Source organism: Xyrauchen texanus, chromosome 6 (genome assembly GCF_025860055.1).
Source record: "Xyrauchen texanus isolate HMW12.3.18 chromosome 6, RBS_HiC_50CHRs, whole genome shotgun sequence".
Lineage (NCBI taxonomy): Eukaryota > Metazoa > Chordata > Actinopteri > Cypriniformes > Catostomidae > Xyrauchen > Xyrauchen texanus.
Window position 1 is genome coordinate 4,600,807 of NC_068281.1, and position 64,817 is coordinate 4,665,623.

Sequence of the window (64,817 nt, forward strand, 5' to 3'; positions counted from 1 at the left end):
TGCGGCAGTCCTGTGGGCGAAAATGCCTTCTTGATGCTAGAGGTCAGAGGAGAATGGGCCGACTGATTCAAGCTGATAGAAGAGCAACTTTGCCTGAAATAACCACTCGTTACAACCGAGGTATGCAGCAAAGCATTTGTGAAGCCACAACACGCAACACCTTGAGGCGGATGGGCTACAACAGCAGAAGACCCCACCGGGTACCACTCATCTCCACTACAAATAGGAAAAAGAGGCTACAATTTGCAAGAGCTCACCAAAATTGGACAGTTGAAGACTGGAAAAATGTTGCCTGGTCTGATGAGTCTCGATTTCTGTTGAGACATTCAGATGGTAGAGTCAGAATTTGGCGTAAACAGAATGAGAACATGGATCCATCATGCCTTGTTACCACTGTGCAGGCTGGTGGTGGTGGTGTAATGGTGTGGGGGATGTTTTCTTGGCACACTTTAGGCCCCTTAGTGCCAATTGGGCATCGTTTAAATGCCACGGCCTACCTGAGCATTGTTTCTGACCATGTCCATCCCTTTATGGCCACCATGTACCCATCCTCTGATGGCTACTTCCAGCAGGATAATGCACCATGTCACAAAGCTCGAATCATTTCAAATTGGTTTCTTGAACATGACAATGAGTTCACTGTACTAAAATGGCCCCCACAGTCACCAGATCTCAACCCAATAGAGCATCTTTGGGATGTGGTGGAACGGGAGCTTCGTGCCCTGGATGTGCATCCCACAAATCTCCATCAACTGCAAGATGCTATCCTATCAATATGGGCCAACATTTCTAAAGAATGCTTTCAGCACCTTGTTGAATCAATGCCACGTAGAATTAAGGCAGTTCTGAAGGCGAAAGGGGGTCAAACACAGTATTAGTATGGTGTTCCTAATAATCCTTTAGGTGAGTGTATATGGTTACCTTTCAGGTAGAGATTTTACTTAATCTCAAACGATGTGTGTTGCACATATCGCAGCGATGACAAAACAGTTATATATTGCACAGCTGTTATTTTGATTGTTTCCTATAAAGCTTACCAGGCAACATATATTTTTCCCAGGATTACAAAATCTAAGCAGGATTGCTCAGGATTAGGCGACAAATGTTATCTCCTTTTTTACACTTGATGAGAGTGACTGTGGTTTAGAGTAATTGGTAAGAGGAAAAGACTTTGAATGACGTAGAGTGGAATATTCTTAAAAAGTGAGTGATTTAGCATTTTATCAGTAAGTAGTGCATAGGGACTGCTGTTTTTATGTCATTTCAAAATGTCACATTTGAAATTACGGGTGAAGTTTTTATGCTGTATTCAAGGGCTTTTCGCATCAACATTCTCTTTGACACAAGGAAACTGCAAACACTTTGAATAGACGTAAGTGAACAGTTAATCATATCTGGGTCATTGAAGATTTTTGCAGGCACTGTCCCAAATACCAGTAGCCACCAAGTGTACTGTGAAGTCAGGAATATAAATGAATGTGCATTAAATGAAGTTATTAGGAATGTTGTAAACTGTATTTATATTTACCAATAAAATGTATGAATTTCAGAGAAACCGGCAGGAAGAAAAGTTAAACGCATCAACATGTATACATTTCTATGTTCAACAAGACTGCTCCTTTTTATATGAAACAAATCTATCCTTTCCACAGCATGTTGCATTTCATTTCATTGGGCGTTTATGAAACATGTAATGATGAGTTTATTCAAATGGCACATCAAGACATTTCAAGGAGTCATTAGGTTTAGTTAGCTGACGTTTCGAATTTGTAACAGGATGCATAGTGTTCTCGGCTCATGGGTTAGGAAGCCAATTTGGCTGCATTCCCAGGGAGCTTGCCCTTTCTCTGGTCCAGGATGAGGGTGTTCAAATCCCCCACAGTACAGCTGGACTATAATCCCAGAGTAAAATAATCACTTCTTTTAATTACACACAAATGCACCAGTCCTTTAGCTTTTTCACACATGGACACAGTTAAGCCTTAAAGGAATACTTCGTTCAAAACTGGAAATTCTATCATTATTTATTCACCCTCATGTTGTTCCAAAGCCGTGTGACTTTCTTACTTCCGTGGAACACAAAAGGAGATTTAAGGCAGAATGCATCAGCTTCAGAATCCAAAGTGGAACTGTTTTGAAGACAGGGGTCCCGTTATATCAAACACAGAATTCTACAAATAGAACATCAAACCTACAGTCAAGCATGGTGGTGTTAGTGTGATGTGTGCTTTGCTGCTTCAGGGCCAGGGCGACTTGCAGTAATTGAGCGAAACATGAATTCTGCTCTCTCTCAGAAAATCCTAATGGAGAATATCCAGACATCAGTCTGTGAGTTGAAGCTCAAGCGCAACTGGATTTAAAGCATAGGAGTAAATCCACTTTTGAATGGCTCAAAAGAAGCAAAAGTAAAGTCTTGATGTGGCCTAGTCAAAGTCCAGACTTCCGATTGAGATGCTGTGGCAGGACCTTAAACAGGCAGATCATGCTCGAATACTCTCCAGTGTGGCTGAACTAAAGCTGTTCTGCAAAGAAGAGTGGGCTAAAATTCCACCACAGCGTTGTGAAAGTCTGATCTCCAGTTATCGGATGTGTTTTGTTGCAGTTGTTGCTGCTGAAAGTGGCACAATCAGCTATTAGGTTTAAGGGGGCAGTTAGTTTTTTACATGGATGATATAGGTGTCGGATAACTGTTTTTGCTTCAATAAAAAAAATATATATATATATATATATATATATATATATATATATATATATATTTGAAAACTGTATTTTGTGTTTACTCAGGTTGCTGAGTGGGGGTGGGGTGTCAGGAAGGGGGCAAATACTTTTTCACAACACCGTAGAATTATAATTCTTTTACAAATGACACAAGCATGCACATTCATTTATTTAATTAGTTATAGTGCATTTTAATCTTTCATAATGAGCATCCTGTAGTTACGCTTAATCCCAGCCACATGTTCAGAAGTTTAAACATCAGATAATTTTCGCAGGCACATTCATTAAAGTGGATTTTTTTTAAATCGATCCAGACACACGAAGAATTTAAATGTATATATATATATATACTAATGGATTATTTCCTTTGTTGCATTGCATTCAGAAGATGTCAAGTTTCTTGAGGAAAGTTTATATTAAAAATAATAATAATAGTCAACATCAGACTGAAATGTGCATAGTGTGAAATGTTGCATTATGGTAAGGTTGATTTACATTTACATTTATGCATTTGGCAGACGCTTTTATCCAAAGCGACTTACAGAGCACTTATTACAGGGACAATCCCACCGGAGCAACCTGGAGTTAAGTGCCTTGCTCAAGGACACAATGGTGGTGACTGTGGGGCTCGAACCAGTGTCCTACTGATTACCAGATTACCAGTTATGTGCTTAGACCACTACACCACCACCACTCTATCTATACAAATACATTTAAAACCAAACCTCTGACTATGTCAAGTTCCAAATAAAGAGATTATTATATAAGAGGAAGTTTTCATTTATAAAGTACATAATTAAATGACTAGATTATTCAAATATAGGCATTACAATATGGTTATTTAATACATAAACCAATTTTTATAGATTTAAAAAAAAAAAAAAAATCTAATTTGATATTTACCAATGTCATAGGGTGACCATACGTCCTCTTTTTCCCAGACATTCTTTTTTGGACCTGAAAAAAGCATAGAGTGACAGAATTTACAGAATCTAAGATAGGCTTCCCTGTACAGATCTGATACTGCAAACAAAGCTGTGTTATGGGCACTCCCACGAAAGCCAAATATCTCGTATCATGCACCCATCATCAAGTACCCGGAGGACAATGGATGTCCTCCATACATTTCTGTCTAATAGCTGTGCACACAGTATATTCTCATCGATGGATGATCATTTTACTCACCCCAAAAGTTCCCCCCAACACTCTGTACTCGGCCCAGATTGCGAACTTGAACAGGGCGATGGCGATCTACAATCTGGTCGAAACCGGTGGCAACCTGCGATGGGTGCAACATCAGGACCAATGAATTGGTGCAGCCAGAGACCTTTTTGTGAAGTGTCTCTCTGCCACAACCTCACAGAATGCCCCACTGCATGGACTATCCTAGACCCATGGACTCCCATCTATTTTTACAAAGATTTGGGGACAAAATATGGGGACATCTGGGATGCGAAAGGTACACAGTTTGCAGTATATACCAAAAATTCTGTATGGAAATGGCTCAAGGGCAGATTTCTTTTACGATAAACCAAAACTTATGACAATGTATTTGTTTAAGGATGACGTCATCACGCACACTATTTAATCGGTAAAAGGCCAACTGAGTGTAAATGAGCACGAGATATAAATATTTCGCAAACATATTTTCACTTTGTTGATAACAGAACAGCACACACAGTGGATGGAAATTTGGCTAATGTAGCCTATTGAAACCAGAAATTGTTTATAAACCTAAAGATAGATATCCTTTTTATGACTGCACCTATTTATGTTGTGTATTAGCGTGTTTGTAATTTGTACATTTTTTTAATTATGTTTAAACTTTCAAGAATGTCTGCTTAATGTAGTAGTTTTGAAAGTGAGACATTTTGAGATGCAGAAACTTAAAAACCTCATGAAATGGAGGCGTATACCTTTAAAAACAACAACAAAAACATTAACCAATAGCCTTTAGCTTATAAAACAGCCAGGAAGCATGATTGGCTGATTGATAGTTCTAGAGAGCATCTTATTGGACAATACTTTGATAGGACCCTAAGTGCAACATGAATAGTCTTTTTTTTTAGTAGAGAAAGACTGTCAATTTTAGATCCATGTATCTGCTAAAAGTTAATTTTTTCATCTTTTGGGAGCACAATATCATATAGCTAACAAAAATGGACTAAAAGCCACATAGTTGTTTTTGAAAAAACTGTACCTCAGAAATATCTCATTAGCAGAGCCATTAGCATCTCACTTGTTTACGTTTGTTTTGTGTCTCACTTTGATTATCTCTGAAGATTTGAGTCACTTGTTGAGTTACTATTGTGTTAACATCCTTACAGATAAGAACCTTGTGAGATATTTGTGAGTATTAAAGTTGGGCATCTGTCTCGTCTAGGTGTCCCTGAGTTTTTGGTGAACTTCCGAGATGCACTTTTACCGCCCTCTTGAGTTCACAACAAATAAATGCACAAAGCAACACGGGTTTAAACAACACAACGAATTAGGCAGTTCTATATAATAAAAATAATAATTCTTCCCTCTCGTATTATTATGGTTTGAGCCAATTATGAGAAACAACAACATGCTACCCAAGAGAGAATGATCACATTCTCATTATCACAAAGTTATTAAACATTAAACTAATAGTTCACCCCAAAATTACAATTCTCTCATCATTTACTAACCCTCATACCATCCCAGATGTGTTTGACTTTCATTTTTGGGTGAACTGTCCCTTTAAAGTAGGGATGTTGTAACCATTTGACTCTAATGATTAGAGGGTGACATGTCCCTCCCACTTCTAAACATTTCTAAATTTCTTAAAATAGCACTTATTTACCTTCATCTGCCTCTCAGCAATTCAGGTAGAACTACCAAGCATATTGAATATTAATGGCATGATATAATAATAATATTTAAGGGCATTTGGACTTTTAAAAGGACAACCAAAAAGTGTAAGTGATAAACAAGGGTAATGTTTAATTCAACAAAATACTGAACATGGCAGCAGAATTTGAAACGATCCCTACAGGGGCAACACAACATACATTTACCACATTAGCAGCAGTAAAAATAAAATGACAAACCACCATTTCCTTAAGGATTGCTAAGGACCACTGGAAATCTACTTTGGTAGTCCTAATAACACTTCTGGATTTACAGAAATATAAGTTTCACAATTTAAACACCTGATAGAATACAATGTTTGGCTTAAACTAAATTTGCATAACTTGCACTGCAATACTTTAATTATATTTCAAATCTCTGATTTGATAGAAATCCAACTTAATACATTTCCTAAGGTGGAGGCAAAGAAAGATGCATATACCACACACACAAACAAACAAACAAAAATACAACTGAGAAAGGTTTGCATGTCTTAAAGAGAACTTAAATCTATATTCTTAATATTCAAATTTAGAGAGAGGATTTAAAGGGATAGTTCACCAAAATGTAATGTCATCATTCACTCGGCCTCAAGTAATTTCAATCCCCCATGATTGTTTTTCCTCCATGGCAGAATGTTATTCTCAGTCACCATTCACTTTCATTGCATCCATTGTTTCTTCCATGCAATGGAAGTGAATGGTGACTGAAGCTAACATTCTGCATAGCATCTCCTTCTGTGCTCCACAGAGGAAAGACCGTTACATGGGGTTTGAACCATGCAAAGGTAAGTGATGACAGAAGTTTAATTTTTGGGTGAACCGAATAGGAACAGAATCATTTAATTGTGAAAGTTTAATTCAAAGCAATAACTTCATGAAATGCACAGAGCACCTGTCAATCAAATTTATAGCACCTTTTAAAAATAAACAATTTTAAAAAGGCAAGAAAATCTCTTTAACCACAAAAAGCAGCTGTATATTAATTGATATTGCTACTTCAAAACAGAAAAAAAACACTTTATAAAAATCTCACAATATCTGAGGTATATCTAAATCACTGAACTTGTGAAGGTTAAGATTCAGTGATTTTATTAGTACTGATTACGCAGAAAAATAACCAAAAGCTGACCAATGAGTTCAATAAAAGCTGCCTTCTGTTTCTGAATGACGCAATGTTCACAATACTGCAATTCCATGAAATAATAGAACAATTTCAAGAAGCAAGATTACAGCACAACGTACATTCAGTCTTTTGCAATGGTGAAAATATTGCATTAGACAGGAAAGATCTGAGATTTTACCCACTGTTAAGATTGCTAGTTTGTGAATCTCACGAAAACTTGTCAAGACAATTAATTGTTCCATTTAACCCTAAATCAAAAGAATAAAAATATATATTAAAATACATTTTATAACCAGTATAGTGTTTGTGCATTAAGATGCTTTTTTTAATGACAAATTCAGCCCAAATTTTATATAAAACATTTTTAATAAAGGGAAAAAAAACACGACTTTGACTCTTTTCACATTGCAGCAAAGAGAATTTGGCAGGAAAGTATGCTTGATTGTCATGAAATTAATGTCATCATGCATATTTTGCCCTAAAATTAGGCTTCACTTTCTTAGAGTAAATTTTTGTATTTGATTTTTGGGGGTGAAATATCATTTGGACATTTGTTCATGAGATTCACCAAAATGCTGAGAACTATTGCTGTAAAGAGTTAGTGGCCACACAATCACATATACACATGAGTTTTCCTGAGTAGTGCTGTGAAGAAACATTCACACACACTTTCCTGATATACACTTGCTGTGATCAAAATAAGAGCTAGTTAAGAGTCGAAATGTGACCCAAACCTTCACCTATATACAGCGATGGCCCCACAGAACATGCTTCATACAGCTGCAGAGCTAATACTTCATTTTAACTGCAGCTCTTGTCAACTTTGCACAAAAAAAACTAAAACACCAGCATTTGAAAACATAAACTGCCGATGCTTTCTCTGAAAGGTACACTAAAAGTCGACACCAGTGACAGCCCTCTGGATGCCACATAGTCTCTACTGATGACACTTTGTGTGATTTAAGATACTTTAGGATAACAGTACGTCAACAAGTGGTGAATGCTACATTAAAATTGATTCCGACAACTCCAAAAGGCAAAACTATGCTTACTCAAATGATAACAGTCCTGCTGCCTTCAGCTTCCAGTGTCCCAGACAACTGCCGTCACAAATAGAAACATGAATAACTTCCCACAAACCATTATGGACATTTCAAGGAACAAAAGATGTACTAAAACAGCAATAAAAGTTAATTTAGTAAAAAGAGGACCTTTTGTGCTCTCGGAAGTTTGGTTTCATGTAACAGTCATCAGATTTTTCATTGTTTTGCAATGTCAAGCAGTCTTCATAAAATCCAAGCTGACAGGGTAGGATCGGGATAGAGATGAGGGTAGAGTCATGGTAGAGTTAAGATAGAATCAGGTACTGTCATGGGTGGGCTAGGATTGTGTCAGTGTAGAGTCATGGTAGGGGTAGGACAGGGTCTTGTATTGTCATGGCAGGGTTAGAATATGTGCTGTGATGAGTAATTTTATAGACAGGGTAGGGTCAGGGTTTGAGTCATGATAGGTTGGGATAGAATCAGGTACAGTCATTTAAGGGTTGGAACAGGATCAGGAACAGACTTGGTAGGGTTGGTATAGAATCAGATCCTGTAATGATAGGGATGGTATAGGATCAAATACAGTCATGGTGGAAATTGGATTTGGTCAGGTACAGTCATGTTAGGGATGGGTTGGGATAAAATCAGTCATTGTAGGGTTTGGATCAAATCAGGTACAGTCATGGTAGGATCAGGATAGAATCAGGTACAGCCTTGGCAGGGTTAGGATAGTGTCATGGTAGGGTTAGGACAGGGTCTGGTATTGTCATGGCAGGGTTAGAATATGTGCTGTTTAGAGTCATTTTAAGGATAGGGTCAGATACAGTCATGTTAGGGATGGGTTGGGATAAAATCAGTCATGGTAGGGTTTGGATCAAATCAGGTACAGTCATGGTAGGGTCAGGATAGAATCAGATACAGTCTTGGTAGGGTTGGCATAGTGTGAGGTAAATTCATGGTAGGGTTGGGATAGGGTCAGGTACAGTCATGGTAGGGTTGGGATAGTGTGAGGTAAATTCATGGTAGGGTTGGGATAGGGTCAGGTACAGTCATGGTAGGGTTGGGATAGTGTGAGGTAAATTCATGGTAGGGTTGGGATAGGGTCAGGTACAGTGATAGTAGGGTTGTGATAGGGTTGAGTACAATCATGTTAAAGTTGGAATAGGGTCAGACACAGTTATGTTAGGGTTGGATTAGAATCAGATACTGTCATGGTATGGATAAACTAGGATCAGGTACAGTCATTGTAGGGTGGAGATTGGATCAGGTACAGTCTTGGTAGGTTTGAGATAGGATCAGATTCAGTCATGGTAGAGTTGGAATAGGGTGAGCTACGGTCAAGTTAGGGTTGAGATTATTACAGTTATGGCAGTCTTGGGATAGGATCAGGTGATGTTAGGGTTGGGTTGGGATAGAATCAGGTACAGTCATTGTAGAATTGGGATAGGATTAAGCATGTTCTTTGCAGGTTTGGATTAGTATAAAGTACAGACATGGTTGGGTTGGGACAAGGTCAGGATAGTCAAGGTAGGGTGATGAATGGAGGTATTCAAGGAGTGGATATAATACAACATTAAAATGGCATTAAAAGTGATGAGGTAACGTGCTCAAATCCCAGCAGTCTGAAGCAATTCCCTGAATACCCTCTGCGAGTTCAGTCTTTTCACTTTTGAGGGTTTTTTGTGCCTTCCCCAAGGAAGAATACAGTAGATGAAATGCGCTCATGAAACAATCCATTGATATAACAAAAAAAACATTAAAAAAAAATTAAATAGATGAAGATCATAAAATCAAATTAGCAGCAAAGTTCACATTACTGGAGAGGTTCTGATATGTCCGCACTGCAGCAATGAACTTCCAACATCCTTTCGCTGTCCCTGATGTTTGCTCCTGGTTTCAGAGGGCAGTATTCAGGTACTGGACTCTTTGGGTGGTAGGTCTGTATCACTGTTAGATGTAACCATGGATACCAGGCACTCTGTGGTAGAAGTGATGATAGTGTTGGTTGCCTTGGCGATGGTTGAGATGCGTTCCTCCACACAGCCCGCTGATAGTCGAGCCTCCGCATCATGGTCCCAGCATTCCTCAATGGTCTCGCACAACTGTCCCAAACCCTGATGATACCGTAGAGGGATAGAGAGTAAAAGAGTAAGAAATAATGTCTCAGGTTTTATAAAGAAGAACATGCATTTCTACGTCTTAAAAAAATATTTTCTCCCCAAAACACACACCCTGCATATATTCTTGAGTATCATATACACGTTAAGACAAAACTACTGTTTTTATATTTCGCAATTTGACACTTTTATAGATGGGGACAGTTACAGAATGCGATCAGGAAATGTCACAAGCAGGTTCAAACTTGATCCAACCATAGGAACAGTACAGTTGAAGCATGTTAACCACTAAGCCACAAATCTCAAAGAAAAAACTGCTTTCTCACCAGATGTTTAATCCAACAGTCTTTAAAGATGGGCCTCATCTTCTTATGGACTACCGCATCTTGAAGGTCTTCCAGTGTTGGGTGCTGACCCACCTCTTCCTCAAACGGCAACTGGTACTCACCCACAGGACCTGAGTGAGAAACAGCAACAACATGAGCGCAACTTAATGTAATAAACAAAACAGCAGCAAAGTTCTACTATACCTTTTACAAGAACATCAATAAACTATACATGTCTTGGACAAGGAAGTGCAAGACGGAGTTAAAAAGTCAGTAAAAGTACAAAATAAGCAGTGTTGGGGAATGATAGTTTTAAAATGAACATAATAGGTTGAAACTTGGTAACCAATAAGTTTTTCCTGTTATGGAAGAGTGTCTTACCCCAACATAGTTGGCATGCAAGGTTCAAAATGTATAGACATCGGACTGATTATTATGGGAGCAATTGTCCTGTGACATTGGATCACTCGTTTGCAGTGAGTACCTTGTGTCATACGCACTGCACAGCCCTACGTGACTGCATTTTGGGGAATTAAGGTTATCACTTGAATTTAGCAGCAATCACACTGCTTATTTGCAAAAGTAACTTTGCTTATAAGATTATATGTGATGCATTGTAACATGTTACCCTCCAACACACAAAAAAAAGGTGTGCACACAAAATCAGAGGTCTTTTTGGGGTTGGCCAAGTCTGATGAGTTTGAGTAGACTCACCATCAGAGGCAGTGCAGCGAGATACCAGCTCCCATAGAACCAGTCCTAAAGAATACATGTCGATCCGCAGGAACGCGTCCCTCTGGAAATTAATGGCTCCTTCTAGCACCTCTGGAGCCATATACCGCCGCGTTCCAACCTGCAGTAGGACAAACACCAAAAACACAAATCACAGTGATGAGTTCAAAACAATTTCCCTGCCATCTTAATTGAGCATTTGGTCAATTGATTTTAAACAAATGGTCCGTATCCGAGGTATTCCATTGAAAACGTTTGGGCCCCAAGACTTTGCCAAATCAGTTTGTACTCTTTGAAATGTACTTGTTCACTTACCTGACCATGAGTATCTCCTGGCGGTTTCCCTGGCTCAAAGCAGACAGCCAATCCAAAGTCAGCAATCACGGCAGTCAAATCCATCTTGAGCAGAACGTTCTTACTCTTGAAATCTCTGCAAAGCATAGATCTCACAATCACCCAATGGGTACAGCGATGGTTGTGTATGTACATGTCTGACAAATGTACTAAATGGCATTATCATTTGATGTATGGACAATCTGTTTATCGTACTCTTTGATAAAACAGATCAAATTAATAAGAGCGTGATTTTTAGGATCAACTGCCAGTTACAAGAAACACCTTAAGTTAAGAAAACCCTTAATGACAATACACTTATACTTATAACTAAGGGTTTTGTAACTTAAAAACAGTAATTCACCCAAAAATGAAAATTCTCTCATTATTTACTCTCCCTCAAGACATGTGTAGGACTTTCTTTCTTCTGCAGAACACAAAGATTTTTGGAAGAAAATCTCAACTCTATAGGTCCATAAAATGCAAGTGAATGTGATCAAAACGTTGACGCTCGAAAACGCATATCAAGTGCACAAACAGTATGACCATTTGACTCCAGTGGTTTAATTAATATCATCTGAAGCGATCCAAACGGTTTTGGGTGAGAACAGACCAAAATGCAATTCCTTTTTCCACCATCAATCTTGACATCAGCAGTCTTCTTGGCGATCATGATTTCAGGTTCGATTACACTTCCTAGTGCCATCTAGTGCTCTGCGCATGCGTCAAGCGTTAGGACGTGTAATTGAGTTTGAAATCACGATCGTGCCTAGAGACTGCAATGGCAAAATTTGCTGTGAAAAACGGTGTTTCGTCGTGTTCTGGTTTGCTTCCGAAGGTATAATTTAAAAACCGGTGACGTATGGGTGACCTTTATGCTGCCTTTGTGCTTTTTAGAGCATTTAAAGTTTTGGTCACATTCACTTGCATAATGGGTAACCTAAAGTACTGAGATATATATATAAAAAAAATCTATTCTAAAAATCTCTGTTTGTGTTCTGCAGAAGAAAATCATACACAAATATGATGGCATGAGGAAGAGCAAATGCTGAGAGAATATTCATTTTTGCGAAAACTAAGAATTTCTTGCAACTGGCCTTGGGTTCCTCGCTAATCTGTACCTATCTTACAGTTTACAGACTTACAGTTGTAAGCAGATTTGCTTTGGCTTGTGTACCTGTGTGCAATTGCTGGTTTAGGTCCCTCAGCTCTGTAAGGAAGATCTTCATGAAGATACGCCAGACCACGGGCCATACTTGCGGCAATATGGCACAACTGAGGCCAGCTCAACGAGTTCCCCTTTAGGTAATCTGTTAGAGATCCCTGCAATGAATAGAATTTGGGTTTTACATCAAATGCTGAGAGATTATTTTTAATAAAACTCAGTAACAAATTCAAACAAACAATGCAGATAATCCATTATCCCAGAACCCATCATGTTTAATAGAAGTAATTAGTAGACAGCAGAGGCTGACCGATATATCAGTTTCACCAATGAATCGGTGCCGATTAATTTCCGCTTTTTGGAACGATCAGTTATCAAAAACAAATCAATGCAGAGAGTTGCTGTTAACCATGTTTCTCTAGAACATATTGCTCATAAAGTAGACCATTTAACAATATTTACTGTGTGTTTCTATTGTAATACATTGTAGATTATTGTAAGAGTTCACGTATTGTTTCCCTAATGTGTTTGTGTGAGCTGGAAGCACAGACTTTTCAAAATAAGATTCCTTGGTGAATTTCTGACATGTTTATTGTTAATAGTCCCACGTTATGGTTATGATTGGGATTTTGACACAAACTACATCAAAGATTTTCTTTCTTCCATTTCTGACTCTTGTTGCCTCAATGCCTGTGCCCATCACAGTAATGGAGGCACTTTTTCACTATCAGCCAATTAATAAATTTTTCCATACTTAACCACCAGCTTTGTCATTGTTTTTGGCAAAATCCACTATTGGTCAACCTCTAATAGACAGAAAATTGCACATCATATGAACAGTTAGCTGGATAACTGAGGACAATTCTAACAGACTGAATATGATCATGCAAACACATGCTTGGGTACATATCTTTCTGGGGACTCCTCAATCAAAACCATTATTCTCTCTAACAGGGTTTCCACACTTTGACCAAACATTTCCATGACGTTCCATGATTTCCAAGGATTTTTAAGAAATACATTTTTATAGAGACAGCACTCAAAAAGAGCAATTTCTAGCCAATTAAATATATAAGGCCTGAGCTAATGTAGAAAACACTAGTGTTAAACGTCACATACATTCACACTTTTCTGACACTCCACACAAAGTGCTTTACACGGTGAAATGGGGACTCTCATCAAGCACCACCAGTGTGCAGCATCCACCTTGATAATGCGACAGCAGCCATAGTGCGCTAGTTCACTCACCACACACCAGCTATTGGTGGAGAGGAGAGAGTGGAGTGATGAAGCCAATTAATGGATGGGGATTATTAGGAAGCCATGATTGATAAGGGCCAATGGGGGATTTGGCCAGGACATTGGGGTTACACCCCTACTCCTTTCGAGAAGTGCCCTGGGATTTTTATAGACCACAGAGAGTCAGGACCACAGTTTAACATCTCATCCAAAGGACTGTGCCTTTTTACAGTATAGTGTCCCCATCACTATACTGGGGCATTAGGACCTACACAGTCCGCCCGCATGGTGAGCACCACCTGCTGGCCTCCCTAATACCTCTTCCAGCAGCAACCTTAGTTTTCACAGGAGGTCTCCCATCCAGGTACTGACCAGGCTCAACCCTGCATAGCTTCACTAGGCAACGAGTCTTGAGATAGAGGGTGATAATGATGTTGTTTTCTCTGCATAACATAAAAAAACTGCACAGTTCACCTTTAAAACATTATTTGACATATTTACAAACCTTTTCCATGCTGACTGGAAACACGTAAACAAAGCATTGCGTGTTTCTCCGGTACCAACGAGATAAAAATCGAATAAAATAAATTTGAAAAATCTTGACTGCAAAAAACATTTAAGTGTATGTAGAAACATTGGATAATTTTTCATGAAGAACATATGTATGAAGTATAAAGGTAAACTTAATTGGTGGGTTTAATGCTTTCAACTTGTAAGAAAAACACTTCTGGTTCTGATCTTACCAACGTAATGCAATATCATCAATATTTGATGCACACTGTTAAAAGGAGAGTTCAAAATAAAAAAATAATCTCATAATATATTCACCCTCCCACCATCCATACCAGATGTGTATGAGTTTCCTTCTTCTGCAGAACACAAATAAAGAGTTTTAAAAAGGAACATTTCAGGTCTGTAGGTCCTCACAATGGAAGTGAATGGGTGCCAAGATTTTGAAGCTCCAAAATCCACATTAAGGGAGCATAAAGTAATCCATGCAACTCTAGTGGTTAAATCCATGGGTTTAAACATGATGTGATAGGGCAGGGAGGAGAATTTATAGTAAAAAATATTGATCTGTTTCTCACCCACACCTATCATATCGCTTCTGAAGACATTGATTTAACCACTGGAGTAGAGCTGGGCGATTTGGCCAAAATCTTTTTCATATTGTTCGATATCGATATTTATCACGATATACATTTACACGTTGCACTTTTTTTATTTCAAAGTTGACTGAAGGAAAAAAAAAATCAATTCTAAACAGTCAAAATAGTCTCTACAAAACTGCACAGGGGGTCCAGAGATGGCCAAAGCAGTGGGGTCGGCGGGATCTTTTACCAATTTTACTATCTTTTACCGTTTATCAATAAAAAAAATTAATGTTAAAAGATCGTCTGTGTGTTCTGAAGCATAGTGACAGCAGTCCAGTATTTGTTGGAATATTTTTACATTAAAATGAAATATTTGTTATATTTCTTTAGATTCAGATACCCAAGTATGGGGCATTGAAGCCCTTGTGACTGTGGAGTGATGCTGAATGTGGGTTAAGGGGTGTCCCGAGAGAAAATTTAGATTTTTTTTTTTAAAAATTAAAATAAATTTTGTATATTTTCTTTAAAGTGAGCGATTAGTCTAGCAACTAGTCATTTTAGTCTTTCCTTATCCATTCCAGACATCTAATTTATTTTCACCAAATTAGAACAGAAATCGATTTGTTTATTTGATTTGTTTATTATTAAAGGCTCGTAACATGCTGATTAATAGATACAATTAGAAGGGAAAAACATTTTGGTCTAAAAGGTGCTTTGAAACCACATTAACTCATGCAGCGCTTCATGTCTACACACATACAGGGAAGAGGAGCAAATGCGTGCGGAGCGGGACAGGGCAGAAATTATGCATGTTTGGTGCTAGAGAACAATATTCAGTCCACATCACTGATGTTCTGTCGCGCTCTTCACTAGAGACGATGAGCAGGCGCAACCGTTGTCATGAAGTCTTGCGATGCGGACGTAACCTAATTGTTAGCAAGGCATCTAGGCAAGTTCATACAGTCTGACCCTGGGTTACCACTGGCGCATTGTGAGCGAAGCCAAGAGCGTTTTCAATTCATTCCTATGAAAGCAGAGTGTCATACCCGCAAGGTGGATCGTAGGATTGGCAGCGGTGCGGAGCGAGCTCTCTCCTAGCACTGTGAGCGGATTTCGTCCGCCCCAGTGGAAACGCAGCCTGAGAAAGCCGAACTGCTTGTGTTTTAGCGACACACAGTAAATATCGAAAATTCCTCAAAAGCTTATCGTGGATTTTCTTTATCGTGATATAAATCTATATTGTTTTATCACTCAGCCCTACACTGTAGTCATATAGTTTTGCAAGTACAAGATTAAATTTATCGCCACTCCCAACTATCTCAGGATCAGGCAAGCAGATCAGAACACATTCCGATCACAAACGAGTATACACTTGTCATTTCAATGCGTATTTGGACAACATTCGGATGAAGCGTGAAACGTGGCCACACACATACACACTAACCCTTTCGTGGAATTCGGTAACCAGCCACAACTCCATCTGTAGGTTGGTGCCTCGTTTTTCTGCTGAGATGTAGAGTAGAATGTTCTCATGTTTAAAACCCTCTGTGAGGTAAATGTCTCTTTCATTCTGCCATGACTGCTTGTCCTATTAAAACATGCATATCAAGAATGAATCACAATCCAAACGAATGCCATCGTTCATTTTTTTTAAGATGAAAAACACAAGCTCGAAAGCAAAGATAATCCTGTTTTAATGGTGTGAGAGTGGAACATTTACCTGAATTGGAAATATTTTTACTGCCACATATTCACTCAATAACTGGGCCTTCCACACACAGCCAAAGCGCCCCCTGGCTTTCAGCTCCAGCAACTGTAGTGGTTTCAGTCCAACCAGAGGAGACGGAGGAGGAAGACCAGCATTCTAATCAAAGAATTCAGTTTGTGTCACAAAATCGAACGAAACACCAGCATTAAAAATAGAAAAGTATTGGCTAATCAAACAAAATAGATTAAGAGGACATTTAGAGTGCTTGCACAGAACACATTTTTTTAACTAAAGTCCAAAGGAACAATAAACATCATTCATTTGCTATTTGTCATAACTCAACATCTGCAAGAAAACTACAAGCATAACTTAAAAACAGCACTCAAGTTTTTAAAAAAAACGTAGGCTTAGGAGCACTCTGTCGGTTAATACCAGTATATTAAACTGTGTCATATGGATACTGCAAGTTCAAATCCAGCTTGCAACATCTCCGGATCCCACTCATCCAATCATTTCATTCCAATTCGCAGAATTGGCGGTTCAATCCCGGCCCACATGACTCCACATGCCGAAGTGTCCTTGGGCAAGACACTGAACCCCAAGTTGATCCCAATGGCAGGCTAGCACCTTGCATGGCAGCTCTACCGTCATTGGTGTGCGAGTGTGTGTGTGTGAATGAGTCACAGTGTAAAGCGCTTTGAATACCGCCATTTACCATTTCTTGTTCTCTCTCTATTATACTTTCATTAAAAAGCTAAAAACAATAGCTAATTTCTTTCAAGAAGCACATAAAGGCTAGTTGTCAAACCTGGCCGATGTCGACATGTCTGTAGGGTGGTTTTCGCTGGTGGTACGTCCAGCAGGCGAGCACCAGGGCGAGTGAGAGAATGGCCAAAGGAAGAAGAGAATAAACCAGCACGCCCAACAGAGACGGCTCCAGATCCGGGGGCAGAATCTTTACTACAGGAACACACACAACACAAACTTGGGCTCAGCAACTACAATAGCAGATAAAGAATATTTACAAGTCTAAAACTGTAGTCAGAAACTAAAACATATAGATGAATATGATAAAATGGATAGATCTGTTTGAGGATTTTGTAAAACAGCCGATACATGCACCCCTGCTGTGACTGCTAATGTTGGGGAATTGTAATATTATTAACGATTCCTATCCCTAATATTAAATGTTAGAATTTGTTTTGTTTGTTCTGAATTGTACTTATGTATATGTAGACACAGTATGATTTGCAATATCATAACTATGAAAATTGTAATAATTGGATTGCTCTAAGAAGACTGTGTAAACAACTAAAAGTGCAATTGTATAACATTTATTTCTGATAGGGCTGGGTTCAATACAGATTTCCCAATTCGATTTGATTCTAATTCACAAGCCCTCGATTCGATTCAATTGGGTATATTTGTTACAATGTTTATTTTGCTTACATATGAAGAAATTCTCTCTCAGCTAATGCCTTAATTATAAAGGGACCTTCTTACCTTCCAAGTAGAATTACAAAAATATTAATTTTACACATTATATTTTATCATTCGTTTTTCATCATATCAGTCACATTTTAGCTTTGGAAAAATTCAGTCTATTCCATCAATAAATGTTTTGAAATTGCATATACTGTAATATGTTGCATTTGTTACATGTTTATTGTTTACTTGCACAATTGACAAGTATTTACTTTGATATTTAAATCACGTGCTGAAAGAGTACTGTCTCTTTAAAAATCAGCCAGCGAGTGCATATTAATGAGAGAGGACATGCATGGATTCTTAAGAGCATTCATGTGTGATTCGAATTAAATGTTTCTTTTATTGTTGTTTTTTAATCAACAGCTGTAAAGTATGGATGCACCAATCTGATACCTGGATCGGTATCGGCTCCGATACTGAAGCTTTTAGACGGATCTGTATCGGTCCGAGAAGCCCGACCCAAATCCGATACTGTGTGTTAGTCATGTTTGTTACCGTCAAGCTCCAAAAATGACATAAAAGTACCATTAAAACAGTTCATATGACTCGTGCATTTTATTCAAAGCCACTTCAAGGTGTGAGATAGCTCTGTGAATCACAAAAGGCTGTTTAATAAGTTAATATATAAAATGCATTCGCAGCTCCAGCACATCAGTGAATGGCGCTGCTCTGTTCTCTCTCTCTCACACACACAGAGCGGTGCGCAATATTTGAGCACTACTCACGAAACATCTCAGATGTAGATGCTCAATAGTTCAGTTCACTTATAACATGCATTTAGAACAGCACCAGAGTTGTATTTGACTAGAATTTGAATAAGAAGCGAATTAAAATACTGTGAACTTGCCTACAAACAGACACATACAGGACTTCCTGGAGAGTTCAGAATGTCAAAATAAAAGCACGAGGGTTTAAAAGTTAAAGGTGCACGATTGAGATACATTACTATATATTCCTATATTATAATATATTATTTGTTTACAAATGATAATAACATTTAAGTTGAATGGGTTTCAAAAAATAAATGTGAATGAAATGTGAGCTGATATCTTACAACTAAACTGAACAAAAAAGAGATCTGAATCCTTTAAAGTCCAGATACAAGTAAAAAAAAAAAAAATCATCTTTTCTACTGATTACTTATACTGGAATTACTGTTAATTTTGCTGCTACATTATCCAGTATACTAGTTAATAATAAAGTGTATCTTAATAAGCGATACATTTATATTGATATAATGTGTAGTTAGAAGCTTGTGTTTCTTTACATATTAAAGAGCAACCCAATTAGTTCCACACAATATTGTAAAGATGTTCAAAACAGATTATGCAAAAAAAAAACAAACACTGGTATCGGATCAGGATCGGTTACGGCCGATACTGAGAATTCCGATATCAGAACCAGAAGAGAAAGTGGTATCGGTGCAGCCCTACTGTAAAGAACAGAAAGGGTATTAATGACAAATGGATTGGATGGATCTTCGACACAGAATGAGTTAACCAAACTTTTACTGTCAAAATGTAGTGAAAGAATCTTATATAGGCTTCTATGAATTGCTTTGCCACTATACTACTCAATCACTGGTGAGTGAAATCTGAAAATTGACCAGACAGTGGCTAATCTCAGACATTTTTAGTCGCATAGCATGAAATTTGGTCACACATGCAAGTGATTATTTGCATTATAGATGGTTGCCACATAAGTAAAAGATTGCACTTTGGACTTAAGAGTCAATATCGTGATCGTTCAAATGAAGGTTGTGATACTTTGGAAAATCGATATTTTTACCCAGTCCTAATTTTTTCATTTATTTTATCTTCTCTATAGAAATCTGATATGAACTCATCATTTGTCATTCTGCAGCCAAAATACAGTCAATCTCAATGGGAATCCATGTGATCAAGAATTTCGCCTGATGGACTTCCGGTGGCTAAGAAATTATGCAACACTGAATTGTCACAATGGATGAGGAAATACCTTTTAGCAGTGAGTTTCTTAAATTTATGACATGCATCAGGCCCTCCACATGGTTTAATGTGGCCCACGGCTCATTTATCGTAAAAGCATTTTTATTTTTCATTGGATATTTCAGTTAATTTGCATTGGGACATAACGCGTCTCCACAAGCGTTTAACATGCTCAGGGTTGCCAGATAAGAGACGCAACACCCGCAGTTTGAGATTTATACTTCCGCCTAATGTTATACTTATTTTGTGCAATCTGGCAACCATGCACGCGAGAGCGCTATTTCTATCTCTTGCTTTTCCCTTTGAACAAACTCGTGCAATATTCTGCTCAAGGAAAAGTGTTATACAGCTACTCTGTGTACATTCTTGAGGCTACTTGTGATGTTTGGTGCTACTTTGCAGGTAAACCTTCTCAGTGATTAAATTAAATACAAAAGTGGATCTCGGCATCATTGATGTGCGAGCACATTTATCATAGTCATGCAGCCGGTGTTATTTAGTTGTGTGCTGTAAGTCAAACCACTGAAGAGACCTGCATCATGATCCTTTTAGCATGTAAACGGGAAATGTTTTTGAAAATACGTAAGCTCGTCCGCTTTGCGACAAACATTAAAAGTTCTATAAATGTATTTTTTTTTTTATTATATTAAAACAGACCCCTGATGTAGAGATTGTTCAATTGAATAATAAATTAACAGGGAAGTAGAGAAGGTAAAATAAATGTATAATCTCCGCCTTTATTCAGTTTTTTAATGTCTGATAGAAAAGTATCTATCTTTGTAGAGCAATACAATACTTTAGGCAATTGCAGAATAGTCCCATTAGTCACAGATACACTTCAGAAAATTTAGTACACAACTATTTCTGGGCTTAAAAGTAACAAAAACCAAATCAATGCAGAACATTGTATCTCAAAAGGAATACAATGCGACCACCCCCATGCACTACTTAAAGCCCGATGTAATACCCCTTTACCAAAATAGTTGCCCACCCCTGCCTTAGGGTAATGAATTGTACTACTTTTGAGTATGTTTGAGAACGTTTTTTTCTGAAAGGATTACAGAACTATGTTTCAAGTTTTGTCGAACAACACCAATTTACCGTGGTAAAATCAATGCAAAACATGGCTTATTCCCCAATGGCTTATTGCTTTATTTAACTAGCTTTTGTGGATGTTATCTTCTATTGAATAGCACTAATTATGAATACTACCATGTCAATATAAATGACCACACTGCATATCAAGATTTTTGTTGGCCAGAGACATTTTTAAAGAAAGTTGTGCGCTAACATATGGAGGGCGGGTTTACCTGCAGGGGCGATGGCCTCAGGCAGGTGTGTGAATCTCTCATTGCAATAGTTTCCCTCACAACAACAGAAAAATACCTGAGGACTCTCCTCTGTGGCCACACACTCCTGTCTGCTCAGAGAAGAAAAACAGGCAAAGGAGGAATTTACTATTAGGTTTTTTACCATACCAAAAATATGGTTTAATTTAATTATTAAGTAAATTAAGAAAATGTAGCACCACAGTAAGAAATGGTTTTGTTGTCTGATCCGGAGTCAGTTACCTGTCGTAACAGTTAAAGTCGTCGAGCCAGCAGCCTTTTTTCACCAGGCGGATTGTTCCGGTGGAGTTCATCCAGGAGGCATAACAGTGCAGCCTCTTGTCTTTCTCCCCCTCGCATCGCTCAAAACCGCTCTGATTGGTCTTTTCTGTCCTCCAGTTATCATTGTAGTAGATGCACTCACTGGTCGCCACCTCCCCCTGACTGGGTCCTCCTGACAGAGTGGCATTTATACATTAAAATATGCATTATGTGTACATTACAACAAATGCATTATATATGTTTTAACTCAAGCATATTTAAAGTATATTTCCATGCATTATACAAGTACAATCCAAAGCAGTTTAGTAACCTGAATGGATTTTGAATGATGTGATAACAACAATTTACATTTATATAGAGCTTTTCTAGGCACTCAAAGCGCTTTACATAGTATAGGGGGAATCTCCTCAACCACCACCAGTGTGCAGCATCCACCTGGATGATGCGACGGCAGCCATAGTGCGCCAGAACGCCCACCACACACCAGCTATTGGTGGAGAGGAGATGGTAGAGTGATGTAGCCAATTTAGGGATGGAGATTATTAGGAGGCCATGATAGATAAGGGGCCAAGGGGGGGAATTAAACCCCTACTCTTTACGAGAAGTGCCCTAGGGATTTTTAATGACCACAGAGAGTCAGGACCTCGGTATAACGTTGCATCCGAAAGACGGAGCGGATAACTGGCTTACAGTCCATTATCCTGCTTATTACAGATTAGTATTAATTATCAACAAAATATATCAGCACAATGGCAAAAATGTACATTAGCTTCAAAAAGTATTAACAGACACACTGAAGCCTCAATAAAAATGGAATGAACGTCCTTGCATTAGATAACAAAATATAACACAAAGTGGAAAGGCTAACGATTCATTAAAATCACGCTATAATGTGTTGTGTTTATTAACCGCAAGGTCTGTAATTTCATTAAATAATAAATTGTCTGCACTCCCTGCTCGCAGCTCTGTTCTCTCTGTGCATTGCTACTCAGCACACGACCTGCATTATGATTTCATCATCAAAAATATATTTATCAATAGCCTGACAAATGTGCATTTTCCAGAGAAATTACGGTAGCTCTCTGAATTACTTACTGTGCTTCAGCGAGGGAAATCATTTGTAAAAGAATGTAACGAACAAAATAAAGAATATCTGAGCATAGCTGATGCTTCATGAGAGCGGAGGGCAGTCTGCGCACACGTTCATAGAAACAACTGTGCGCACACACAATCTGTCAATCAAGAATGCTTGATCTCAGCGGAGTCATTCATCAGCGCGAATCTGTCAAACCCATTTGAATAGCTTAACGAAGGTATATACACTCGTCATGATAACAGTCATAAGTAACAGGAAAAAAATCAGCTGCCCATAAACCTTCTCTCTCGCACCACCACCCGCAGTCGGCCTTTATCCCTCTCGGAGGCTTGATTAGCCTGATAAGGGACCGGGTGTGTAGAATCACAACCCGGCCCCGCCCTCCGTCCTGTCACAAAGACCCATTTGCGAACGAGCTTTAAAGTCCTGGCTGATGTCTTGAGATGTTGCTTCAATATATCCACATAATTTTCCTTCCTCATGATGCCATCTATTTTGTGAAGTGCACCAGTCCCTCCTGCAGCAAATCACCCACACAACATGATGCTGCCGCCCCCATGCTTCACGGTTGGGATGGTGTTCTTCAGCTGGCAAACAGTTACATTTTTGTTTCATCGGACCAGAGGAAATTTCTCCAAAAAGTAAGATCTTTGTCCCCATGTGCACTTGCGTACTGTTGTCTGGCTTTTGTATGGCAGTTTTGGAGCAGTGGCTTCTTCCTTGCTGAGCAGCCTTTCAGGTTATGTCGATATAGGACTCGTTCTACTGTGGATATAGATACTTGTCAACCTGTTTCCTCCAGCATCTTCACAAGGTCCTTTGCTGTTGTTCTGAGATTGAATTGCACTTTTTGCACCAAACAATCTCGAAGAGACAGAATGCGTCTCCTTCCTGAGCGGTATGATGGCTGCATGGTCCCATGGTGTTTCTACTTTCATACTATTGTTTAAACAGATAAACGTGGTACCTTCAGGCATTTGGAAATTGCTCCCAAGGATGAACCGGACTTTAGGGGGTCCACAATATTTTTTTTCTGAGGTCTTTGCGGATTTCTTTTGATTTTCTCATAATGTCAAGCACTGAGATTGAAGGTAGCCCTTAAAATACATCCACTGGTACACCACCAATTCAGTACACCTCCTACCAGAAGCTAATTGGCTAATTGTCTAATGGCTTGACATAATTTTCTGAGCTACAAATGTCTGATCACCAATCACTTGCATTGTGAGGACCTACAGAGCAAAAAATCTTCATTTGTGTTCAGCAGATGAAAGTCATACATATCTGGGATTGCATGAGGGTGAGTAAACAATGAGAGACTTTTCACTTTTGGGTGAACTATATCTTTAAGAGGACTCAGGTCTGAACACCCTTTCCTTGAACAGCATTTCTATTGGCTGCAAAGCATGTTTGCCAATGATTTAACTTTGGTCAAAAGGAATAGTTCTTTCTTTTTTATATATTTATACTCATATTGCAGTTCAAATCCAATATTTTTCAAAATATTCGCAACTAGACTGTTTGTCCAAATCATTTAGCCCTACCAAGTGGCACCAGCAAACAAATGATACTAGAGCTTTTCTGGGAAATAACACTTTTCCAAGCCAAGTCCTAGACTACCAGAAAGTGTCCAAATAATATGTTTTGTCTATATTTTTTATACAATATCTTTTGTTTCATAATTTGAAATGTATTTTTGTAAAAAAAATGTGTTTGTGCTATGTTTTATTTTAAAAGAAATGCCAGTTGGTTTGACATTTTGTTCAAAATATATAATCCACACGACTCTAGTGGTAAAATCCATGTCTTCAGAAGCGATACTAAAGGTGTGGGTGAGAAACAGATCAATATTTATCCCTTTTTAAACCAATATTTAAACCTTCCAAGCGCTCTTCTCTTCAAAGAGTTTTTAATCTTTTGTTTTTGGCGATTCTGATTCTTCGTGCATACTGCCCCCTACTGGACAGGTAGGATAATTTATAGTAAAAGAGGACTTAAATATTCTGTTAAAAAAGACGACTTAAAAAGGACTTCCAACCCACACCTATCACATCTGAAGACATGGATTTAACCACTGGAGTCATATGAATGACTTTTATGCTGTTGTATGTGCTTTTGGAGCTTCAAAGGTTTGCACACCCATTGACTTGCATTGAACGGACCTACAGATATTCTTCTAAAAATCTTTGTGTTTCACAGAAGAAAGAAAGTCTCACATCTGGGATGGCATGAATGAGTTAATAATAAGAGAATTAAAATTTTTGGGTGAAATATTACTTTAAACACTTCAAAACTCATCAAATAAGAATCATAATAATAATGATTCTTAATAGGAGTGGTGGTGGCATAGTGGCTAAAGCATAGGGCTGTTATTCAGAAGGTCGCTGGTTTGAACCCCACCACCATTGTGTGCTTGAGCAAGGCACTTAACTCCAGGTTGCTCCGGGGGGATTGTCCCTGTAATAAGTGCACTGTAAGTCGCTTTGGATAAAAGCGTCTGCCAAACGCATAAATGTAAATGTTAAACTAAAGTCTGTTTATCTACCAAAAAAAAAAAACACCACAGTACAATAACATACCAAACATTCAGCCACAAACTGCATGTTTAAGGAGAAGCAATGATTCAAGACCAGTGAATTGAGCTATGCGGTCTTCAGTAAACCACCAAATCAAATCCAGATGTTGGATCAGCTGGATTTGTTGGAAGCAGGTCTCGGTGTTAAATGAATGCTGTAAAGCTCTGCATCACCTCTCACATTCGTACAAAGAATTCAGTCAAGGATCACAAGATGCTGTCTTAGCGTAAGATGCACTCAACATCAAAGAGAGCAACACTTCAGATTTAACATAAAAAATAAAACTGTTGAATATGACATAATAGAAACTAATGTTGCACAGGCTACACTACAGAGGTCATTTTTGCACATTGCACACTTTCAAATATATAAACAAGCCCATCCCTTTAAATTCAACATATAGCTGCAGCCTGTCCATCCCCCCTGCAAATGTTACCCAACCTACTCACTAAACCCCCAGGATCAAGAGAGATGGCAAAAGGGATAGCTAGAAAACCCTTACCATCAGGGTTATGAGTTTACATTTTCACGTTGGTAACGGCTAAACGCTCAACCATTGTGTGGACTTACTGATATACAAGCACATGCTTGATGGCTCCTTTGTCACTTACACTAGCCATCACATGATAGTGCATTACGTCAGCAACCCCCTACTTAAAACCCATAGTCCACTGCTTTCTCGTTCACACAGAATATTAGAGAAAGGGCTCTACATGTAGTTGTAAGGCCCCCTGCAGTGCTCTTTCGCATTGAAGCCCACAGATTTCACCTTTCTTCACCCCGCCAGCACCCAATCCTGAAACACTCTCACACTGATCTAGAGGGTGTATCAAAGCCCCTTTTGTTTTGAGTGGGTATCCTGTTAGAAACAATAAGGCAGCCTATTATAAATCAGCTTGCAGGATAAGAGGATACTGTTCCTCGCTGTTCCCTGATACACTGATCAACAAAACAAACCAACAGCTGAACAAAGCAAAAAGTTTTGTCTTCTGGTCAAAAAAACAAATGAACATTGAATTTTGTAAAACAATGGCGGCATGACAAACAACCTTTATATGGAATAGGGATGCACCGAAATTTCGGCCGAAAATGGCACTTTCGGCCGAAAGAGAAAAAAGGCCGAAAATATATACCTCCTCTATTTATCTGCCCAAGCACCAGCACAGAGAGTGAGAGACTGTTCAGTGCAGCATCTCATGTTCTTGATGAGCTTTCAGACAGGAGAGACTGTCAGAACGTTTAGCAACTTTTGTTCTTGAAGAGAAACCTGTCATTGTAGTTAAATAGAAAGCGGTCCAATATGATGTGTATAGCAATTACATTACACTTGTTCTTCACTTGAGGATACATCTGTCGTTTACAGTTGAGGTTGGATTTAGTTCAATTACTGCTGTTTTGCACAATCATTTTCACTTAAAGTGTACATACGTTTACATGAACAGAATAGAGCACTGATATATATAATTATATATTATAGATATATATAGATCAGTGGAATAGAGGCCCTCTGCCATTCTGTGTTCTGCCTGTTGTTTTAATTAAAATTACTGTTGCATATTTAAACTTTTTGAAAGATGTTAGCGAAGTTCATTACTTGACTGTTGTTGTGCATATAATAGTTTTCTAAAACTTTACATTATTTGGATAATTGTTAATAAAATCTGTAAAATTAGATTTTTACAGAACTGAAAGAAGAATAATATTTAATATAGTTTTACGGTAATATATTTTTTGTCTAATTTTGGTGTGCTACTTTCAATAAAAGTGTGATTTGTTTTATTGGTTTGTAGTTTTTTCAATTCAGATTACTTAAATTCATGAAATTAATGAAAAAGTATCAAATTAATACAATTATACATAACATTTTTTTTTTTTTTTTTTTTTAAATAGGTACAAATTTCGGTTTCGGTTTCCGGCCAAGTGCATCCTGGATTTTCGGTTTCGGCCCAGAATTTTCATTTCAGTGCATCCCTAATATGGAACATAATAAAAAAAAAAAAAAAAAAAAGCTGATAAACATGTTTTGATATTGTGAGTTTTACATTTAAGTCCGAAATTGGTCCGATAAATGATAAATTAATATTTTAAAAATTTTTATTAATAAAATAAAGTTTTTTATTAAATATTTTTTTTTTATTTGAATTTATTTTCTTTTTTCCTCAATGTTTTTTACATTTTACATCACAGAACATAGTTGTCAATTTTTATTAAAAAATGTATTATTGTTATTTCGTTGATATAACTGCCTTAGACGTAATGCAAATGTTATATTTGACCACAATTCATCACAAATAACCAATGCTGAACTAAACACTTGGAAATTATAGAAAGGCAACAATCTCATAGGAAACTTTTTTATATATATTTAGAAGATTTAAAGCAAAACGATGCGCTAAATGCCTTATAAACCGACAATGACAACAAAACAAATGTTGCATGATGACACTAAAATATCTATGTAACAGTTGCTGTAAACTAGCAGCTGTTTTACTTCGCTCACCGTACCCATGATGTCTTTAAATATGTTTAAAAACTCACAATCAACCTTTAAATAATCCTACTTAAGCAGAATCAACCCTAAATTGACAAAAAAACCAAAATATCCAGGGGTTATGAAAGGGTGAACAACAAATGCGTGGTTACCCTGAACACAAGCACTGAAATAGCTACACTGTCTACGGCTCAAAACCCAACGAGCTGCCTCACTAGACAGCGTCATTTTAGGCGCATGCGCGTTGGAAGGTTCAAATTCGATTGCTCGGCGACTTCGATAAATTCTTTTTTAAAAACGTTCTTTTGAATATTCTTGAATGTTCTTTTTTTTACATACGAAAACGCTTGGAAACAGCGCGTACGGACGTGATAACGCTTTCGGTGTGAACGCCCCTAAAGTGGGGAACTTACTCGATTTTGGAACACGGCCACTGACACTAGCGGTGCTTGTATAATTAAAATGTTACAAAGCTCCACTGAGCAATCGATCCAATGGATCAAACTATTTTTATTAGATACTGTCATTCTGACTAGAGTAGGCCTAACAAAATCGCTTAGAACCCTTACCTGTGCACCCTCCTCCCCAGATAAGTACAAAAGTCAGCCAGGGAACAAACATATTCCTTCCTTCGCAGATCCTGGAGATAAATGTTGTCCTTTAGGCTTTGAACGCATTTAAAAACACAATAAAACGTGCACGTGAACACATGAACGCAAAGGAGACGCGGCACGCGGGGCCTGCGCGCAATTCCTCACCGCTACAATAATAAAACAACCTCTCCTTTACAGAAACACAAAAAATCCTTTAGAAACAATATCCTGTAAATTAAAGTCCATGATGCCACGAAGAGCCAACAGTTCATTCTAGCCGGGCATACTTGGACAGCATTGAGGAACCCTTGAGTTTGGTGAACGCTTGGAGAAGGAATAAACCCCCTTGTTGTTTTCTCGCAGGAACAGCACGCTTCTGGGCCAGTTGGAGAGGGGCAGGAAGGGATTGACGTCCAAAAAGCTGAACAGCGTCCAAAATGGCTCCTGAGAGCCGTGCAACTGCGGTGCCAGCTGAGAAACCCGGATGTTCATCAGGACCACTGGACTTATTTAATGATGTAATAATAAAGTGTAAAACTCAACTGTAAGCAATAAAATAAATACATAAATAAAAATGTCCCATAAACTTCAATGACATATATTGTGTTCAATTATCTCCCATAATACTTGACTATAAACTACTATTATTATTATTTGTTATTATTTGCTATTTTACTTGTACCATTTTAAAATGCATTACAATTAAATATTATAGACTGTGATGGGGAAATAATTATGCTCATCATGCTTTATCATTTATCTCAATAATACTACACCTAAAATTCAACTAAAAGCAATAATTAAAAACAATAAATACACTATTGTTGCATAAACTTGAACAACTGATATTGATTATTGATTTTAATTATACCATTTTTAAATGTACATTAAAATTAAACAGAGAAAAATTACCTAATTGTTTCATACACCTAATTTGAAGTCTAAAACTCAATTAAAAGCAATAAAATAAGATTACATTTTTTTTATAACTATTTTATTTGCACTATTTTGAACTGTACTATTTGAAAATGCATTAAAATCGCATTGAGGCTTTGAAGATAATGAATGGCACGTCCTGCTTTATCATTGGACCCAAATATCCGACATACAGTACAAAGTTATGAACTATAAGTGAGCAATAAAATAAAGCAAAAAAAAAAAAAAAATATACAAATAAATCAAATAAAAAATTGCTATAAACTTGAATAATAGACATTGTGTTTAATTGTACTTTTTTTTTAATTGTGCCATTTTAAACTTCACTATTTAATATCGCCCGATACAAAACTTTAGACCTGGGTGGACTCTTGAAAGTTTCAAAACTTTAGTAAATGAGCCCAAGCTAATCTTGCCCCTGTCATCCCTTTCTTCTCTACTCAGTCAACTCTGTTCCCTCCTGCAAACAAAAACTTAAGAGGGTCACATTCCTCCCCCCATCCCCGGATACTCAGCTGTCATGAACAAACCCAGGATATTCCCATCTCTCCCAGACGTTCCGATACAAAGACTCACTCTGTTTTCCAACCAAGTGCAAACAGGGCAGCTGAGCACGTGTTACCTTTAACTAGCTGCTTAGACTCAGAGAAGACGGTGAGACGTGAAGAATAGACTGAAAAGTATCTGTTTGTCCCAAAAACTCCAGAAAATGTCTTAATTCATTCACAGGGTTTATTTGCCGTATAATGAAAGTGAACAGTGACTCCAGGTCTGTCAAGCTCCAACATGGAGATAAAAACACCATAAAAACTCAGTAAAAGTAATTGTTATGATTTATGCACTATAATCAGGGCTGGACTGGGAAGAGGAATCGGCCTGGGATTTAGATGGCAACTGGCCCAAAACTTGATCCGAAAGTTGTTGAGCGCTGATTGTGGGTGGGGGTGGGGATGGGACCCACCTGCCCGCTCAGTTCTCCTGATGGCCAGTCCGCCCCTGATCGGCCGCAAAAATGCGTCGGCCCACCGGGAAAATGCCCGGTATGCCAGATTACCAGTCCAGCCCTGACTATAATCCAAGTCTTCTGAAGGCATTTGATCACTTTGTTTAATTAACAGAATTCAATTTAATTCATTATTCACTCTCAAAGCAAATCAAATGATTAACCCTTGTGTGCTGTTCGGGCTGTTTTCAGCCACTAGGGTGTGCTTTTGAGTCGTTTTGTGGCCATAACGTTCTCTGTGTTTCAGCTAATGGAATGATTTTTGGTGACAAATCTTATTTTCACACATATTTTAGGAAAATGCTTTGAAAATTTTCAAAAACTCAACAGTACACTGTGGGCAAATTCACTACCCTTTGGTTATGTTCGTGGCTGAAAACAGCCACTACTTTAAACTGCTGTAAAAATTTATCAGATAAATATTTTATTATTTATTTTTTATTTTTTTGCATAAATCTATTAATCAACCTCAGTCCTGTTCAAAACTACTAAATGTTTAAAAAAAAAATCAGGATTTTAACTCTTTAATTGCCAAATTCATAAATGATGTCACTGATTTGGGGGGGGAAAAAAACACAAAATGACGTATTTTCAATATAAAATGTGATTGTGGACTGGATTTTTTTTAACCTTTTATCACAGTCTTGGACATGTTGTTAATGGCATATAATAGCATATTAAAGTGTGTGTGTGTGTGTGTGTGTGTGTGTGTGTATGGGTGAGCAGGTATTTATCACTTTGTGGGGACCAAATGTCCCCATAAGGATAGTAAAACCCGAAATTTTTGACCTTGTGGGGACATTTTGTCGGTCCCCATGAGGAAAACAGCTTATAAATCATACTAAATTATGTTTTTTGAAAATGTAAAAATGCATAACGTTTTCTGTGAGGGTTAGGTTTAGGGATTGTGTTAGGTTTAGGGGATAGAATATAAAGTTTGTACAGTATAAAAACCATTATGTCTATGGAAAGTCCCCATAAAACATGGAAACACAACATGTGTGTGTGTGTGTGTGTGTGTGTGTGTGTGAGAGAGAGAGAAAGAGATTGTGAGAACTCACCTTGTTATTTTTTAGTATTTTTGAAGCTGCACATGACAATGAGAATAATCATGCAAACATTGTCAAAACACAAACAGTATCTTCTAAATTTATCTCTAACAAGCACATGAATTCAAGTAAAAATTAACAGGAATAGGATGCATGTAGTAACAAATGTGTAATGGCACATACCTTGTCTAGATTGTCGACACCTTATCATCTCTAAAACTTCACTACAAGTCAAGCCCTTTCTCATGTTGCTTGCTGCTCTTCTCACCATCAAATGACCAGCAGGCTTGCATGCAAGTGTTTAAATCCACTTGCTTTGTTTTTGATTACTCTGCATTTCTCACCATCAAAAGGCACATTGTTTTTGTTTACTCCATGTAGTTGTGAGAGCTGAGGTGCATGTTTTGATTTTCTCAGACACAACAAGGTGAGTTCTCACACTCTCTCTCTCTCTCTCTCTCTCTCTCTCTCTCTCTCTCTCATGCACACACACCAACACACACCCACACACACACTTTAATATGCTATTATACTCCATATAACTCCATGTAAAAGACAGAGGGTCCAAAAAAGAAGCCAGAGATAATCGCAGATTACAACTGCTGCAAGGGAGGTGTCGACAATCTAGACAAGGTATGTGCCATTACACATTTGTTACTACATGCATCCTATTCCTGTTAATTTTTACTTGAATTCATGTGCTTGTTAGAGATAAATTTAGAAGATACTGTTTGTGTTTTGACAATGTTTGCATGATTTTTCTCATTGTCATGTGCAGCTTCAAAAATACTAAAAAATAACAAGGTGAGTTCTCACACTCTCTCTCTCTCTCTCTCTCTCTCTCTCTCTCTCACACACACACACACACACACACACATACACACACCAACACACACCCACACACACCCACACACACACTTTAATATGCTATTATACTCCATATAACTCCATGTAAAAGCCAGAAACTAAGCTTTTTTTTGCACAGGCCTATCTAAAGGGTTAATGGTGCCACGTGGTTATCAACAGTAAAAATTACTAATTTTACCTCTTCCCAACAGGGAAAACCACAAACAATCAAAAATGCATGACTATATGGTGTCATGGCTTTGCAATCAAAAAATGTGGTTATAATGGAAGTCAATGGGGCAAAAACAGCCACAAACAGTAAATGAGGGAGAAAAAGTTTAAATCTGATGCTGCACAAAAACTAACAATGCATCGAAACCAATGTTGTTTCTAATCTTTAACATGTCCAAGACTGTGATAAAAGGTAAAAAAAAATCCAGTCCACAATCACATTTTATATTGAAAATACGTCATTTTGTGTTTTTTTTCCCCCCAAATCAGTGACATCATTTATGAATTTGGCAATTAAAGAGTTAAAATCCAGATTTTATTTTTTAAACATTTAGTAGTTTTGAACAGGACTGAGGTTGATTAATAGATTAATAGAAAATTTGGAAAAAATATTTATCTGATAAATTTTTATAGCAGTTTAAAGTAGTGGCTGTTTTCAGCCACGAACATAACGAAAGGGTAGTGAAATTGAACAATGCACAAGGGTTAATAAAGGCCTTTAATCACACATGGTGACTATGTCCATAACATGATTGCTCATTAGTTCACAATTTTGGTTTCACAATTTTCATTTTTATTTCAGCCCATTGCCTCAGTACAAATACAAAATAAAACAGACAAAATTTAGATCAAGTCTTTCTGTGCTAATTACATTTCTTTTTAAATAACCAATTTATTACTGAAATTCCACAGAGATTAAAAGCAATTAGCGACGTGATTTACAAATCAAAGCTCGGCTGTCAGGTGGGCAATAAACTGGAGCGTCTAATAGAGCTGTTGTGTTTTAAGGTTTAGAAATAGTTGACCACCTTGCGGATAGACTGAATGTTGGGATTCTCAGCTTGCCACTCCATAAATGTGCAGTAGTTTCCTCTCTGCACAATGTACATGCGGCCGCGGTAATTCGGCTCCTCGTACATCACCCAACTAAACATATAGAGGGAGAGAGAGACACTTTTATATTCATTTTCCACTCCAGTCTATTCTTAGCATTAGTTGTCTTACATCTATTGTCTACAGTGGCCCTCAACTGGTTTTGCTTCAGGATGCAGATTGTACTTGGACATTGAATGAAGAACCAACTCAATACTATTACAAATATATATAAATGTTTTTTGCATTTTAAATACTTGTTCCCTGCTGTCTGCAATCAGATCAAACCTGGGACCCATTTTTGGGTTGCAAAATGCTAGTTAACCTCTGAGCAAATATACTTTCAATTTTTGATTAAATAATAAAGCTTAGCTTACGCGCCGTCTCCATAGACTTTAATGGAGTTGAGACAGTTCTTGCTGAATCCTGTGGTCTGGAGGAAGGGACAGTCTTCACACAGTTCAACACACTGACCAGTGAAGTTCTCACCCTCATACAGCTCCATTCTGTAGTGCTCCCCATGCTGAGAAAGAAAGACAGAGCATGAAAATTATTAATTTGTTCAGAATAGCATGCAACCATACTACTCGTGATTTTCTGCAGTATACAGTGTAGTGTGTGCAGCATGTGAACTTTCTATATTATCTACTGTATTTGTCTAAATGTGCCGTTTACAAGCACAGCACACTGTACAGAATACTGGATCCCATAATGCAAATAACTTGACATATATTTCTATTCATGGAGTGATCAATAAACCAGAAGTGTTATCAGCCTCAGTATTAACTATATGATTGGACTGCCAAAAGTTTAGACATTTTTAATAGTGATATAGACCGATATATTGACTAGGCTGACTGTGTGGCCATATATTTGGCCCTTTTGAAAATATACATGTTAATCTTTTTGTTTTGTTTTGTTGCTTTGATGTCATAATGCTGATATGATATAGGCTACCACAGTGTAATTATAGCAAATGAGACATACACAAGTGTTATATATATTATATAACACAATGCATATATAATATATAATTACTAATTTGCAAAAATAGATTTTTTTGTAAGTACACTTGTGTATGTCTCATTTGCTATAATTACACTGTGTTAGCCTATATCATATCAGTATTATGACATCAAAGCAACAAAAAAAGATAAAGGACCTAGGCCTAGTAGTTAATTCTATTATGCATATACAATAAATTGTACAGAATTTATCTGGCACAAAAACAGTTACGAGCTCAGTTAGTGTAACACTTCCCAATATTAAACTACATACTTCTTCTAGAACGTTCCTATAACTGAGAATTAACATTCGTAAAAGATTTGAAACACTTACAAGATTTGAACGTTACAAGAACTTTCAAATAACGTTTTCACAACCCAAAGGGAACTTTTTACTCAGCTGTAGTTTGCACAATACAATGTGACACAAACATGAAGAATTTTACATGTTACACCGTTACTAAAAAAAATTAGCTTGTTACTGAAAAAGCCAGTAAGTTACTCGGTCTGCACTTATATAGCTACTTCCCAACACTGGTGCGGGATCACAGGGTCAGCACAGCAGTGACAACAATGTGGTATGCTGTTTTTTGAAACATGTATTGCTGCACACTGCAGGCTGTTTCACACGCTATTATACAAAACTTTAGGCAGTAAACAGTACAGCCCTGAATACAATGGTGTGCAAGCGCATTTCTTAATCACCATTTTGATTGGCTTGCAGGAGCCCATGTGATCATTGTGGGAGTTCCAGCGTTGGAATTCCGGATACTCTCCTTTCTCCAGCATGTACTGTTGTCCCTTGAAATCTGGATGGTCAAAGCACACCCATGCACCGCTCTCCACGCGGATGGAGTTCGCCCTGTTCATGAATCCACGGTCCTGGAAGTTATCACATTCTCCAAACACCTCCAGCCTACTGCCTGTGAAACACTTCCCCTCATAGAACACTATCTGGGAGAAGAGCAAGGGTTGTCAAGGTTACAAATGGTTTAAGAATGATTTAAAGGGACAGTGCACTCAAAAATGAAAATGATGTCATAATTTACTCACCATCATGTGTTTCAAACACATATGGCTGCTTTCTTTCTTCCGTAGAACACAAAAGGTGATGTCTGGCTCTCAGTCACCATTCACTTTCATTGCATATTTGGTCCTTACCGTAAAAGTGAATGGTGGCTGACGCATCTCTCTATGTGTTCCATGGAGAAAAGAAAGTCATACAGGTTTGGAACAACATGAGTGTGTGTATCTGGGAGAAGAGCAAGGGTTGTCATGGTTACAAATGGTTTAAGAATGATTTAAAGGGACAGTGCACTCAAAAATGAAAATTATGTCATAATTTACTCACCATCATGTGTTTCAAACACATATGGCTGCTTTCTTTCTTCCGTAGAACACAAAAGGTGATGTCTGGCTCTCAGTCACCATTCACTTTCATTGCATATTTGGTCCTTACCGTAAAAGTGAATGGTGGCTGAGGCATCTCTCTATGTGTCCCATGGAGAAAAGAAAGTCATACAGGTTTGGAACAACATGAGTGTGTGTATCTGGGAGAAGAGCAAGGGTTGTCATGGTTACAAATGGTTTAAGAATGATTTAAAGGGACAGTGCACTCAAAAATGAAAATGATGTCATAATTTACTCACCATCATGTGTTTCAAACCCATATGGTTGCTTTCTTTCTTCATTAGAACACAAAAGGTGATGTCTGGCTCTCAGTCACCATTCACTTTCATTGCATCTTCGGTCCTTACCGTAAAAGTGAATGGTGGCTGAGGCATCTCCCTATGTGTTCCATGTAGAAAAGAAAGTCATACAGGTTTGGAACAACATGAGTGTGAGTAAGTTATGACTGAATTTGTATTTTGGGTTCAATTATCCCTTTAAGGATATCCTCTTGATTGCGGTATTGAGGTATTGAGGCATTCACTTGTGGTGTAACAGACTCTGTAAAGACGAAGCTACATGAGTTCACAGTTTGACATTCATAAATCGGTATCCCACTGTGAATGCTTTCCATTTTGTGATGTTTCCTAAGCTAAACGGGCATTATACCAGCAGAGCATATGGAGCAAATGCAAATTAGAATAGCTTGTTAGAGTACAGATTGGGCAACTGCATTAGTCACCTTCCGATTTAGGTTGATTCTGTATAATTATTTTTTAATAGCAATACATATTTGACTCTTATTGACTCAATAAATAATTCACATTCACAGGAATTACAGAAAAGAAAGACATTTCTCCGCCAATAAAATCTGCCAAATGTTGGAGGCATTGTCTAGATTTTATTGCTAGTAATGAATTAATGGCTAATAAAAAGAGCAAGTTTCTTGACTAATGTGATTTATCAAATCTGAATTTATAAATGCAGCTCTTAAATCAGGAAGTGTACACAAAAATGTGAGGCAGTATAGGCTAGGTTCAGCACTGTAAAAAAGTTCAATTTTAACTTCCGGAAAATTTGTTGTACCAACTTTACAATTCAAGTTGGATTGTAAGTTCCAGGAACTCAATACAATTAGTTCATCAAAACCAAAAGTATGAACGATTATTAAGTCCAATAAACTTGTGGCCTCCTCAAAACTGAGCATGCTCAGTAGTCATAAGTCTCCTACACCACCAAACTTGACCTTGTATGTGCTCACTGTTAAAAATGTTAAGTTCCTCTGACTTATATGGCATAAACGTTGACTTTATTGATTGTTTCAAGTCATCTCAAATATTTTTTTTCTTTCTTTTTTTTTTGTACATTACATAGTTCAGTCAACTTTTAAAATTGAGATTATCTGACAAAACTGAAGATGGATTGTGAAGTTGCTGTTTCGTCATATACAAGTACACTCTTTTATTTATTTGGGTCGGTGTTAGAAATTAACTTTTACATTAAATGGCAATACTGGCCCCCTGAATCTGATTTTCAGGGGCATTTTTTCCCCCTTTTTGAGGGCTTTTTTATCTAACCTTTTAAAATATAAACTGTATCATATATGTTTACATAAAATAAAATAATTCAGTTTAATCGATTTATTAATACAAATTGTCAATTGAGAATATATTACCTCTTATTATAAGAATTAAACTGTTGTTAATATTTTATGTCATAATAAGTACAATTATGCTACAAAAACATTTATAATAATTACGAGAGCATTTTTGCTGCCACATTTTGAATTTTGGGGACATTTTTGTCCCAAGCCCCCCCAAATTTCTGGGTACATAAATATACAGTGGCCCTAATAAGTAGTTGGACCATTTTGGATACTTAGGTCACACGTTAACTGTATGAATTTCATCACATTAGACAACAAAATATCAAACTAAGTGGCATCTGCGAACAAATTTTGCTAGACGGATGCTCAACACTTACTTGGTTTGACATTTTGATTATTAATGCAATGATATTCATATGCTTTATAAGTGTGACTTATGTGACCAAATACGTTTTGGGGTCACTATGTCCATGCATCAGTAAATATAACGTCATATACTGTGAGACATTGACACATTCTGCAGGTGTGCAAGTGTACATCACAGCAGTGCAAATGAACATTGAATATCCATAGATATTCAATGTTTGTATGTGCATGTGAGATTTTGTGTATGAATAAAACTGCAGTATGTACCGTATGTGCAAATGCCAAATTGTTGCTTTGACTGGTCAGCAAAGATACCCCAAAAAACATACTCCAAATATAACTAAAGTACCCACCTTCCCTGAATACTGTGACATCGTTCCCTGCTTGGATCCAGAGCAACCATCCACTAAAGTGAGAAGGAATGCAACCGGTGGAGAAAACCCTGACTGTCTATATATGGCCTATACGCTATAAGGTTTTATCGCGAGGTTTCGCCTACAAAAGCCCCACAATGGAGGGCTTAGCAGTTTTTGCATCATGGACAGTTTCTCTTACACTGGGCTCTGCTGATATTGGACTTCAGTCGGGTGAGATACACAATGACAGAATGCATTGTGTTAAAGCTCAGATTTACAGTCCGGAGCAACACTCACTGTTTGGGTGTGTGCACAGCTGCTGGCAGACAGTCAAAACAAGGCAGGCCAACACAACCCTGGCTGCAAGAATATAAACATGGAAAGGAGAAATCTATCTAGCTATTATCAAATTTCCAAGCATCAATTTTCATTATAGAATCAATGAATTATTCAGTTTCCTTGATGTGAGAAGAATGTTATTTAAAGGCTAGCATGTACTTCATAAAACATTCTCTGAAAAGGATGTTAGGCAGAATGGCATCCTCAGTCACCATTCACTTAACCCTTGTGCTGTGTTCGTTGTGTGTTAATACATTTTGTGTTCCCAGTCAAAAATGATTGTTAATAAATCTCTCATATTGCACATGTTATCACAAGATATTGCATTAGATCTTTATATCATATTTTAAGTAATTATGACAGGATATGTACTCCCTTTTTTTAACATATTTGGATCTGAACAAAATAGGTGTCGTAGAAAAGCCTAGAATCTGGACTTATATAATGCATATAGATGAGTCTACCAATTATTAAATAATGCTTATTAATTTGCTGATAAATTAGAACTGTTACGTTCACATCATTTGCTAATTTGTTATCACAACAATTATGTTCAGAGTTGAAAAACCATAAAAAAGATGAGATAGGCGCGTGTTATATCTTGTTGAAAAATGTCTCAATCAGTAGAATGCAATGAGCAATTTGTTTCACTCCGAGGCCAAACTGCAGTGAGTATTAGTGTATGAAATTTCTCTGTCTTTTTGACACATTTTTCCTTATTTCTTTCCAGAACATACTTATAAAATAGACAATGACACATCGTAACTTACAGCAGACTATCCCGATTCAAACGAGCCCAAATGCAACATAAAATGGTCATTAGATCTTGAAATATTCCTCAAAGAGTTCTCATGGAAAGACGATGCACAAGAGGGTGCTCACCACACAATGTGTGTGTGTATTTGTATGTTTGTGTGTGTGTGCACATGCCCAAGGACTTTTTGTGTGCAAATACACATCCACATATGTGCTCATCTAAAGGACCGGGATGCTCCTGAACACTTAATATTTCAGTATTTTGTAGTCTCATCCATTCATTTCCAATGGCCGGTCATTTTTGACCGGGAACAAAACAAGTGTAACAAAGTGAAATAAAATCAATCAAATCTAAAGAAAATGGTCGAAAATGGTGCGTTTTCAGATACCACATGTGAATAAAGTCAAGGAATTTTTATTCAAATTGGATTAAGCAAAAAAAAAATAATATATATATATATACATATAAAAAAAGTTATCCGGGTCAAAATGACTGGAATACAAGCTATAAATGTTCAAAATTGTATGTCAAAAAAGATGCAATGAAAGCAAATGGTCAAATAAAATAGGGTTTGGGATAACAAAAGGCCATGGGTTAAATTAGGATTTTAAAAGTGGGGGAACCCTAGTGATTCACTATTTAGTCCGACCTTTCATAACCTTATAAATTCCCAAAGATCGCATCTTAGACCCCGTTTACTCCTGGTATTACTGTAAGATTCATTGTTACCCTGTTTAGACCTGTATTTAGTGCTGACCACATGTGATCATATCACCAAAAACACATATTACTGTAATACCAGGTGTAAATGGGGTGTTAGTACCAGCCCTGCTTACTCTGTAATCTCTTTATATGACATGAAACAGTAAGAGTAGTATAGTATGCCATTCTGAACTAAGGCTGTGTAATGGCCACAGGAAACATTGCACTTCTTTGAACATCTACAGCAGTCAGCAGCTCAACATCGACTTGGCTTTTCAGAGGTGGCGACAACTGAAAGGATTTAAAAGCGACCCAGAGATTACTCAACAGGTAAGATATTTTACTGATATGGTTTATGTATAACGTCTGAGTGTGTGTAGCGAAATACAATAATTATACTGTAATCGGTGCATAACGTTTCACTTGCTAGCATGCAATTTTTCTTTATAACGGCAATAATTTATATAAATAAATCCTTTAGTGCTAGGCTTGCCAAGGACATGTGAGTCTTGAAATTATGTTGACCACTGGTTGGTAACAATGCCAATCTATAAATGAGTTATTACTGTGATCTGTTTGGCCAGAACATCCTGCAGTTATAAAAATGTTTGACTTTATCAGACTAGCAGTCATTATGTCTAATGTTAACAAACGTTGCCTAACTTTTGCAAAGTCATTTATTTCAAAACATCAATGTTTCCAATAAGTCAAAACACCAGCAGAAGATATGGCACTTACCTGCTCAGATGACATGTTTTCGGACATCCGTATTTTCCTTTCTTTTGATATTTATTTGTCCATTCGCTATGATAAGATATCCTGTATCCATGTGCCTCAAACCACATTCATCAGCGCAGAGGAGCAGAGCTGAAGCACGACTTACGTCATTACTAAAACAATGTTCTTCCGCAAGATGCATGCGGTTTTATTTTTAACCGCTAGAGGGCCAAAAGTTACATAGCTTTAAAAGACTCAAAAAATTATATTAAGATTTATGCATTTAAATTTTATAACACAATTCTATCAAATTGAATTGAGTAGTCTTCAATAAAATGTTAGGTCTAAGGTCAATTACAGGTCTAAGCACACCGATGGCAAACATTTAGATTGAATATAAAATTCTGGTGATGAGTTTAAGCAGAGTGGTTTAATTACGTATAGCGTTATACAAATTCTTATAACTTTTGACCAATAGGTGGCACTGTCACTAAATGTATATGGTATTGGAAGGACTTGGTCACAATGCCATACAGACTCAGATCTTTATTGGCATCTTGCCATTCAAATTGTTGATGCATTACACAAGAATGTTTTTTTCTATTAAATAACTGTTCATATCTTTTGTCATGAGTGTCTCTAGATGATAAACAGAAAATTTTGAGCAAATTGGATTTACGGTCTAGGTAGGAGGAGTTCAAAAAAGCAGGTTTGCAATTAAATTATAATTGGATGACAGGAAATATGGCCGACTGTGGCAAATGTGGTATCAACGTACTCTGCATGAACGAAAGAATCTAAAGAGAGTAGCCTCGTAATTTTAGGCCAAACTATTTAGAAGTAAAAAGCATAAATATAATTTTTTTAATATTTTCTGACCACTAGGTGGCGCTGAGCTGAATCTGTGCAGGAACCCTCAGGTCATGCTTGTGATGACACATACCAAGATTTGTGTCAATAGGCTAAAGCGTTGCGAAGATACAGTCCATTTTGTGCTCACTGTCAAATACATTGATACGGTTTATGAGTACGGTTTGGTCAATCGTCATGAATTCCATGCGTTTTTGTCATGAGTGTTTCTAGCTGACATACGGCCTAGGAGGAGCTCGAAAAAGTCTTTATTTCCTGAAAATTCAAAATGCCAAATTTGCAAAATTGCTAAATTGAACACATAAGTAATCTTTAATAAAAAAAAATATATATACATTTTTTTAAATATTATGAATTTTATTTAGTTAAACATTACACAATTCAATTTGATGACATTTTTTTATTAATTTGAAATTCGTAAATCTTAAAAAATAGGCTAATATATATATATATATATATATATATATATATATATATATATATATATATATATATATATATATATGTGATATCTGTGGTGTGCATTGCCTGCAGAATAATAAAAAAATCTATTATTAAAAAAAAAATATATGTATAAATAAAAATATGTCAATTGCAATAGAATAAAATTTGCATTGTGTCAGATGCCAAAATATCTGGACAATTTTCCATGATGTTGATGCTGTTCTGACTACTACTTAACTACTAAAAGTTTTTCATTGACTGTGTTCAGATGAAAACCACATAACTACCAAATAAATCCATTTTAAAATTGCATTTATTCAAATTGCAACTGCTTCTGTTTGACTGACATAAAAATCACCAGAGAATCACATCGGTGGCCTCATTACAGGTTAATAAGCATTAAACTATTTTATTTTAGATTAATTACTCAGCTTTAGTGCTTTCACAGATATACTGTATGTAAGCACATGGGGTAAACTGAATACATTAAATTTGGCCACTTTTAAATCTGATATGACTGTGAAAATGTGTCCAAGTTTACATGAAATCTCTCATGAACTCAACTGAACATAAAACCCAACATATACTAATAAATAGATTCAACACTCACAGATAAAAGTATTATGTGATAAGTCTAAATAATTTCACACTAGTTACCAAAGGCATTAGCTATACAGCCCAAGACAGCCCCAACAATTGCAGAAACAAGATTTATGAGGAAAGACTACCACTCTTCATTGTTCTTGTTTGCCAGTTTAAGAAGCTACTAGCAAAGCAAAAACCAGACATCATTTAAAACCTTGTGCACACATGAACCTTAGACCTAAAATAAACAAAGCACGAAGTCACAACATTCAAGCGAATGCTTTCTGCAACTCCTGAATATCCAGCTTTGATTGTGACCAAAGTTGAGACAGAATGCAAAATGCCAATAAAAATACAAATTGAAAGCACTACAGCAACAACTTATTTTATGTTTTACCTTGTGAAAATAATTGTATTTTCTTTTTTAAAAATACACTAATTTCAAATCACATGATTGCAACACGCTCCAAAAAGGTTGGTACAGTCATGTGTTTACCACTGTGTAACGTAACCATTTCTTCTAGTAACACTTATTAAGCCTTAGGCATAGAAGACACAAGTTTGTTAAATCTAGCAAGTGGAATTTGTCCCATTTATCTATTATGCAAGTCTTCAGCTGGGCAATTGTACAGGGCCTTAGTTGACATATTTTGCACTTCATAATGCGTCACACATTCTCAATTGCAGACAGGTCAGGACTGCAGAAAGGCCAGTCTAGCACCCACACTCTCTGTTTACACAGGCATGCGCTTGTCATTCAGGCAATGTTGGTGCTGACCTGCTTGAAAATGCAGGGACGTCCCTGGAAAAGACGGCATCTGGATGGCAGCATAACAAATAAACAAAATTTGCACATATCTTTCTAAAATAAAGTCGGCATGAAATGAAAATTCTCCCAATCTATATTCTAAATGCATGTTGTTGATCTTTAATAAAAATGTCATAACTCGGTCTGCTGGGGAAACGACAGACTTCTCTCTGGTGACGTATACAGGACTTCTCCGATCAGTTAATCTGACTAAACCCCGCCCTTTCTTATAAATACCACAACCTTGCGTAGAGTTGAACGAAGCATCAATCACATGTTGGTGAAGGTGGCAAGGTTTATTTCGTCTGTTTTCCTTCAAAATGATTGTTCCTTAACCAAACTTCTGGTTATGGGTCAGCTGTATTTGAATTTACATTATGAATGAGGAGGAATAACAGCAAATTCACAGTTGTGTTCGAGACATTTCATGCCTGAATTGCTGAGGTGATCACTAATGAATAACGCTTCAGATGCCTCTGGTTTATTTATCATTTTGAACGTAGTTATCTTGGAATGCACAGAATGAGTAAGTGATTTTTCCCTTTCTATTTAGTGTATTAAAATGTTCTCCTATGACATCATGGGAACTTAAAAATGTCTCCTATGACATCATATGAATTTAAAATGTTCTCCTATGACATCATATGAATTTAAAATGTCTCCTATGACATCATATGAATTTAAAATGTTCTCCTATGACATCATATGAATTTAAAATGTTCTCCTATGACATCATATGAACATAAAATGTTCTCTTATGACATGCAGAGTCCCTCAAGGCTCAATTCTTGCGCCACTCCTGTTCAACCTGTATATGCTCCCAATGAGCCAAATAATGAGAAAGAACCAAATTGCTTACCACAGCTATGCAGACGACACACAGATCTACTTCGCCCTATCACCTAACGATTACAGCCCCATTGACTCCCTGTGCCAATGCATTGATGAAGTTAACAGTTGGATGTGCCATAACTTCAGTTAAACAAAGACAAAACTGAAGTCATTGTGTTTGGAAACAAAGATGACGTTCTCAAGTTGAATGCATACCTTGACGCTAGGGGTCATACAACTAAAAATCAAGTCAGGAATCTTGGTGTGTCTCTAGAGTCAGACCTTAGTTTCAGTAGTCATGTCAAAGCAATAACTAAATCAGCATACTATCATCTGAAAAATATTGCAAGAATTAGATGCTTTGTTTCCAGTCAAGACCTAGAGAAACTTGTGCATGCTTTCATCACCAGCAGGGTGGATTATTGTAATGGATTCCTCACTGGCCTACCCAAAAAGACCATAAGACAGTTGCAGCTCATACAGAACGCTGCTGCCAGGATTCTGAGCAGAACCAGAAAATATGAACATATCACACCAGTCCTCAGGTCTTTACACTGGCTCCCAGTTACATTTAGGATTGATTTTAAAGTATTATTACTGGTATATAAACCACTCAATGGGCTAGGACCTCAATATATTGCAGATATGCTCACTGAATATAAACCCAACAGATCACTCAGATCATTAGGATCACATCAGCTAGAAATACCAAGGGTTCACTCTAAGCAAGGAGAGTCTGCTTTTAGCTTTTATGCCAGCCGCAGCTGGAACCAGCTTCCAGAAGAGATCAGATGTGCTCCTACAATAGTCACATTCAAATCCAGACTCAAAACACATCTGTTTAACTGTGCATTTACTGAATGAGCACTGTGTGTCCGACTGTTTGTACTGTATTTTATTTTATTCTAAACTGTTTCAATTAGTCTTATTTTTTATTCTTATTTTAATCTCTTCTATGTAAAGCACTTTGAATTACCATTGTGTATGAAATGTGCTATATAAATAAACTTGCCTTGCCTTGCCTTGCCTATAGGAACTTAAAATGTTCTCCTATGACTTCATATGAACTTAAAAGGTTCTCCTATGGCATCATATGAACTAAAACTGTTCCCTATGAAATCATGGGAACTTAAAAAGTACTCCTATGACATCATATGAATTTAAAATGTTCTCCTATGACATCATGGGAACTTAAAATGTTCTCCTATGAAATCATGGGAACTTAAAAAGTTCTCCTATGACATCATATGAATTTAAAATGTTCTCCTATGAAATCATGGAACTTAAAAAGTTCTCCTATGACATCAAATTAATTTTAAATGTTCTCCTATGACATCATATGAATTTAAAATGTTCTCCTATGGCATTATAGGAACATAAAATGTTCTCCTATGACATCATATGAATTTAAAATGTTCTCCTATGACATCATGGGAACTTAAAATGTTCTCCTATGACATCATATGAACTAAAACGGTTCTCCTATGAAATCATGGGAACTTAAAATGTTATCTTATGACATGATATGAATTTAAAATGTATTTGATGTATATGAATTTCATGTATGAAATTCTCTTTTCTGTGCTATAAAAATGTATTTGAATTGAATTGAAAATGTTTCACTTCAGGTTTAAACATCTTACATTACTACAATAGTAAAAAACACACTGTCTAATGAATAAAAAGTATATCATTTCCATTTACAATTTGAATAATTCAAATTGGCACTATAAAAGGCATTTATTTTAATTATGCAAAGAACATGTCTTATAATGTCATGTTTACTATTTTTCTCACAAGGGGATCATCATATTTGGGGGTCCTTGGCATCAAATATTTGAAATCCCCTGCCCTAGACGACATTTTGTAAAATTACACACAATATTAAGTAAATTAAGAGCTTCACAAATACTTTTTAAGAACATTTAAATTGGTGATAACATTGCATCATGTGGAGAATTCAGACCTTTTGCAAACAAAGATATCACAAATGTATTTTTTTCAACTTTCCTGTTCTCCACAAGGGGGCGTTCCTGGATAGTTTGGATTTTGCATAATTTGGCAAAATTCCATCTTGATGTGATTCAAAATAAAAATATTCTGTATTATATATATTATATAAGTGATATTTACATTGTATTTTCTTTATCTCATATTTCATATTAAGCATCTTCACTGCCCCTTTTGTTAACTTGGTAAGCAAGTACACTCACTAAAAAAACTTTTATGGGCAAAATTGTTTTGGTGTGGTGGAAATGACGCCACAACTCTGTGGGACAGTCATAATATTTTAAATAATTTTCACACAATAAATGTTGAAATAGTTTATATTTTCTTCACTCTATGTTTAGATTACAAAAGTTTTAAACATTAGATCATTTGTATTTTTAAAATGGATTTTCTAAGTTTAATATTAAAAAGTTCTGATCTGGGCCAAAGCTAAAACTGTAAAATCTATAAATAAAGAATGCATTTGAAATGTACCAATACTAATTTTATATTAATGTTAATGTGGCCTTTATATGTGTGTGTGTGTGCGCGCGTGTGTTGTGTGTGTGTGTGTTAAAATTAGTTTATTGTAATAAAATTAACTCCTGGGACACATTGCCGGCAGTTAAAGAAACAGCTGTTCAGTCCATTTTAACCTTGCTGAAGCAAAAAAATAAATGCTAAATCCAGCCGTATCTTGTTGGCTGGTCTTAGCTAGCACCCAGACTGGTCAGTTGGCTGGTATTAGAAGGGGTTTTCGTCACTTTTTAGCTTGCCACACTGAGAGACAAGATCATCTTGGCCAGGCTGAGTGACCAACTTAAACCAGCAAAGACCAACCAACAAGTCTAGGCTGGTTTTAAATTTTAAACAGGGAACTAACACACTTTATTCAACTTGTTAGTACACTCAATTGATTCAACTTTTGACATGAATTGGGTCCAGACCACATTACACTGGTCTGGTGGATTTCAGAATGGATGTTTGGACAGATAAGAACCAATAAGACACATCTTCACATATCTTGGTTGACACATTCGGACATGAATGTTTATTAATTGTACAATAGAGGCTTTATAAAGTCATGACTGATACATAATCTTCACTGTTTTCCCGTTCCCTTCCAAGACAGCAGTCCGTTAACAGAGATGAGTTGCATAACTTCCTTTGCATTTTCATCAAAAGATTTATGGATTTATGTCATGTCCCTTTCCCTACCTGCTACATGACTATTACTCTTCCTTTTAATACAAAGAAAATACTTACTTCTCTAAAAAGGAGATATCTATGGAAAGCCAAATTATCTCTCTAGAGCTCTCTATCTGAATGTTTACTTGTAAGTTTCCATTGACTCCCATTCATTTTTAATTACAGAGCTCTCTAATTTAATTTTTACTAGTAAAAAATCACAGTAAATTATTTTATATTATATTATACAGTGTTAAATAGAATACTAAATTAGCAGGCACAGAATTGTGCTGTCATTTTCAGCGACAGATCATGGGGGAAAAAAGCAATAAATGTTTTGTACATTAAACAAAACAAACTTTTATTTATGTTAAGTAGCATTTAAACATGGTTTAATCTATTAAAAAATATGTAATTACGATACATCTCCACTTTATACAGAGCACCCCCATTTTCAGAAGCACCCCAGTGATTTTGATCTGGAACCGGACCTGATCCAGAAACTGTTTTACTGTGTGAGAAACCGCTCCAAATGATTCAGTGAGAGAGCTGACCGAACAAATTGTACTGAATCGCGAATCGATTCAGACCATTTTGTAAGCCCATTTGGCCAATTCACTGAAAAGAACTGCCTCAAAAGAAATATTAAATCGCACTGTTGGTTCACGTTTTCATGTCTTTTATTTAAAAAATCTAGTTCCTGTTTTATGTCATGTGATTCCTGTTTCCCCTCATGTGATCTTGTCACGTGTTTCCCCTGTTCATGTGTCTTGTTTTCAATGGTTCATTGGTTGATTACTTTGTTATTAGTATTGTCTTTTCATTTGTTTAAGATCATTTAATCTGTAAATAATGTTTATAGTTTAGTCTTGTGATTGGTTGTCTTGTTTACTTGTTAACTATGTCCTTGTATTTAAGCCCTCATGTCTGCCATTGTGTTTTGTCAGGTATTGTGAATGTACCTAACTGTTGTTTTGGTCACACCAAGTCAAGTCAAGTCAAGTCACGCCAAGTCAAGTCAAGTCTTTAGTTAAGTCAAGTCAAGTCTTGTCAAGTCTTTAGTTAATTCAGGTCAAGTCTTTAGTCAAGTCAAGTCAAGTCAAGTCAAGTCTTTAGTTAAGTCAAGTCAAGTCTTGTCAAGTCTTTAGTTAATTCAGGTCAAGTCTTTAGTCAAGTCAAGTCAAGTCTTTAAGTAAGTCAATTCTTTAGTTAAGTCAAGTCAATTCTTTAGTTAAGTCAAGTCAAGTCTTTAGTCAAGTCAATTCTTTTGTCAAGTCAAGTCTTTAAGTAAGTCAAGTCAATTCTTTAGTTAAGTCATGTCAAGTCAAGTCTTTAGTTAATTCAGGTCAAGTCTTTAGTCAAGTCAAGTCAAGTCAAGTCTTTAGTTAAGTCAAGTCAATTCTTTAGTTAAGTCAAGTCAAGTCTTTAGTCAAGTCAATTCTTTTGTCAAGTCAAGTCAAGTCTTTAAGTAAGTCAAGTCAAGTCTTTAAGTAAGTCAAGTCAAGTCTTTAGTTAAGTCATGTCAAGTCAAGTCTTTAGTTAAGTCAAGTCAATTCTTTAGTTAAGTCATGTCAAGTCAAGTCTTTAGTTAAGTCAAGTCAATTCTTTAGTTAAGTCAAGTCAAGTCTTTAGTCAAGTCAAGTCAATTCTTTAGTTAAGTCAAGTCAATTCTTTAGTCAAGTCAAGTCAAGTCAAGTCTTTAGTCAAGTCAAGTCTTTAGTTAAGTCAAGTCAATTCTTTAGTTAAGTCAAGTCAAGTCTTTAGTCAAGTCAAGTCTTTAGTTAAGTCAAGTCAAGTCAAGTCTTGTCAAGTCTTTAGTTAATTCAGGTCAAGTCTTTAGTCAAGTCAAGTCAATTCTTTAGTTAAGTCAAGTCAAGTCTTTAGTTAAGTCAAGTCAAGTCAAGTCTTTAGTTAATTCAGGTCAAGTCTTTAGTCAAGTCAAGTCAAGTCAAGTCTTTAGTTAAGTCAAGTCAAGTCTTGTCAAGTCTTTAGTTAATTCAGGTCAAGTCTTTAGTCAAGTCAAGTCAAGTCTTTAAGTAAGTCAATTCTTTAGTTAAGTCAAGTCAATTCTTTAGTTAAGTCAAGTCAAGTCTTTAGTCAAGTCAATTCTTTTGTCAAGTCAAGTCTTTAAGTAAGTCAAGTCAATTCTTTAGTTAAGTCATGTCAAGTCAAGTCTTTAGTTAATTCAGGTCAAGTCTTTAGTCAAGTCAAGTCAAGTCTTTAGTTAAGTCAAGTCAATTCTTTAGTTAAGTCAAGTCAAGTCTTTAGTCAAGTCAATTCTTTTGTCAAGTCAAGTCAAGTCTTTAAGTAAGTCAAGTCAAGTCTTTAAGTCAAGTCAATGTCAAGTCTTTAGTTAAGTCAGTCTAGTCAAGTCAAGTCTTTAAGTTAAGTCAAGTCAATTCTTTAGTTAAGTCAAGTCAAGTCTTTAGTCAAGTCAAGTCTTTAGTTAAGTCAAGTCGTCAATTCTTTAGTTAAGTCAAGTCAAGTCTTTAGTCAAGTCAAGTCAAGTCTTTAAGTAAGTCAAGTCAAGTCTTTAGTTAAGTCAAGTCAAGTCTTTAGTCAGTCAAGTCTTTGTCAGTCAAGTCAAGTCTTTAGTTAAGTCAAGTCAATTCTTTAGTTAAGTCATGTCAAGTCAAGTCTTTAGTTAAGTCAAGTCAAGTCTTTAGTTAAGTCAAGTCAAGTCTTTAGTAGTCTAGTCAAGTCTTTAGTTAAGTCAGGTCAAGTCTTTAGTCAAGTCAAGTCAATTCTTTAGTTAAGTCAAGTCAAGTCTTTAGTTAAGTCATGTCAAGTCAAGTCTTTAGTTAATTCAGGTCAAGTCTTTAGTCAAGTCAAGTCAAGTCTTTAAGTAAGTCAAGTCAAGTCTTTAGTTAAGTCAAGTCAATTCTTTAGTTAAGTCATGTCAAGTCAAGTCTTTAGTTAAGTCAAGTCAATTCTTTAGTCAAGTCAAGTCAAGTCTTTAAGTAAGTCAAGTCAAGTCTTTAGTTAAGTCAAGTCAATTATTTAGTTAAGTCAAGTCAAGTCTTTAGTCAAGTCAAGTCTTTAGTTAAGTCAAGTCAAGTCTTGTCAAGTCTTTAGTTAATTCAGGTCAAGTCTTTAGTCAAGTCAAGTCTTTAAGTAAGTCAAGTCAAGTCTTTAGTTAAGTCATGTCAAGTCAAGTCTTTAGTTAAGTCAAGTCAATTCTTTAGTTAAGTCAAGTCAATTCTTTAGTTAAGTCAAGTCAATTCTTTAGTTAAGTCAAGTCAATTCTTTAAGTAAGTCAAGTCAAGTCTTTAGTTAAGTCAAGTCAATTATTTAGTTAAGTCAAGTCAAGTCTTTAGTCAAGTCAAGTCTTGTCAAGTCTTTAGTTAATTCAGGTCAAGTCTTTAGTCAAGTCAAGTCTTTAAGTAAGTCAAGTCAAGTCTTTAGTTAAGTCAAGTCAATTCTTTAGTTAAGTCAAGTCAAGTCTTTAGTTAAGTCAAGTCTTTAGTTAAGTCAAGTCAATTCTTTAGTTAAGTCAAGTCAAGTCTTTAGTCAAGTCAAGTCAATTCTTTAGTTAAGTCAAGTCAATTCTTTAGTTAAGTCAAGTCAAGTCTTTAAGTAAGTCAAGTCAAGTCTTTAGTTAAGTCAAGTCAATTCTTTAGTTAAGTCAAGTCAAGTCAAGTCTTTAGTGTAATGAACTCAGACTGGGCGTTTGTTGAGAATCCATGTGCAGAAGTTTTACTGAAGCAGTTAATCCAAAACGACAGGCAAAGCAATGGTCAAAGGTGCAGGCTGGGTTCAGTAAACAAATATAGGCAGTCCAAGAAAGCAACCAAGGCAAAAACAGTAATCCAAAAACGTGAAATCCAAAAGGCAGGCAAAAGGTCATAACATGAGGCATAAACAATGGCAATGGAGAGAACGCTCAGTAAGGCAGGAAAAACTGGCAATACTTGCGAAGTGTTGGTGGAAAGCATGGCTCTATATATATATATCAAACAGGAAGTGACTGTAGAAGAAATTGAGTGATGTCAGTATTCAGGTGAGGGCTCCCTCTGTTGGTTGGACGGAGCAGATGTTACAGAATCCCCCCCTCTATGAACACCTCCAGGTGTTCTTCGACTGAGGCGCCCCTTGGTCTGGGTGCTGGGTGATCAGGATGAGTTCGATGAAAATCATGGATAAGAGAGGGATCCAGAATGTCCTTGGCAGCTACCCAGGACCTCTCCTCTGGTCCGTAGCCCTCCCAATCCACCAAATATTGCATCTGGCCTCCTCTTCTCCTTGACTCAATGATTTCCTTTACCAAGTATGCTGGTTCTCCATCAATCTCCAAGGGTGGTGGAGGTTCAGGTTCCATGGTTTCGGGGCCACTCGCAGGGTGGACCGGTTTTAGCAATGATACATGAAATGAAGGAGAGATACGGTAATTAGCAGGAAGCTCAAGTCTATAGGTCACAGGGTTTATCTGTCTGATTATACGGAATGGACCAACGTACCTGGGACTGAGCTTCCTACAAGGTAGCCGTGAGACGCCAAGTCTGGTGTGGAAAGCCAGACCCTCTGGCCTGGCTGATAGTTAGGGTGGGGACGCCTCCGTCGGTTCGCTTGGATTCTCTGAGAACGAATGGCACGTTGAAGCCTCACATGAGCGCTGTCCCACACCCGTTCACTCCTTCTGAACCAGTCATCCACCCCTGGTACTGTAGAGGGTTCCCCAGACCAAGGGAACATGGGAGGTTGATAACCCAGTACGCATTGAAAGGGGTAAGTCCAGTAGAAGAGTGGGTTAGTGAATTTTGGGCATATTCAGCCCATGGAAGAAATTCACTCCATCTCTGTTGTTCTCGACTACAGTATGACCTAAGGTAACGTCCAATCTCTTGGTTCAATCTCTCCACTTGACCATTCAGCCTGTGGGTGGTAGCCTGAGGTTAAACTAACATTAATGTCCAACAGTCTACAAAATTCCTGCCATACCCTCGACGTGAATTGAGGACCCCGGTCCGTGACAATGTCCTCTGGCAATCCATATATCCGAACACATGATGGAACAAGGCAGTGGCTGTTTCCATGGCAGTGGGAAGACCCTTCAGTGGGACAAGACGACAAGCTTTAGAAAAGCGGTCAATGATTACCAGAATAGTGGTGAAATTGTTAGACTTGGGTAGATCTGTGAGAAAGTCTACTGATAGATGGGACCAGGGTCTCTGGGGAATGGGTAGGGACTCCAGTAGTCCAGCAGGTAGTTCCTTGGGGGTTTTAGACTGAGCACATACAGGACATGACTTGACATATGAAGTAACATCTTGAACTAAGTCTGACCACCAGAATGAGTTGCGCAATAAGGCTATAGTTCGTTGAATACCTGGGTGTCCAGCGCTGAGGGAAGAATGCACCCATTGGATCACACGTTGTCGGAGAATGCGTGGGACGTACTGCTTGGTTGGTGGGCAAGAAGGTGGGGAAGGATCTGTTTGCTGAGCTTGTAGGATCTCATCCATGATGTCCCAGCTGAATGGGGGCTATAACCAATGAAGGAGGGAGAATAGGATCTTGGTTATTTCGAAAAGACATAGGTTCGTACCTTCTAGACAGAGCGTCTGCTTTACTGTTCTTGCTTCCAGGGCGGTAGGTAACTGTGAATCGGAATCTGGAAAAGAACAGAGACCAGCGGGCTTGACGTGGATTGAGTCTCTTGGCACTCTTGATGTACTCCAAGTTCTTATGGTCTGTGATAACTTGAAATGGATGTTCTGCTCCCTCTAACCAGTGTCTCCATTCTTCCATAGCAGCTTTCATAGAGAGTAGTTCCTTGTTACCTACATCGTAATTTCTTTCAGCAGCAGTGAGTTTACGAGAATAGAAGGCACATGGGAACATCCGTCCTGGCATACCATGCCGTTGAGAGAGAACAGCCCCAATGCCATAATCGGAAGCATCTACTTCAATGATGAAGGGTAATTTTGGATCAGGATGCTTGAGGATGGGTGCAGTAGTGAAGCGAGTCTTGAGGGTATTGAAAGCAGTGTTAGCAGATTCGTTCCATAGAAGTCTCTTGGGTTTGCCCTTGAGTAATGATGTTAGAGGAGCTGCGATGATGCTGTAATTCCTAATAAATCTTCTGTAGAAATTTGCAAAGCCAAGAAATCGCTGAAGTTCCTTGATAGTGGTAGGTTGTGGCCATTCAGTAACTGCTTTGATCTTGGATATATCCATCTCCACACCGTGATGACTGATTATGTAACCTAAGAAACTAATACTAGTGCTATGGAACTCACATTTTTCAGCTTTGACGTAGAGCTGGTTCTGTTGGAGCCGAGTTAGGACTGTCTTGACATGTTGAATATGCTCCTCCTTTGTTTGGGAATAAATTAGGATGTCGTCAATGTAAGCAATGACAAAGTGATTCAAAAGGTCTCTGAAGATTTCATTAATAAAGGACTGGAAGACAGAGGGGGCATTGACTAGACCAAAAGGCATAACTTGATATTCATAGTGCCCCCTAGTGGTGACGAAGGCAGTCTTCCATTCATCACCTTCTCTGATTCGAATAAGGTTGTAGGCACTACGAAGATCTAGTTTGGTGAAGAAATGTGCCTCTCTGAGTTGTTCTAGTGCTGAAGGAACAAGAGGAAGTGGATAGCTGTTCTTTAATGTAATTGCATTGAGACCTCGAAAATCTATACATGGTCTAAGTCCGCCATCTTTTTTCTCTACAAAGAAGAACCCTGCAGCTCCTGGAGAGGTAGAGGGACGTATAAAACCTGATGCCAAGGCTTCTTCAATGTAGTTTTCCATGGCTTGAGTTTCTGGGAGTGACAAAGGATAAACCTTACTTTTAGGAGGAGTAGTATTTGGGAGGAGCTCAATGGCACAATCCCATGGACGATGGGGAGGTAGTTGGGTTGCATTTGCCTTGTTGAAGACCTCAGAAAATTCTGAGTATTCAAATGGAATCAATGTCTCTGTGGAGGTATCTGGGCTTTCCACACTCGTGGTGAGACATGGGAAGGTTATCCTTGAGTTGAAACAATGCTCTTGACAATGGAGAGACCATTTGGTGATCTCACCTTGATTCCAGGAAATACTAGGGTCATGGATAACCAACCATGGGTGACCGAGAATGATCTGGTTCTTGGGGAAGGAATAACATAGAATGAGATATTTTCAGTGTGAAACAGTCCAACTTTTAGAGTTATTGGGAAAGTCTGCTGTGAGATACCCTGTCCAATGGGTTTGTTGTCAACTGCTGTAATATCAATAGAAGGGATGCATGGCAGAGTGGGGATTTTTAGTTCTTGGACCAGATCTTCATGGATTAAATTGACTGCGGCCCCAGAATCCACTAACGCTGAAACATAATGTTCCTTATTTGAAACCTCAAGGGATACAGATAGGGTGAAATTCTGACGACGAACAGTAAGGAAATTTTCAATACTCACTGTTCTCCTTGAGGTGTTGTTGGTTCGATTGGGACAGGTTTTGCACTGATGATTAGGTTGGCCACAGTAGAAACATAGATGCTCCTGCAGACGGCGATGTCGTTCCTCTGGTGACACTCTAGTATAGCCAATTTGCATGGGTTCTGTGGATTGGGGCATGGAGAGTGTAACAGCCTCAACTGGAACAGAGCCATTTTGACCTGTTTGGAACGGGGTTTGTTACTGAATGAGATTATCTAGCTTAATAGCCATGGTGATATACGCAGACAAGTCTGTGGTTACATCTCTGCATGCCAATTCTGCTTGTAATTCATGGTTAAGTCCTTCTCGAAACACTGTTTTAAGTGCCACATCGTTCCATCCACTCTGGGCTGCGAGTGTTCTGAATTGGATAGCATAATCAGCGGCTGATCGGTTACCTTGACGTAAATGCAACAACTGTACAGAGATGTCCTGTCCTCCTGCAGGATATTGAAATACATCTTGTAGTTGTTGTGCAAAATAGTCAAAAGACGTTCAGTAACGGGAGTCATTGTCCCATACAGCTGAGGCCCAATCTAATGCCTTTCCAGTAAGCAAAGTCATCATAAAAGAACATTTTGTAGTATCTAGACGAAATGCTTCAACTTGATTGGAAAAGTAAATTCTACATTGACGTAAAAAGCCTCTGCACTTTTCAGCGGAACCATCAAATTTGTCTGGTAGTGAAAACCTTACCGGCTCAGCTCTAGTTGACGGAAGAGATTGAATGTAATGAGTTAAATGTTCATTGACTGCTCGTAGGTTGGAAAGTTGGTCTTGAAAATCCCTTAGTATCTCACTCTGGTATGCATAGGCCGTCTGGAGCTGTGATACCTCTGCTGGATTCATTTCGGGCGAAGTATTCTGTAATGAACTCAGACTGGGCGTTTGTTGAGAATCCATGTGCAGAAGTTTTATTGAAGCAGTTAATCCAAAACGACAGGCAAAGCAATGGTCAAAGGTGCAGGCTGGGTTCAGTAAACAAATATAGGCAGTCCAAGAAAGCAACCAAGGCAAAAACAGTAATCCAAAAACGTGAAATCCAAAAGGCAGGCAAAAGGTCATAACATGAGGCATAAACAATGGCAATGGAGAGAACGCTCAGTAAGGCAGGAAAAACTGGCAATACTTCGCGAAGTGTTGGTGGAAAGCATGGCTCTATATATATATATCAAACAGGAAGTGACTGTAGAAGAAATTGAGTGATGTCAGTATTCAGGTGAGGGCTCCCTCTGTTGGTTGGAGGGAGCAGATGTTACATTTAGTTAAGTCAAGTCAATTCTTTAGTTAAGTTAAGTCAAGTCAATTCTTTAAGTAAGTCAAGTCAAGTCTTTAGTTAAGTCAAGTCAATTATTTAGTTAAGTCAAGTCAATTCTTTAGTCAAGTCAAGTCTTTAGTTAAGTCAAGTCAAGTCTTTAGTTAAGTCAAGTCAAGTCTTGTCAAGTCTTTAGTTAATTCAGGTCAAGTCTTTAGTCAAGTCAAGTCAAGTCTTTAAGTAAGTCAAGTCAAGTCTTTAGTTAAGTCATGTCAAGTCAATTCTTTTAGTAAGTCAAGTCAAGTCTTTAGATAAGTCAAGTCAATTCTTTAGTTAATTCAGGTCAAGTCTTTAGTCAAGTCAAGTCAAGTCTTTCAGTAAGTCAAGTCAAGTCTTGTCAAGACTTTAGTTAAGTCAAGTCAATTCTTTAGTTAAGTCAAGTCAAGTCTTTAGTCAAGTCAAGTCTTTAGTTAAGTCAAGTCAAGTCTTGTCAAGTCTTTAGTTAATTCAGGTCAAGTCTTTAGTCAAGTCAAGTCTTTAAGTAAGTCAAGTCTTTAGTTAAGTCAAGTCAAGTCTTTAAGTAAGTCAAGTCAAATCTTTAAGTAAGTCAAGTCAAGTCTTTCGTTAAGTCAAGTCAATTCTTTAGTTAAGTCATGTCAAGTCTTTAGTTAAGTCAAGTCAAGTCTTTAAGTAAGTCAAGTCAAATCTTTAAGTAAGTCAAGTCAAGTCTTTAGTTAAGTCAAGTCAATTCTTTAGTTAAGTCATGTCAAGTCAAGTCTTTAGTCAAGTCAAGTCTTTAGTTAAGTCAAGTCAATTCTTTAGTTAAGTCAAGTCAAGTCTTTAGTCAAGTCAAGTCTTTAGTTAAGTCAAGTCAAGTCTTGTCAAGTCTTTAGTTAATTCAGGTCAAGTCTTTAGTCAAGTCAAGTCTTTAAGTAAGTCAAGTCGAGTCTTTAGTTAAGTCAAGTCGTCTTTAGTTAATTCAGGTCAAGTCTTTAGTCAAGTCAAGTCAATTCTTTAGTTAAGTCAAGTCAAGTCTTTAGTCAAGTCAAGTCTTTAGTTAAGTCAAGTCAAGTCAAGTCTTTAGTTAATTCAGGTCAAGTCTTTAGTCAAGTCAAGTCAAGTCTTTAAGTAAGTCAAGTCAAGTCTTTAGTTAAGTCAAGTCAATTCTTTAGTTAAGTCAAGTCAAGTCTTTAGTCAAGTCAATTCTTTTGTCAAGTCAAGTCAAGTCTTTAAGTAAGTCAAGTCAAATCTTTAAGTAAGTCAAGTCAAGTCTTTAGTTAAGTCAAGTCAATTCTTTAGTTAAGTCATGTCAAGTCAAGTCTTTAGTTAAGTCAAGTCAATTCTTTAGTTAAGTCAAGTCAATTCTTTAAGTAAGTCAAGTCAAGTCTTTAGTTAAGTCAAGTCAATTATTTAGTTAAGTCATGTCAAGTCAAGTCTTTAGTTAAGTCAAGTCAATTCTTTAGTTAAGTCAAGTCAATTCTTTAAGTAAGTCAAGTCAAGTCTTTAGTTAAGTCAAGTCAATTCTTTAGTTAAGTCAAGTCAATTCTTTAGTTAAGTCAAGTCAATTCTTTAGTTAAGTTAAGTCAAGTCAATTCTTTAAGTAAGTCAAGTCAAGTCTTTAGTTAAGTCAAGTCAATTATTTAGTTAAGTCAAGTCAAGTCTTTAGTCAAGTCAAGTCTTTAGTTAAGTCAAGTCAAGTCTTGTCAAGTCTTTAGTTAATTCAGGTCAAGTCTTTAGTCAAGTCAAGTCAAGTCTTTAAGTAAGTCAAGTCAAGTCTTTAGTTAAGTCATGTCAAGTCAATTCTTTTAGTAAGTCAAGTCAAGTCTTTAGTTAAGTCAAGTCAATTCTTTAGTTAAGTCAAGTCAAGTCTTTAGTCAAGTCAAGTCTTTAGTTAAGTCAAGTCAAGTCAAGTCTTTAGTTAATTCAGGTCAAGTCTTTAGTCAAGTCAAGTCAAGTCAAGTCTTTCAGTAAGTCAAGTCAAGTCTTGTCAAGACTTTAGTTAAGTCAAGTCAATTCTTTAGTTAAGTCAAGTCAAGTCTTTAGTCAAGTCAAGTCTTTAGTTAAGTCAAGTCAAGTCTTGTCAAGTCTTTAGTTAATTCAGGTCAAGTCTTTAGTCAAGTCAAGTCTTTAAGTAAGTCAAGTCGAGTCTTTAGTTAAGTCAAGTCGTCTTTAGTTAATTCAGGTCAAGTCTTTAGTCAAGTCAAGTCAATTCTTTAGTTAAGTCAAGTCAAGTCTTTAGTCAAGTCAAGTCTTTAGTTAAGTCAAGTCAAGTCTTTAGTTAATTCAGGTCAAGTCTTTAGTCAAGTCAAGTCTTTAGTTAAGTCAAGTCAAGTCTTGTCAAGTCTTTAGTTAATTCAGGTCAAGTCTTTAGTCAAGTCAAGTCAAGTCTTTAAGTAAGTCAAGTCAAGTCTTTAGTTAAGTCAAGTCAAGTCTTGTCAAGTCTTTAGTTAATTCAGGTCAAGTCTTTAGTCAAGTCAAGTAAAGTCAAGTCTTTAAGTAAGTCAATTCTTTAGTTAAGTCAAGTCAATTCTTTAGTTAAGTCAAGTCAAGTCTTTAGTCAAGTCAATTCTTTTGTCAAGTCAAGTCAAGTCTTTAAGTAAGTCAAGTCAAATCTTTAAGTAAGTCAAGTCTTTAGTTAAGTCAAGTCAATTCTTTAGTTAAGTCATGTCAAGTCAAGTCTTTAGTTAAGTCAAGTCAATTCTTTAGTTAAGTCATGTCAAGTCAAGTCTTTAATTAAGTCAAGTCAATTCTTTAGTTAAGTCAAGTCAAGTCTTTAGTCAAGTCAAGTCAATTCTTTAGTTAAGTCTAGTCAATTCTTTAGTCAAGTCAAGTCAAGTCTTTAGTCAAGTCAAGTCAAGTCTTTAGTTAAGTCAAGTCAATTCTTTAGTTAAGTCAAGTCAAGTCTTTAGTCAAGTCAAGTCTTTAGTTAAGTCAAGTCTTGTCAAGTCTTTAGTTAATTCAGGTCAAGTCTTTAGTCAAGTCAAGTCAATTCTTTAGTTAAGTCAAGTCAAGTCTTTAGTCAAGTCAAGTCTTTAGTTAAGTCAAGTCAAGTCTTTAGTTAATTCAGGTCAAGTCTTTAGTCAAGTCAAGTCAAGTCTTTAAGTAAGTCAAGTCAAGTCTTTAGTTAAGTCAAGTCAATTCTTTAGTTAAGTCAAGTCAAGTCTTTATTCAAGTCAATTCTTTTGTCAAGTCAAGTCAAGTCTTTAAGTAAGTCAAGTCAAATCTTTAAGTAAGTCAAGTCAAGTCTTTAGTTAAGTCAAGTCAATTCTTTAGTTAAGTCATGTCAAGTCAAGTCTTTAGTTAAGTCAAGTCAATTCTTTAGTCAAGTCAATTCTTTAGTTAAGTCAAGTCAATTCTTTAGTTAAGTCATGTCAAGTCAAGTCTTTAGTTAAGTCAAGTCAATTCTTTAGTTAAGTCAAGTCAATTCTTTAAGTAAGTCAAGTCAAGTCTTTAGTTAAGTCAAGTCAATTCTTTAGTTAAGTCAAGTCAATTCTTTAGTTAAGTCAAGTCAAGTCAAGTCTTTAGTTAAGTCAAGTCAATTCTTTAGTTAAGTTAAGTCAAGTCAATTCTTTAAGTAAGTCAAGTCAAGTCTTTAGTTAAGTCAAGTCAATTATTTAGTTAAGTCAAGTCAAGTCTTTAGTCAAGTCAAGTCTTTAGTTAAGTCAAGTCAAGTCTTTAGTTAAGTCAAGTCAATTGTCAAGTCTTTAGTTAATTCAGGTCAAGTCTTTAGTCAAGTCAAGTCTTTAAGTAAGTCAAGTCAAGTCTTTAGTTAAGTCATGTCAAGTCAATTCTTTAGTTAAGTCAAGTCAAGTCTTTAGTTAGTCAAGTCAATTCTTTAGTTAAGTCAAGTCAAGTCTTTAGTCAAGTCAAGTCTTTAGTTAAGTCAAGTCAAGTCAAGTCAAGTCTTTAGTTAATTCAGGTCAAGTCTTTAGTCAAGTCAAGTCAAGTCTTTCAGTAAGTCAAGTCAAGTCTTGTCAAGACTTTAGTTAAGTCAAGTCAGTTCTTTAGTTAAGTCAAGTCAAGTCTTTAGTCAAGTCAAGTCTTTAGTTAAGTCAAGTCAAGTCTTGTCAAGTCTTTAGTTAATTCAGGTCAAGTATTTAGTCAAGTCAAGTCTTTAAGTAAGTCAAGTCGAGTCTTTAGTTAAGTCAAGTCAATTCTTTAGTTAAGTCAAGTCAAGTCTTTAGTCAAGTCAAGTCTTTAGTTAAGTCAAGTCTTTAGTTAAGTCAAGTCAAGTCAAGTCTTGTCAAGTCTTTAGTTAATTCAGGTCAAGTCTTTAGTCAAGTCAAGTCTTTAAGTAAGTCAAGTCGAGTCTTTAGTTAAGTCAAGTCGTCTTTAGTTAATTCAGGTCAAGTCTTTAGTCAAGTCAAGTCAATTCTTTAGTTAAGTCAAGTCAAGTCTTTAGTCAAGTCAAGTCTTTAGTTAAGTCAAGTCAAGTCTTGTCAAGTCTTTAGTTAATTCAGGTCAAGTCTTTAGTCAAGTCAAGTCAAGTCTTTAAGTAAGTCAAGTCAAGTCTTAGTCAAGACTCAAGTCTTTAGTCAAGTCAATTCTTTAGTCAAGTCAAGTCAAGTCTTTAGTAAGTCAAGTCAAGTCTTTAAGTTAAGTCAAGTCAAGTCTTTAGTTAAGTCAAGTCAATTCTTTAGTTAAGTCATGTCAAGTCAAGTCTTTAGTTAAGTCAAGTCAAGTCTTTAGTTAAGTCAAGTCAATTCTTTAGTTAAGTCAAGTCAAGTCTTTAGTCAAGTCAAGTCAATTCTTTAGTTAAGTCAAGTCAAGTCTTTAGTTAAGTCATGTCAAGTCAAGTCTTTAGTTAATTCAGGTCAAGTCTTTAGTCAAGTCAAGTCAAGTCTTTAAGTAAGTCAAGTCAAGTCTTTAGTTAAGTCAAGTCAAGTCTTTAGTCAAGTCAATTCTTTTGTCAAGTCAAGTCAAGTCTTTAGTTAAGTCAAGTCAATTCTTTAGTTAAGTCATGTCAAGTCAAGTCTTTAGTTAAGTCAAGTCAATTCTTTAGTTAAGTCAAGTCAATTCTTTAGTTAAGTCAAGTCAATTCTTTAGTTAAGTCAAGTCAAGTCTTTAGTCAAGTCAAGTCAATTCTTTAGTTAAGTCAAGTCAATTCTTTAGTTAAGTCATGTCAAGTCAAGTCTTTGGTTAAGTCAAGTCAATTCTTTAGTTAAGTCAAGTCAATTCTTTAAGTAAGTCAAGTCAAGTCTTTAGTTAAGTCAAGTCAATTCTTTAGATAAGTCATGTCAAGTCAAGTCTTTAGTTAAGTCAAGTCAATTCTTTAGTTAAGTTAAGTCAAGTCAATTCTTTAAGTAAGTCAAGTCAAGTCTTTTGTTAAGTCAAGTCAATTATTTAGTTAAGTCAAGTCAAGACTTTAGTCAAGTCAAGTCTTTAGTTAAGTCAAGTCAAGTCTTGTCAAGTCTTTAGTTAATTCAGGTCAAGTCTTTAGTCAAGTCAAGTCTTTAAGTAAGACAAGTCAAGTCTTTAGTTAAGTCATGTCAAGTCAAGTCTTTAGTTAAGTCAAGTCAATTCTTTAGTTAAGTCAAGTCAATTCTTTTAGTAAGTCAAGTCAATTCTTTAGTTAAGTCAAGTCAATTCTTTAGTTAAGTCAAGTCAATTCTTTAAGTAAGTCAAGTCAAGTCTTTAGTTAAGTCAAGTCAATTATTTAGTTAAGTCAAGTCAAGTCTTTAGTCAAGTCAAGTCTTGTCAAGTCTTTAGTTAATTCAGGTCAAGTCTTTAGTCAAGTCAAGTCAAGTCTTTAAGTAAGTCAAGTCAAGTCTTTAGTTAAGTCAAGTCAATTCTTTAGTTAAGTCAAGTCAAGTCTTTAGTTAAGTCAAGTCTTTAGTTAAGTCAAGTCAATTCTTTAGTTAAGTCAAGTCAAGTCTTTAGTTAAGTCAAGTCAAGTCTTTAGTCAAGTCAAGTCAATTCTTTAGTTAAGTCAAGTCAATTCTTTAGTTAAGTCATGTCAAGTCAAGTCTTTAGTTAAGTCAAGTCAATTCTTTAGTTAAGTCAAGTCTTTAAGTAAGTCAAGTCACGTCTTTAGTTAAGTCAAGTCTTTAGTCAAGTCAAGTATTTAGTTAAGTCATGTCAAGTCAATTCTTTAGTTAAGTCAAGTCAAGTCAAGTATTTAAGTAAGTCAAGTCAAGTCTTTAGTTAAGTCAAGTCAATTCAATTCTTTAGTTAAGTAAAGTCAAGTCTTTAGTCAAGTCAAGTCTTTAGTTAAGTCAAGTCAAGTCAAGTGGTTTTTATTGTTGTTTCAACCATATACAGTTAGTACAGTACACAGCAAAACGAGACAACGTTCCTCCAGGACCATGGTGCTACATAATAACAACAAAGGACCAACACAGGACCACATGAGACTACACAACGAAATAAAATACCTATATAAAATACCTATATATACCTATATAAAGTGCACGTGCAAACATGTGCAAAAAGTATGGGACAGCAGTGGACTGAGCACACAGCCCTGCTCAGTGTGGTGGTGGTGGAGATGCTGTTCCCGATCCGGACTGACTGAGGTCTCCCAGTCAGGAAGTCCAGGATCCAGTTGCAGAGGGAGGTGTCCAGGCCCAGCAGGTTCAGCTTTCCAATCAGGTGCAGGGGAATGATTGTGTTGAATGCTGAGCTGAAATCTATGAACAGCATTCAAACGTATGAGTCCTTATTGTCTAGGTGGGTGAGGGCCAGATGGAGGGTTGTGGCGATGGCATCGTCCGTTGAATGGTTTGAACGATACGCAAACTGCAGTGGGTCTAGTGAGGGGGGCAGCTGGGTCTTAATGTGCCTCATGACGAGCCTCTCGAAGCACTTCATGATGATGGGTGTAAGTGCGACGGGACGGTAGTCGTTGAGGCAGGACACTGAAGAATTCTTTGGCATGGGGATGGTGGTGGTGGCCTTGAAGCACGTTGGAACGACGGCGCTGCTCAGAGAGATGTTGAAGAACATCTGCTAGCTGGTCTGCACATCCTCTGAGCACTCTGCCAGGAATGTTGTCTGGTCCAGCAGCCTGTTGGGAGTCTTTGTCTTTAGTCAAGTCAAGTCATCTTTAGTTAAGTCAAGTCAAGTCTTTAGTCAAGTCAAGTCTTTAGTTAAGTCAAGTCGTCTTTAGTTAAGTCAAGTCGTCTTTAGTTAAATCAAGTCAAGTCTTTAGTTAAGTCAAGTTTTTAGTTAAGTCAAGTCAAGTCTTTAGTCAAGTCAAGTCAAGTCTTTAGTTAAGTAAAGTCAATTCTTTAGTTAAGTCATGTTAAGTCAAGTCATGTCTAGTCTTGTCGTTCATGTTATTGTTTTGATTCACGTTTAATATTAGGGTTATTGGATTCCATGTTTGAAAAATAAAACTGCACTTGGGTTCATCATGTCATCTTCGTCTTCCTGTCACTACCTTTGTTCTGAATCATTACACAACAGAAATTTGGGACACATTTCATGATTGGCGAAATATTCTGAGAGTAAATATTTCTCTGCTCAGTCGGAGCACTCATGGTATGCACAGTGATTTAATCTATTACAGTACAGCTGCAGGCGCCACTGCTTTGGGTCACCTTTGACCAGGGCCATTGCTAGGGTTTTAAAATGAGTGAGGTCCACGGTGAGGTGTCAAGACTTTTACCAAAATTACACCAACAAGTGCAACATATTCTATACATCAAAATTAAATATAAAAATTATAGAACAGAAACCAATAATAATACTGCAATATTGTTTAATTGCAAATGCAGTTAGCAATATTTATACTGAATTTTTGTCACATAGAAATGCACATTTGAAAATAAAGCATTGATTTTGAGTTGGGCAGCAAAATTTACTCATATTAAATACAGAAAAACAGAAAAACTTAATTAACAACTAATTTATCTATGACGATTTAAAAGTGCACTCAGTAATTTTTTCCCTTTAAAAAGATTTAATCCTGAAGAAATAAATTGTAATTTCGAAACATATGTATAAAATCATGACCACTCACATGAGATGAGGATTGTAGTCAGTAACCTTGTATCAGTAACCTTACAAAAGCTGTTTTATTCTACATGGGGCAGGGGTGCCCTTATGGGGCTGCCATTTTAGAATCACGTGACCCCAGCTGAATACTACTCGCTTAATCTCAGTAACCATCTTGTTATTGGACACTTTCACTCCTGGATTAAATTAATCATGACTGATTGTGAATAGTGAATTTCTAAAATGGCATCTGTAACTAAAAACGGCTGATTTTGAATGATGCTGCATCCACACCACTAGGTGTCACTGTAAGTCCAAGATGACATGAACAAAGAGTTACTGAGTGTTTCTACCTTTAATTCACATTTTCAATTAAAGTTAATTAGAACTAAAGATATTTACAAAGGAGAAAAAGTCATAACTTCATACTTAATTCATGTCCAGGCTTTAAAGCTTTTTTTTTTGCTAAATTCTGCTTTGTAGTTGCCTTTATGACAATGTGCCTTTGTTCGTGCATAGTATCACCATGGTTAGATGTAATTATTGTATGTAATTAATTTGAAAAATAAATATATAAAAATAATAATAATAATCTATGGAATTTGTAATAAAAAACAATATCCTAAACACATGTAGAAAAAATAAAAAACAACCTCCATAAAAGTGACTTTTATTGCCCGAATATACAATATTTCATATTTTTGAAGGCTAATAATATTAATATTTATTACAAATATATATACACTATTTCTGACAAAATACCATAGTTACTACTACAGTTAGCCTAATGTTACTACTGTAACTGTCAGATATATTTCTATAAGGGTACTGATTTGTGGAATGAAAAGCCTGTAATTAACGGCTGTGAATGGAATAATGTTTTCTTGTTTACCTCGTCACTGTAGTTTAATAAGACGGGCTGTTTAATCTTGTTTCAACTAGCTTCAGCACAGAGCCTTTAAGTGTCTCTTATCAGATGGGTTTATAACTGAGAATTCTGTGTCAAATTCAAATGG

At 36.8% G+C, this 64,817-nt stretch overlaps 2 protein-coding genes across 3 annotated transcripts; both read right to left on the reverse strand.

Annotated features, from left to right (window-relative positions):
• Window positions 1–8,705: 8,705 nt before the first annotated feature.
• LOC127644520 (activin receptor type-2B-like) lies at window positions 8,706–28,677 on the reverse strand. 2 transcript variants are annotated; one of them, XM_052127715.1, is made up of 11 exons: window positions 28,272–28,677; window positions 21,501–21,711; window positions 21,240–21,349; window positions 17,283–17,434; window positions 16,487–16,630; window positions 16,211–16,354; window positions 12,446–12,591; window positions 11,251–11,365; window positions 10,918–11,056; window positions 10,204–10,334; window positions 8,706–9,874 (listed from the first exon to the last, which is right to left on the reverse strand). In XM_052127715.1, the coding sequence occupies exons 1-11, from the start codon at window positions 28,321–28,323 to the stop codon at window positions 9,671–9,673; spliced, it is 1,548 nt and encodes a 515-aa protein (XP_051983675.1). In that variant the 5' UTR covers window positions 28,324–28,677; the 3' UTR covers window positions 8,706–9,670. The 2 variants fall into 2 exon arrangements, with proteins under 2 accessions (XP_051983675.1, XP_051983676.1); XM_052127716.1 differs by lacking the exons at window positions 21,240–21,349; window positions 21,501–21,711.
• Window positions 28,678–32,911: 4,234 nt separating this feature from the next.
• On the reverse strand, window positions 32,912–38,035 carry LOC127645412 (gamma-crystallin N-A). Its single transcript, XM_052129023.1, has 4 exons — window positions 37,952–38,035; window positions 34,943–35,191; window positions 33,611–33,756; window positions 32,912–33,287 (listed from the first exon to the last, which is right to left on the reverse strand). The coding sequence occupies exons 1-4, from the start codon at window positions 37,970–37,972 to the stop codon at window positions 33,152–33,154; spliced, it is 552 nt and encodes a 183-aa protein (XP_051984983.1). The 5' UTR covers window positions 37,973–38,035; the 3' UTR covers window positions 32,912–33,151.
• Window positions 38,036–64,817: the final 26,782 nt, after the last annotated feature.

What these genes read in the sequence shown, in the direction of transcription:
- LOC127644520 (XM_052127715.1), bottom strand. Translation starts at nt 28,323, where the DNA reads ATGTTTGTTCCCTGGCTGACTTTTGTACTTATCTGGGGAGGAGGGTGC. An exon ending in TTACCGAATTCCACGAAAGG is followed by an intron (nt 12,592 to 16,210) that starts GTTAGTGTGTAT and finishes TATTCATTGCAG; the next exon opens with GGATCTCTAACAGATTACCT. An exon ending in CAGGAGATACTCATGGTCAG is followed by an intron (nt 11,057 to 11,250) that starts GTAAGTGAACAA and finishes GTCCTACTGCAG; the next exon opens with GTTGGAACGCGGCGGTATAT.
- LOC127645412 (XM_052129023.1), bottom strand. Translation starts at nt 37,972, where the DNA reads ATGTCACAGTATTCAGGGAAG. An exon ending in CCTGCAAGCCAATCAAAATG is followed by an intron (nt 33,757 to 34,942) that starts GTGATTAAGAAA and finishes TTTCTTTCTCAG; the next exon opens with CATGGGGAGCACTACAGAAT. An exon ending in AAAGTCTATGGAGACGGCGC is followed by an intron (nt 33,288 to 33,610) that starts GTAAGCTAAGCT and finishes CTATATGTTTAG; the next exon opens with TTGGGTGATGTACGAGGAGC.